General features: G+C 41.3%; 2 protein-coding genes across 4 annotated transcripts in view; one reads left to right on the top strand and one right to left on the bottom strand.

The window, feature by feature from the left end:
• Positions 1-986: 986 nt before the first annotated feature.
• Positions 987-37,611, bottom strand: LOC118361612 (phospholipid phosphatase-related protein type 4). The gene is made up of 9 exons (XM_035741680.2): positions 37,177-37,611; positions 28,426-28,611; positions 21,002-21,131; positions 20,609-20,804; positions 12,703-12,760; positions 6,107-6,280; positions 5,601-5,897; positions 5,258-5,431; positions 987-5,084 (listed from the first exon to the last, which is right to left on the bottom strand). Exons 1-9 carry the CDS (start codon positions 37,348-37,350, stop codon positions 3,975-3,977), a joined length of 2,499 nt encoding a protein of 832 aa, XP_035597573.1. The 5' UTR covers positions 37,351-37,611; the 3' UTR covers positions 987-3,974.
• A 3,209-nt stretch (positions 37,612-40,820) lies between these two features.
• The window catches only part of LOC118361613 (phospholipid phosphatase-related protein type 5), a 102,678-nt gene continuing 71,409 nt past the window's right edge, over positions 40,821-72,089 (top strand). For all 3 annotated transcript variants that reach the window (XM_052483336.1, XM_052483337.1, XM_035741684.2), the window contains exons 1-2: positions 40,821-41,049; positions 47,709-47,805. In XM_052483336.1, the coding sequence (XP_052339296.1) occupies positions 47,737-47,805 (69 nt within the window). In that variant the 5' untranslated portion in view covers positions 40,821-41,049; positions 47,709-47,736. The remainder of the gene's footprint in view (positions 41,050-47,708; positions 47,806-72,089) is intronic.

Consider the following 72,089-nt stretch of genomic DNA (forward strand, 5'->3'; position numbering starts at 1 on the left):
TGTGTGTGTGTGTGTGTGTGTGTGTGTGTGTGTGTGTGTGTGTGTGTGTGTGTGTGTCCAAACCCAGTTCACATGTGCGTGGTTGTATTGCAGCCAATACAGGTTTTTCCACTAAGCCTCTCTTCTTCTTGAGATCATTCCATTTCCTTCTCCAAGATAAGATTTCCCTGAGAGCGTTCTCCTTTAATGTAGGTCAATTCAGTGACCTACATTGGACTCAACAATGGTAATTACACATGGCAATGCTAACCAGGCCTGCTTCTCCTATACACTCTGTGAGATTCCCGTGTGTATGAGAGACAAAGAGAGAGATAAGGAGAGAGAGAGAAAGAGATGGACAGAGAGAAATAAAGAGCATGTGACAGAGAGATAGTGTGCCGTGAGTGCGAGTGAGAGTAGCTAAGATAATATTTTTCTTCTTTGCCGATCTGCCTTCAAATAAATGGGAAATGAATGCTAGTTTACTGAACTTTAATAAAACGTTTTGTGGGTATGAATGGCTTTGGTGTTTGTCTCCCCCGCTATCCAATACAGGAGCAGAAAGGAAAGGAGATCTATGTCTCAAATGACACTCTATTCCCTACACTACTTTTGGCCGGGGCCCATACGGCTCTGGTCAAAAGTGGCACCATTATCTAGGGAATAGTGTGCCACTTGGCACACAAGCGAGATCTGTCTGTTATCTGACCTAGGTAATCCTGAGTCTTTCAGGAGGAGGCACAAAGCAGGTCTCTGATAACACTGAATGCTCGGATAAAACATCACCACCACTAACTCCTCCAGGCAGTGAAGAAGCTAGAGTTTTGTCATCAAGAGCTGCCAGCTAAAGAATCTGACATGTTTAGCAGTAGAAGCTCCATGCTCTACAATGAGACAACATAACTGCAGGGAAGCACCAGATCAGTGATATGCAACTCACAAGATGTACTTTGGGTTGTAACTTGCACCAATATTGCACTTCAAAACAGAGGAGCAGGAATGCTGGGTTCTTTATAGCAAACATTTATTCCAATATTGAGACAACACACTATTGCCATCTACCCCGATACATGTGCACTGAATGTTCAGAAGGATTTGTGGAGATAAACCAGCCAAGGACATCCCAGAAAGCATGCAGAAGTCATTCATTCTCAATTTGCACCAGCTTTATCTAAATATCTTCGCGTTGACCACAGTGTAATAATAACAGCACACTTTTTAGATACCAAACATTGCCAACAATTTCATATATTGATTGAGAACCAGTTCTCATTTTCAGTTACAACCTATCAAATTAAAAAACAACCCGAAAAATAGGGACCTGATATGATAATATACTGTATATTTCGTTAAAAAGATTGTCAATCAACTTATTATTATTTTTTATATATAGGAACAATTGAATAAAGGCATTATTTACAATAATACTATGTTCTACAGCATCTCAAAATGACCATGCAGAGGGATACAGAGGTTAAATGAGTCGTGTAGAATAGGCTTGATGTATAAATACGTTCCGTTAAAGATAGCCTTTGGCACAAATAGTTCATTATTCAAAAGTAATAAAAGGAAAGAAAAGCAGTCTAAAAATACCTCATAGATCACAGTCTCATAACATTAGGTCAAATCCTTCTCATTGTAACTATGAATAAAACCCCAATTAGATATTACTGATATGCACCGTTTAATAATTAATACAGTATTAAGGTCATTGCAATGGAAAATTCTCTGAAGTATAAAATGGAATTGTAACCCAAGATAAAGCTGAAGTCAAAAGCAGAAGAAAAAGCCTGGAGTAAAAGTACACTCTTGTCATCAATAGATAACATGTACAAGTATCACCACTTTACCTTTACTGTGTCTACTCAACTGTAATATATACAAGGAGTGAACAGAATACCTCTGTCCTCTGCTACAGTGTAACTTATATCACAGAGAAGCACAGTGCTTTACAGAGACCGTTTCAGTCATGATACGCAAAGCCTACGAGTCAAATGCTACTAAGAAAGATGTGTAAAGAAAGTAGAAAGAGCATTTGAAACCGGCCAAAAAACTGCATGACAGTTTACACACACACACACACACACACACACACACACACACACACACACACACACACACACACACACACACATTTTTGAGTCCCAAATAGCACCTGATTCCCTACATAGTGCACTACTTTTGACCAGACCTCTATGGGCCCTGGTCAAAAGTAGTGCACTATATCAGGAATAGGGTGCCATTTCAGCCTAGCCTCAAAGACTAGACGTAACATACTGTAGTAAACATGAACCTGTGACAGTCAAATTAGTACGACATGTTACGTTTGGTATGGTTACAAAAGATACAAGGTTCCTTAAGCCAAAAACCAATGGACAGAGGTTGGTTGGGGTGGATGGCTCGGCATGTAGGGCAAACGCCTAGCAACTGAAAGTTTGCATGTTTGAGTCACATATTGACAATTTTAGCATTTTCGCTAATTAGGAACTTTGCAAATACTTACATTTTTTAGCTACTTTGCATCTATTTGGCATGTTAGCTAACCCTTCTACCTAACACTAACTCCTGACCTTAACCTTTACCCTAACATTAACCCCTAAGTCCTAGCCTAGCTAACGTTAGCCACCTAGCCAGCTAACTAGCTAATGTTAGCCACAACAAATTGGAATTCGTAACATATCATACGTATTGCAAATTTGTAACATATTGTACGAAATGGATGATGGACATACACAAATGAATACATACCATACAAAATGTAAAGTATCATACCAAATGGAGGGAGACAGATTTGAATTTACTATGTAGACACCATGAAAAATCATGTACAGTATGTTGATAGAATAAAATCCAAACAGTATTATTGTGATAGAACAAACACAACCTGCTCATTGAATAAAAAGGTGTAGGAAACACAGTTTTTGTGCAGTTCACAGCATATTTAATTTAGCTACAGTAGGAATGCTAAGCACTTATGGTCATTAACACAGTTTTCTCTAGGGAATGTGGCATCTATACAGAACATAATACAAAAGGTAGTTCTCTAACTATATCAAGTTCCAAATGTTCTCTCTATTTATTTGTACTCTATGCACAGTATTTCATCTACATCCGGGGTGTCAAAAAATCTACATCCGGATTGGTGCCGTATGTCAAACATACGGCACATCCGGCCTGCGGGTGGTTTGAGTAAGAACTCAATGTACTTTACTAAATGACAAAAATTAAATCAAAACTGTGTAGAACTGATAAAGGACCTAATTTCATACAGTTTCATACTAATAATCCCCAAAATGAAAGCCAGACAGTCAGGGAGCATGGACAATTCCAAAATTGATAGAGGACTACATTATGCCTTGCAAATTTTGATGGCGTGGAAATATAACACATTTTTGAAGACCGAATGCGGCCCCTGGGGCAAAATCACCCTTGACACCCCTGATCAAAATAGTGTGGGTGGTTTAGCACACAGTTCAAAATTGTCTGCATTTACGCAGGGGGTAGTATTGATCTTTGTGGAAAAAAAAGGAAAACAAAAACTTTGATAACCCACTTTTGAAAATATTTCAAATTGGACACAATTCCAGTGCTATTATGTTTCTATTAGAGTACATAAGAACATAGTAAACCGCTCTACAAGACCAAAAAGGTTGTGCTTTTGTGGGAACAATGACAAATATCATGCTGAATAAAGCCTGCTTTGTGACTAATAAAATGTATCTGGATACAACGTTTGGCGATGGATTGCCTCTTATCACAGATGCAGTGGAAGGGGTCAAACATCCCCAAGAGTGCAACAATCCCTCCCACTGACTGTTCTTTTCTTGAAAATTCTGTGAACATCCAAGTGAACAAGGGCAGTTTCCCAAATGGCATCCTCTTTCCTATATAGTGTACAACTTTTGACCAGAGCCCTATGAGTCCTGGTCAAAAGCAGGTACTATATAGGGAATACAGTTCCATTTGGGACACAGCCAAGTGACAATGCTCTTCCTCTACAAACCGGGTGTTGATGAAGTCCCCTTGTAGAAAACGTTCCTGGTGTTATCCGGGCTGTTCCCTCGCTCTGGGATCAGGATGATGTTCCCTTTCCCTTTCCTCCGGAGTGTGGAGTCCCGGCTGGAGGCCACAGAGTGGGGCTCTGAGGGGACCTCACCCCCCTCTACTGGGGTCACTCTGATGGTGGTGATCCCCTGCTGCTGTTGGAGGGAGTGCTCCCCGCCCCCTGCGTTCTGTGTATTGGTGGCAGCAGTGGGATTTGCATGTCTCCTCCTGTCTATGGAGCCAATGGAGCCGTCCCTCATGGACAGGGACTCGCAGCTCTCTGAATCTCTATTCAGGTCATTCAGCTCGAATGACTGGCCCTGGCTGCATCCACCGATACCACCACCCCCACACTGGTCCTGGGACCTCCAGGTCTTCCAGGAACCCCCACTGCTAATATCCGTCGAAGGGGCGTGAACCATGGGGCGGTTGTTGTTGTTCTCGGGATGGGCGTCCACCCTCACGATGGCTCCAGTGCTGCCTGAGATGCTGCCCACGGAGCTTCCCAACGTGCTGCAAGTCGTGCCCATGGGATTTGGTTCATTCAGGGTTCTGTAGCGGAGGGACCCTCCGGTGTAGCCGTCCATGCAGCCCTCGTCCATGCTCTTGGAGTGAGTCTGGAGCAGACCCTGCTGTTTGGACATGGCAATCACCTGCATGATCCGCGGCTGCTGGCTGCCATTCATAGTCCTACATGGGGCAGTTGCCTTCTCAGCAGCCTTCACCCAGTTTACATGAGCTCCACTATTGCATATATCACCGCCGCCTACATCTCCCGCACCCATCTTGGGCGAGGGGTTGTTAAAGTTCTCATGGGTCTCCTCTGGGATATGGACCAGCTGTGAGGAACCAGGTCGGGACTGCATAGAGACTCTGGCCCCTCCTGTTATGCCGCTGCAGTCTCTGGGTAGTGTGGTGCTGGCCCCGGTAGCCAGCTTCACATACTGCGTTGGCAGATCGACCCCGTTGATCCCCACGGCTGAGGGCTCAGAGCAGTACCTCATGGAGTCCATGCTCCCCCGGTGGTGGGGTGACTGGGCCGCTGCCTCACCCTCCATCACCTAATAAGAAGAAGAAAAAGAAGAAGAAGACAAAAACATATTTATTTACTTTTATAGCTTTTTTAATTTCAGAAATATGCATTTCAATGTGTGTAAACATGAGAAGAAACAAGCATTATAAAAGCATATCATTAGTAGGCTACAACAATTGTAAATTGTATAAATGGTTTAACCTGCAGGGAGTGCTTTCGGCTCTCTTGATTCTTGCTCTTCCACTGAGAGAGGAGCTGTTTGGAGCGGGAGGAGTCCATGGAGGCATGGTGACTGTGGTGGATGGTGGCGTTGCGGCGTGTGCCATCATCCATCGCTGGCGTGTGGACACGGGGGAGGGTGTGGCTGAACGTCACCTGAGGACAGCAATTTCTAACCTTATTTATTCAAAATATTTTTTTTAAATTATGTCACGGCAAAATGTTTTTAACAACTCTTTTTAGGAACCTGTAAAAATACTGAAAGACCAATAGAGTAAAGTAAAGTATGTAGAATATCTGCATTAAATAACAAGAACAAAGTCACCATGCTCTCCTTTCCCATGGGGCTGCGGGGCGAGGTGATGACCTCCACTTCAGCACTGGACCTCTTCAGGTTGGTGAGGGAGCCAGAGGAGGGATCTCGGTGGTGGGGGTTATGGTGGAGGATGCCCTCGGAGTGGGAGGTAGAGAGCCCGTCCATATTGGCGCTGCAGCTCTTCACCTGTAAATGGCGCATGGCCTCCTGGCTGATGTGGGGTAAAGGACAGGGACCGCGGGGCTGGGGAGGAGGGCAGCTGCAGCTATCCTCACTGGGCTGGAAGTTCCCCACTGCGTAAAGACCCTGGAGGTAGAGGAGAGACGGAGCTTTACAATATTATCTCACATAACACACAATCTCTTTAGTGCAAATCCTTTTAAACAAACAAGTACTGTAGCAACTGTACATCAAATGATGATTATTCATCAGGAAAAGCGTTATCTGTAACAGTCTTTCTACCAAAAAACACAAATAATAAGTAGTATCTCTAAGAAAGTATCAGCAGAACATACTAAGTAGACAGCTATTCCCCCGCCCAGCAGAAAGCCCAGGTAGACATCAATAGCATGGTTCTTGTACTGGATGATCCGGGTCAGCCCACAAATGATGGCACAGATGACGAAGGAGAAGACCAGCAGAGGCTTCAGTAGTTTAGAAGACTCAGTAAGTGTGCTGTTGAAGTACATCTACAGACAGACCAAGGACACAAAGGCATTGTCATCATCAATAGCATCATTATCATTATCGTCGTTCATGTCATTATCATCATCATCAGCATCATCGTTGTCGTCGTTGAGGTCGTCATCATCATCATCATCAACAATTAACAATCAACATTAGCTTGTGGCTGAAATTCTTATGGAAATAATCCACATTGTCTGCAAGATTCCAAACCACAACTAGGCCTACATGAATGAATAACATTGCCATGTCTTTCCATTCAAACATTTCAACTAAGCACATTAAACAACACAGCTCCATACAAATACATTAATTTAGCTCTAGATGTTGCTGCAATGTCCTCTCCCCCTATGAGAAGGAACTGTGTGTGTCCCAAATGGGATCCTATTCCCTATAATTGTGCACTACGTTGGACCATGGCCCATAGAGCTCTGATCAAAAGTAGTGCACTATGTAGGGAATATGGTGCCATTTGGGACACACCGTGTAGATTTGTATAGTATGGTCGTGTTCCAGAGCTGTGAGTCAGCATCCAGCATCCTCCCCCTCAGAGCGACTTTATTACAGCAGATTTATTACTGCCAGGCCCTACTGTGGACACAGCCAGCGCTCGATACTGTTCAGACCTGGGTTCAAATAGTATTTTTCCCCAAATATTTTCAGCGTTTGATGCACCAGGTAAGCTTGATCAAGTGTAGCTAAAGTTGTTGAAATACAACAAATACTATTTGAACCCAGGTATGCTACTGTCTCTCCTGTGAGTCGTGGCTAATGCAGCCTAGCGGCATGCATCATCTACCCTCAGGCACCTGAGGCTTTGAGTTCTTTAGTGTCTGTCAGCGTTTACAGACTCATCTACTATAGTGGTGCAAGGGGAAAAAAATGTTAGTCTAACCTTGAGGATTACTAGAGACTTTTATAGTTATTTGGTCTGACAGTGTGATGATGTATTGGATGTGCTGTATGTGAAAACTAAAATACTATATAGACTACATAGCGGACCTAGAGTGCCTTTAGAAAGTATTCACACCACGACTTTTTCCACATTTTCTTGTGTTACAGCCTGAATTTAAAATATATTAAATTGAGATTTTGTGTCATTTATTTTTACATAATATCCCATAATGTCAAAGTGGAATTATGTTTTTAGAAATGTTTACAAATTCATTGTGACTCGTTTCAGGAAACTAGGCATATGTCGCACGTCAATACTTCACAGGAGAGCCATTTTAATTTCAACTTTTATTTATTTACCATAAAGTGTTTTTTTTTCTTCAGAAATGCCTTCTGGAACATGTGAACTTTCATGTGCCTTAATATCAAACTATGCCATCTGTAAATATGAAAACAATTGTTAAACTAACGGAAAAAGAGGGAACCTTCCCGTTAGCCATGATTGGCTGAGATAATGAGGGGGCTGGACATGCCAAGAGATGAGTTCGGATTGGTCTGCCATGTAGCGTGGTTCTGTCTTTACCATGAGCTGGTAATCCTTTCTAATGCGGCTTTTTGAAAGATATCATGTAGTAGAACTGCATAAGTGTTGCTCTCCACACTCTGGAGGACCGGATTACATCTCCAAACTAAGGGCAACCATTTAATCCGTGACAGAGAGGGTTTAGCGTCCATCCATGTATATGGGTAAGAGACTCTAGCTTGCTAGTTTTTCAGTGTAGTAATATTATTAGTCTCTCAGAACCATTTGTATTGCTAGTTACAGTCTAATATTAGCTAGCTAACATTGAATCTGGTTTGTTAATAACTACCCGCAGGTTAATGCAGAGAAGTAACGTTATGAGTTGGGATTATGGTTCATTGTTTAACTAGCTAACTACATTTCTAAACAAAAGACTCCACTATGCATGTAACCATTTCAATAGAATCTTAATGATGTCACTGGGACAACCGTCGATAGACGTAGCTGGTAAATTCGCTCTGGCTATGTACTCCAATTTCAGAGCACTCTCGTCTGAGTGTGCCAGAGTGCAGAATAACTGACTAATTTACAGATGCTCAACACCCGTTGAATCTAGGCAGAGTCAGTAAACGTTGGCAAAAAATCATAATTAAATTGTTGCCAGCAGCACAGTTGCAGTCACCAACGCTCTGGATAACATTAAAACTGCCTAGCCAGCTCTGCTGGAGCGAGTAAAATGTTCAGAGTGACCTGTTCTCTCATTTGTGTCTGGAAGTAGCTAGCAAGTTAGCCAACATTAGCCAGTTAGCTTGGGTGCCTGACAGCTGTTGTTAGGTCAGAACGCTCAAATCAACTCTACTCCTCAGCCAGAGCGTCCAGTGTGCGCTCTGAACGCTCTAAGAGTGAAACGCTCTGAATTTATGAATGGACAATCTGACAACGCTCTGAGTTTACAAACACCCAGAAAACACTCTTGCACTCCAGATTAAATTTACAAACACACCCATAGTATAAACCAGCCTTTAGTCTTGAAATCTTTGGTTGTTTTATACATGGTCCCACATGGGAATCCTTAAAGAGATGGGTGGGGCTAAAGCTTAAGAGGGTGTGAACGATGCTGAATGGGGTGTACACAAAGAAGAGCTCTCCAGCATGTGTACTGAAACATTTAAGGGCCATTTTCTCAAAAGTGATTTTACAAGTTTATCAACTTTCAAAGCAGAATTACTTGCCCATTGTTCCTCAACTGTAGTGTATGATATACTATTTTCTAGCTCTGAGTCTCTACTTTTATCCAAAGTAAAAAACAAATTTTCAAATTTTGCTACATAAGACCAAATCGAGCCGGCCGTTCACATTTAAAAAATCAAAAGCTGAAATGTCTTGAGTCATTAAGTATTCAACCCTTTTGTTATGGCCTAAATAAGTTCAGGAGTAAGAATGTGCTTTAACACGTCACATAATAAGTTGCATGGACTCACTCTGTGTAATAATAGTGTTTAACATGATTTTTTTAAACAATGACTACCCCATCTCTACACCACAGGTACAATTATATGTATGTCGAGTGGTGAATTTCAGGCACAGATTCAACAGCAAAGACCAGTGAGGTTTCCAATGGTTCGCAAAGAAGGGCACCTATTAGTAGATGGATTAAAAAAATAATCCCTTTGCGCATTGTGCAGTTATTAATTACACTTTGGATGGTGTATCAATACAACCTGTCACTAAAAAGATACAGGCGCCCTTCCTAACGCAGTTGCCGGAGAGGAAGGAAACCGCTCAGGGATTTCACCATGAGGCCAATGGTGATTTTAAAACAGTTACAAGAGTTTAATTGCTGTCATAGGATATAACTGAGGATGGATTAACAACATTGTAGTAACTCCAAAATACTAACATAAATTAAGGAAGCTTGCACAAAATAAAGTAATACTGCAAAAAATGTGACAAAACATTTTATATTTTGTCCTGAAAACAAAGTGTGATGTTTGGGACAAATCAAACACATGACTGAGTACCACTCTTCATATTTTCAAGAATGGGGGTGGCTGCATCATTTTATGCGTATGCTTGTCATCTGTAAGGACTAGGGAGTTTTTTAAGATAAAAATAAACAGAATAGAGCTAAGCACAGGTAAACTCCTAGAGGAAATCTTGGTTCAGTCTGCTCTCCAGCAGACACTGGGAGATAAATTCACCTTTCAGCAGGACAATTACCAAATATTCACTGGTTACCAAGATTTTGTTGCTTACCAAGATGACTATGAATTTTTTTGAGTGGCCTAGATACAGTCAAGTTAAATCGGGCTTGAAAATGTATGGCATGACTTTAAAATGGCTGTCTTGCAATGATCAACAACGAACTTGACAGAGATTGAAGAATTTTTAAAAGGATAATGGGGAAATAATGAACAATCCAGGTGAGCAAAGCTTTTAGAGACTTACCCAGAAAGACAAAGCTGTAATTGCTGCCAAAGGTGATTCTAACATGTATTGACTCAGGGAGTTGAATACTTATCTAATCAAGATACATCAAACAAAAATATAAACGCAACATGCAACAATTTGAAAGATTTTACTGAGTTAACAGTTCATTTAAGGAAATCAGTCAATTGAAATAAATGAATTAGGCCCCAATATATGGATTTAACATGACCGGAAATACAGATATGCATCTGTTGGTCTCAAACATGCTCAATGGGTGACATATCTGGTGAGTGTAACGTCGTTCTTCGTTTGTAGAAAGAGAGTCGGACCGAAATGCAGCGTGGTGGTTACTCATGTCTTCAATGAAGAAAGCGATACATGAAATAACTATTACAAAATACAAAACAACAAACGGAACGTGAAATCTAATTACAGCCTATCTGGTGAAACTACACAGAGACAGGAACAATCACCCACGAAATACACAGTGAAACCCAGGCTACCTAAATACGGTTCCCAATCAGAGACAACGAGAATCACCTGACTCTGATTGAGAACCGCCTCAGGCAGCCAATCCTATACAAAACCCCTACTCAGCCGCGATCCCAAATACTACAAACCCCAATACGAAAATACAATAACCCCATGTCACACCCTGGCCTGACCAAACAATATAACGAAAACACAAAATACAATGACCAAGGCGTGACAGTGAGTATGCAGGCCATGGAAAAACTGGGACATTTTCAGCATCCAAGAATTGCATTATCATGTTGAAACATGAGGTGATGGCAGAGGATAAATGGCATGACATTGGGCCTCAGGATCTGGTCACGGTATCTCTGTGCATTCAAATGGCCATCGGTAAAATGCTATTGTGTTTGGTGTCCGTAGCTTATGCCTGCCCATACCATATCCTCACCCCCAACATGGGGCACTCTTTTCACAACGTTGACATAAGACAATTGCTCCCCCACACAATGCCATATACATGCCGTCTGCCATCGGCCCGGTACAGTTGAAACCGGGATTAATCCGTGAAGAGCACACTTCTCCAGTGTGCCAGTGGACATCGAAGGTGAGCATTTGCACACTGAAGTCGGTTACGACGCTGAACTGCAGTCAGGTCAAGAACCTGGTGAGGACAATGAGCACGCAGATGAGCTTCCCTGAGACGGTTTCTGACAGTTTGTGCAGAAATTCTTTGGTTGTGCAAACCCATCAGCTGTCCGGGTGACTGAACTGAGACAATCCTGCAAGTGAAGAATGTGGAGGTCCTGGGCTGGCATGGCTACATGTGGTCTGCGGTTGTAAGGCAGGTTGGACGTACTGCAAAATTCTCAAAAACGATGTTGGATGTGGTTTATGGTAGAGAAATGAATATTAAATTCTCTGGCAACAATTTTGGTGGACATTCCTGCAGTCAGCATGTTAATTGCATAATCCCTCAAAACTTGAGACATCTGTGGCATTGTGTTGTATGACAAAACTGCATATTTTAGAGTGGCCTTTTATTGTCCCCAATACAAGGTGCATCTGTGTGATCATCATGCTGTTTATTCAGGTCCTTGATATGCGGCACCTGTCAGATGGATTTATTATCTTGGCAAAGGAGAAATGCTCACTAACAGGTATATAAGCAAATTTGTGCAAACAACAATATGCTTTGTGAATGTATGGAAAATGTCTGGAAGCCTAAATCATATGTAGGTTCTTCACAACGATGTAACGTTCGTCGTCCTCGTCTGAGGAGTATGAAGGATCGGAGGACCAATGCGCAGCGTGGTATGAGGAATTTATTAAACAAATAACACTTAAACAAAAATAACAAAGAGAATGACACGAAACGAAACAGTCCTGTCTGGTGACATACACAAAGACAGAAAACAATCTCCCACGAAACACAGGTGGGAAAAGGCTACCTAAGTATGATTCTCAATCAGAGACAACTAACGACACCTGCCTCTGATTGAGAACCATACCAGGCCAAACGCAAAACACAACATAGAAAAACAAACATAGACAACCCACCCCAACTCACGCCCTGACCAACCTAAAACAAAGACATAACAGAAGAACTAAGGTCAGAACGTGACTGACGACCTCAACACACCCCTCTCAAATATATATAACAGTCCATTCGGAAAGTATTCAGACCCCTTGACTTTTTCTACAATTTGTTAAGTTACAGCCTTGTTCTAAAATTGATTAAAAAGTGTTTTTCCCTCATCAATCTACACACAATACCTCATAATGGCAGAACAAAAACAGATGTTTAGACATTTTTTTCAAATATATTCAAAATAAAAAAAAACAGAAATACCATATTTATGGAAAATGTAATTATTGACAATGAAAAAGTGGGACTGTTGTTCCCCTGTCATATAATTGGTACATTGACTATCAATGTAGCATTAAACATAGTTTTCCAGATTGTATTTGGACAACAACTAAAAAAAATTGCGATATGAATATTGGATCAAGGACTGAGACAACCTGGTTAAATTTGGTGGTCCTGAGGCAATACAAGTTGAGAACCACTGCTGTAGAGTGCTTGTGTGAGTGAAGATGGTTACTCACAGAGATATAGACGGCAGCAAAGGAAGCCAGTGTGGCATGTTGAGACGGAAAAGACTTTCTGGAAAGGAACAAGGAAAGAGGGGAAGAGGAGAGGATGGACAGAAACAGATGGTTTAGTGTTTGAGCCAACATGGACTGTACAAATCATTGGAGGACACAGTTTTATGCCACGACCATCAAAACAAACTCACAAAATAGGTAGGTACAATCTGTGTTCTCTACAAATGTTGTTCATGATTGATTTTTTAAAATTTTAAACCTACACGCTGAAGAAGGCTGTTACATCGAAAAGTCTGTGTATGCTATCCTGATGCAGTAACATTTTTAAAGATGAATGGAAAATGAATGACGATTTATGTGACATAACTTTGAGCGCGGACCCATCAGACTTCATTAGTTATCTGAATTCCCGTTTTTTACACACCAACCGAACATCTGGGAGAGCGCGATTGTACTTTCTTTATTTATAATCTCAAAAACATATTATATCTTATGGCATGTTTGTACAGTAGGTGAGAATTCTATTGAGGTGAAACATTCCTAAATGCTGCAGTACATCATATCCAGTACCAGTCAAAGGTTTGGACAAACCTACTCATTCAAGGGTTTTCCTTTATTTTTTTTACTATTTTCTACATTGTAGAATAATAGTGAACACATCAAAACTATGAAATAACACATATGGAATCATATAGTAACCAAAAACGTTTGCCTTGATGACAGCCTTGCACACTCCGTTAACCATTTGGAAAACACAATCCAGTAACACAACTACAGAACATATACTTTCATAGGTGCACATGAGCTTCTTTCAACATAAAAAAAACATTTTTGACTGGTGTAACTCATTGAAAAGCACAGGTTAATCCATTGTATCAGTACCTTCAGAAAGTATTCACACCCCTGGACTTTTTCCACATTTTGTTGTGTTACAGACTAAATTGAAAATTTATTAAATTGAGATTCATTGTCACTGGCCGACACACAATAACTCATCATGTCAAAGTGGAATTCTGACATTTTTTCTTAAGACATTTTTACAAATGAATTACAAATCAAAATATGAGATGTCTTGAGTCAATAAGTATTCAACCCTTTTGTTATGGCTTAAATAAGGTCAGTTTTTTTAACAATGACTACCTCATCTCTGAACCTCATTATGAGGTATTCTGTGTAGATGGGTGAGAAAAATAAATATTTTTAATCCATTTTTAATTCAGACTGTAACAGAAGGGGTATCAAATAAAATAACATTTTATTGGTCGCCTACACATATTTAGCAGATGTTATTGCGGGTGAAGCGAAACGCTTGTATTCCTAGCTCCAACAGTGCAGTAATATCTAACCATTCACAACAATACACATAAATCTAAATTAGAAATAATTCAATTAAGAAATACATAAATATTCGGAGTCCGGAGAATATATATACATATATACAGTGTGTGTGTGTGTGTGTGGTTCCATGTGTTTGATGCCATTCCATTAACTCCGTTCCAGACATTATTATGAGCCTTCCTCCCATCAGCAACCTCCACTGATCTGTAGAATACTTAGGATAGAATAGTATATGTACAGCAATAGCTGAATAGGATGGCATTAACTATAATACAGTATATACGGTATATGTCTATGTACATAGGGTAGCATCCTTTAAGGTGCAAGTTTGAGTGATCGGGTGGTAGCCAGCTATTGATAGTGACTCAGTTCAGGGCAGGGTAGTGGGTGGAGGTTGGTTAATGATGGCTATTTAACAGTCTGATGGCCTTGAGATAGAAGCTGTTTTTCAGTCGCTTGGTCCAAGCTTTGATGCACCTGTACTGACCTCATCTTCTGAATGATAGCGGGGTGAACAGGCTGTGGCTCGGGTAGCTGAGGTCCTTGATGATCTTCTTGGCCTTCCTGTGACATCGGGTGCTGTAGATGTCCTGGAGGGCAGGCAGTGTGCCCCCTCCCAGTGATGCATTGGGCAGACCGCACCACCATCTAGAAAGCCCTGCGGTTGCGGGCAGTGCAGTTGCCATACTAGGCGGTGATACAGCCCGACAGGATGCTCTCAATTGTGCATCTGTATAAGTTTGTGAGGGTTTTACAGGTCGAGACAAATTTCTTCAGCTTCAGCTTTTGCACCTTCTTCACCACCCTCTCTGTGTTGGTGGATAATTTCAAATTGTCAGTGATGCTTTCGCCAAGGAACTTTAAGCTTTTTATCTTCTCCACTGAGTCCCCATCAATGGGGGCCTTTGCTGTCTCCTGAAGTCCATGATAAGTTCCTTAATTTTGTTGACGTTGAGGAAGAGGTTATTTTTGGGGCCCTCACCTCCTCTCTGTAGGCTGTCCCATCATTGTTGGTAATCAGGCCAACTACTGTTGTGGTCGTCTGCAAACTTGATGATTGAGTTGGAGGCGTGCATGGCCACACAGTCATAGGCGAACAGAGACTTAGCTGGCCCCCTTGTGGGGACCCTTGTGTTGTTTCCTACATTCACGACATGGGGGGCAGCCCATCAGGATGTCCGGGAACCAGTTGCGCAGGGAGGGGTTCAGACACAGGGCCCCAAGTTTATTGATGAGCTTGGAGGGTACTATGCTGTTGAAGGAGGATGTGTAGTCAATAAACAGCATTCTTGCATAGCTATTCCTCTTGTCCAGATGGGATTGGGCAGTGCGCAGTGCGATGGCGATTGCATCGTCTGTGGATCTATTGGGGCAGTATGGAAATTGAAGTGGGTCGAGGGTGTCAGGTAAGGTGGAGGTGATATGATCCTTAATGATGACAGAAGTGAGTGCTACGGGCCGATAGTCATTTAGTTCAGTTGCCTTTACTTTCTTGGGTACAGCATCAATGGTGGATATCTTGAAGCAAGTGGGGACAGCAGACTGGAATAGGGACAGATTGATTATGTCCGTAAACAGCTGGTCTGCACATGCTGTGAGGACGCGGCTAGGGATGCCGTCTGGGCCAGCAGCCTTTCGAGGGTTAACATGATTAATTAAATGTCTTACTCACATCGGCCATAGAGAATGAAAGCCCACAGTCCTCGGGAGCGGCCTGCGTTGTTGGCACTGTGTTATCCTCAAAACGGGTGAAGAAGGTGTTTAGCTTGTTTGGGAACAAGACGTCGATGTCCGCGAAGTGGCTGTTTTCCCCTTTGTAATTCGGGATTGTTTGGAGTCCCTGCCGCATACGTCTTGTGTCTGAGCTGTTGAGTTTGCGACTCCACTTTGTCTCTGTACTGACGTTTTGCCTGTTTGATTGCCTTAAGGAGGGCATATCTGCACTGTTTGTATTCGATAAGTTCAATTGCCTTGGGGGGTACGAACAAAGGATCCAATTCAGAAAAGTCTTATTTTTGGTCGGAGCTTCCGCTGCTTTGATATCCAAAAGTTATTTCTGGCTGTATGTAATAACATGTAAAATGTTCTAGGCTAATAATATAAGAAATAACAAAAATGTTTTTATTTAAATACTGCAAAATTGCTTAGGAGCTAGAAGCAGAGCTGCCATGTCTATCGGCGCCATCTTCAGATCTTCAGATGAATACTAAAGAGGAGAAAAACATTGAACTGTTGTACCAATCTCTTCTAGGGGTCTTTATATAGTTCATTAGAGTTAGACTGTTAGACAGTGGGCTAGGATGTCACAGAGAGGAACAGAGACTGTTTATGCCCTGAGCTACTGTCAGTTTTGAGCTTTTAATGGTGCAGGCTGAATTTAATGGTCCGTTTCATCTGTCTGTTCACAGGATGAATAAGACCATAAAGGCTATACATTAGTCTTAGAATGACTAAGAGGGGCAAGACAATATTAGACACAGATACACAGATTAATCTTCCATGGGTAATGGCACTGTCTGTCTACAGCTCTACAGGAGAATGGGATTACTTTTTAGATAAACATCGATAATTCAATTCAGGGGAGACCGTAGCGAGAAACAATTGAACACAACACATCCCTTTTGAATGATAGTATCTCAAATGTTATGGTTCTACGTCTGCCACTCTGGATGGAAAGCTATCTATCCAGGAAAATGCAAAAACTTTTCTTGAATTTATTTTTGGACAGTAATGATTGACACTGTGGTGTTCCTCAAGACACCTGCCTAGGCCCACTCCTCTACTCTATCTTGACTAATGATTTACCCTCAGTAATGAATAAAGCAAGAGTGGTTATGTATGCTGATGACTCTATAATGTATAGCACTTGCATGAACACACTGTATAATGAGCTATCAGTACTGAGCAAAGAACTAAGAAGTGTGTTTGAGTGGGTTAACATGAATACATTTTTTAAAGAAAATGCATTGTATTTGGTCGAAGATATATGCTTGCCTCATGACCTTCAATTACACTTGTAAATGGATGTGTTCCCTGTAGAAGAAGTAAAAAATACCAAATTAATTGGTGTCACATTGGACACAGCTCTATCCTGGTCTGAACATATGTGACCCCTTTCAAGAAGTTAGGCTTATGTCACACGTCACTACTTTACAGGAGAGGCATTTGAACATTGTTTTCTATTTTTTTAATCTAAATGTGTTTTGGGGCAGAAATGGAACATGTGAACTTTCATGTGCCATAATAACAAACTTGTATTCCATCTGTAAATATAAATAAAACATTTACATTTACAAGCCTAGTTGGTTTAGCCACAGAAAAAGACAGGAACCTGGCTGAGATAATGGATGGGCTGGACTTTCCGAGAGATGAGTTTGGATTGGTCTGCCATGTAGCGCGCTTCTGTCTATAACATGAGCTGCTCAGTATGTGTAGATAATCCTTACTACTGCAGCTTTTTTGAAAGACATAACTTTAACCCTGGAGAACTGCAAAAGTGTTGCTACTACTCTCAAAAACATTGCTGCCCATAATTTAGCAGACACTACTGACAAAGATCAGTGAGAAAAAGTTGTCATTTTCATTGCAAGTTAAAGTGTACTGTTAGCTAGCTAGCGAGCATTACCTTGATGGCTCGCTCGTTAATGTTATGTGTATGATCTATGTAGTAATATCATTTATATCTCAGAAAGTAATTTGTATTGCTAGTTATAGCCTACTGTTAGCTAGCTAGCTAACACCGAACCTAGTTGGTTAGCTTTAGCTACCTGCAGATTCACACTCCAGCATTTCATGCATGTTTGCTAGCTATGACAATATGTTTGTATTGTAGCTATGGGTTGGGAATATGGTAAATTGTTAAACTAGCTAGCTTCATGTCTAAACAAAAGACCCCACTTTGCCAGATGATTACATGATCCAACAAGTTAGCCAGGTGTGTCTGGGGGTGATTACGGCCATCTATTGTATTTCATGAACATGTGAAGTGTGACACATCCACTTACTTTAGCGAGATGTGGCTTGAGGGTGGATATATAATTTATTTCACATGGCCCATCAATTTAGACAAGTGTCTCTGGGTAAGGATCCTCTTAATAATTTCACCACTTTTAGTATTGAAATCTTTGGTTGCTTACAACACTACCTTTTCACTCTGTTTAGGACATGGCCTTTCATGTGAATCCTTAAAGAGATGGGTGGGGCTTAAGAGGGTGTGAATGATGCTGAATAGGTGTAGACAAAGAAGTGCTCTCCAGCAGGTGTACCAAAACATTCAAGGGCCATTTTCAACTTTCAAAGCAGAATTACTTTCCATATTGTTCCTGCAGTGATATACGATTTTGTAGCTCCGAGTCTCTACTTGTATCCAATATAAAAAACACCATTTCACATTTTGCTACATGAGACCAAATAGAGGCATATAGATATATATATATAGATCATATTGTAATTATAACCGATAAGAGCATTGCTATAACAAGAAAATTGCCTGAGTATGTAACATCCAGCACTCTGAATCAGGTGATTCAATCTTTGATTCTATCACACCTAGATTACTGCCCTGTCTTAAGATCATCTGCAGCAAAAAAAGAAACAAAAAAGCTCCAACTGTATGAATGTCAACTGAATGCATCAGAATCTTTCATGCCGTCAAATTAAAAGAAAATTACTATACAGTCTTCTGATTTTCATTAGGAATGTAACATTTTCAACAAACCACAGTCTTTTTCAGACCAATTAGTGTATTCCATGTGTTACTCTGTGTTGTTGTATGTGTCGAATTGCTATGCTTTATCTTGGCCAGGTCGCAGTTGCAAATGAGAACTTGTTCTCAACTAGCCTACCTGGTTAAATAAAGGTGAAATTAAAATAAAATAATTAAATACTAGCAACAAACATAACCACCAAACCAGACAGGAAGTTCAGGTGATCTGATACCCCCGAGAACAAACAGTTAATTTAAAAAAATGTTTTATTTCACCTTTATTTAACCAGGTAAGCTAGTTGAGAACAAGTTCTCATATACAACTGCAACCTGGCCAAGATAAAGCAAAGCAGTGCGACACAAACAACAACACAGAGTTACACATGGAATAAACAAGCGTACCAGCACAATAGAAAAAAAGAAAGTCTATATACAGTGTGTGCAAATGGCGCGAGGAGGTAGGCAATAAATAGGCCATAGTAGCGAAGTAATTGCAATTTAGCAGATTTAGCAGATTAACTCTGGAGTGATAAATGAGCAGATGATGATGTGCAAGTAGAGATATTGGTGTGCAGAAAGTAAATTAAAACAATATGGGGATGATGTAGGTAGATTGGGTGGGTTATTTACAGATGGACTATGTACAGCTGCAGCGATCGCTTAGCTGCTCACATACAGAGCCATCACTGAATATAATTATTTACCAATTACACAGGCAAAAAGTAAATCCACCTTCCAGAAAGCAATACAAGAACATCCAATGTGATCAACCATATGACTGCACAGATACTAATGCCAGACAGCATCTCCTGAATGTTAAATGTATTACCGGTCAGGTATTTTAATTGTCTGTAACGTCTACTTGTTAAACGTTTGTAACGTCTTAATGTAAATTGTAATTGTTTGTAAATGTCTTTTTAGTTCTGTGTTGGACCCCAGGAAGATTAGCTGACATTACGGCGTCAGCTAATGGGGATCCAAATAATACTTTTAATTCAAATCTCACCATGTGCTTTGCCTTAACCACTCACTCCAGATGAAAACTCCATACATCTTTTTTTCCCTGAATCCACAACAAGGTTCCCTTTCCCAACCTCATTAGCGAGAACATCAAAAGGTTCTCTTTACTCTACAGCCATGATAACCACAATTAGAAACCAAAATAGCTTTGCTGCTGCTTGTCTTGTCTGGGTCCTTGTGTTTATACATCCAAACAGAACTGAACAACTCAAACTCTGCGTAATCCCCGGAAAAAATAACCCATTGAACTGTGCTAATGACTCAAGTCTGCTGCTACTGAGTAATTGGAGGTATTAGATTAACTCACACATCAACACAACTTGCAAACCAAATGTGCTTTGATTGACAGTGTAAATATTTGAATACTTTAACTCTAGGATCATAATATCGTGAGAAAAATGCAAAAACTTCTAACTAACCCTAACATATCTGTCAACGCTCTTATCGAGAGCAGCTTAAAGTAGTTAGTACATACATGTTCATACTGGTACCCCATGGTGATCAAACCCACACCATGGCATTACAAGCACCATACTCTACCAAGTAACCCACTCATGCTTAATGTCTATAGCCCGGTTCAACGCTAACTCTAGCCTCAACCCTATCTCTAACCTAAGCATAATGTCCACACCCTGGGTCAACACTAACCTTAGCCATAACACAAACTTCATGTCCACACCCCGGGCTCAACCCTGACCCTCAACCCTAACCCTAGCTTCATGTCCTCATCCTGGATCAACCCTAACCCTAGTCATAATCCTGACCCCTTAGCATCAGGTTGGTGGAGCAGAAACACATTGAGAGCTCTTTAGAGGTCAACGGTGAAAGGTGAATGTGACAAACCTGCCCTGGTTGATGGCTGCGATTTCGGATCCGGAGCAGATATCCTGCAGGATGTAGGTGTTCTCGTCGCAGGTTGTGTTGAGCGTGGTGTAGTTGGGTTTACACACAGTCAGAAAGTAAGGCGCATGGTAGCCCGTCGCTAGCTGGAGGATGTCCGTGATGAGAGCTGTGGCACACAGGCCAAACACATGGACACCTGGTTGGCAGAGACACAACCATGCACGCACGACACATGCACACACACACATACATGCACACACACATGCACACACACCCAGTTAGCATAGATTTATTTTTATACTTCGGCCTTGTCATGTCTTTTTTTCATTATTCATAAAAATACATACTTAAGGGGCTGAGACAGTCTCATCAGGTAAACCAAATTAAACTTACCAATAAATCTGACAGCTCTGCGGATGAAGGAGTTAAAGCTACAGCCTGCTGCATTGATGTCTGCCTCTGCCCCGACACCCTTCCTCTTTCTGGACAGACAGCAGAACAGGATCCCCTCTCCGATCATTATCTGTGGACAGAGACACGGTCATCACTCTGGACACATACACTTATAGCACACACACACACACACACACACACGCACACACACACACACACGCACACACACACACACACACACACACACACACACACACACACACACACACACACACACACACACACACACACACACACACACAGTAGGATTAAGAGATCACCTTTCCCATGAACTCTGTCTACCTCTGTTTCAAATGACTGCCTTTCCTCTCAGCGCTCTGTTTTCGGGATAAAGTAAAGCTCTCTGTCTTTGGCATAGCCCCAGACGAAAGGTTAGGGAAAGGCCAAGGCACACTTTCCCTGCAGTATGGAGTACTATGGCCTACCATTCCAATGTACAACTCTCAGCACTAACCAGCTGTGGTAATCATGATTTTATAAACCACAAACAGCTGACTGACCAATATCACAATACCTTCCAACAAGGCTTGGATCGACATACCGTTTACCGGGGTATTTTGAAATACCAACGGTATGATTTTCAATACCGTAAAAAAAAAATATTATAATAATAATTAGCCCTCGCGTAGGCTGAGGAGGTGAGCCCTACACCCCTGCTTATAAGTTAAGTATAACTATAAGAAATCTAAGATGTGTCAAATAAATTATATCCAGCTCGGAGCTCCAGCTATGCATTTGGTTTGCTAACTTGCTAGCAAAGTGGGTAGATGTCAAGATCAAGCTTCTCGTTTACAGCAGAGACATTCCTTTAAAGGAAAAAATAAACAGCGCCCCTTGTGTGGACATTCGGTAATACCATATACCCTGACATGGTACAGAAACGGTATGACCCCCAACCCTACTTCCAATATAGAACATGAATAACTTCAGCCCCCTAGGTGTACAGTAAGTCTCTCCCTTGTGTCTGGAACTTTGACAAACAGGACCACAGGACAACAGGCTGTCGTCTGTGTCTGAATAAACCCCTCCACACTGACCTTCAAACACAATCCAATCGCCTCTGCTCTGTTCAGAGGAGCTGAAACAATAAACACACACACATATCACCACACCTGTCAATCAATCAGAATCTTTCTCTGTTACCCGATCCATAATCTCAGAACTGAGAACCAAATATTGTGGGCCAGCCAGCTACCACAACAGACTACCCACACCATGACAACTTGAATAAAGCATGAATCCCAATGATACATCCTCTCCCACAGCTCTGATACAGTCATTACTAGTCTATAATAACCCCTCTTCTGTTTGTCAGTGTGAATGCATGAGGAGTTTAAATCTCAGTGGGGTTGTGTGTTTGATGTCAGCAGTGATCCACACCCTGTCCTGGCCTGGCACAGACAGGGTGTTGTGAGAAGTAAGGGCTAAACCCCAGGGTGTTGTTGGTACTGGAGTATGGTCTAACTAAGCCTTTGGCGTCGGGTCTGTTGTCACACTGTGACGTGAATGAGGGGCCAGGTATCATGCAGCTATCACCATGGCAGCACACTCTGCCCATCTGACAGGTTGAGAGTGTGAGTGTGAGTGTGTCTCTGTGTGTGTGTGTGTGTGTGTGTGTGTGTGTGTGTGTGTGTGTGTGTGTGTGTGTGTGTGTGTGTGTGTGTGTGTGTGTGTGTGTGTGTGTGTGTGTGTGTGTGTGTGTGTGTGTGTGTGTGTGTGTGTGTGTGAGTGAGTGCGAGAGAGAGAGAGCAACAGAACACTGAGCTATGACAACTGGCCGAACCACAGGACCCTGCACTACCTGCAGGTACTTCCTTTCTAATGATACATGTGCTCTATAACAAACCAATACTCAGTGCTCCGATAGAGATGGTGAAAATGGCTTACAGTAGACAGGTTAATTGTTGTTTTCACATGTTGTTATTGTGGCACGCTAGGTTAGGACTATACCTATATGTACACATATTTCACAGCGTTAGCTGATGTTTGGGAACTGCATCTGAGTGGATTGCAGACGGAATATAGACAGATTTACAGTGTTATCATTCAGAACATTAAACATACTGTACACTCATATGCTCTGAGATGTATTTCTGTCTCAGTGCCGTGATGCTTGTTTTTTATGAATCCCAATCAGTATTTATTATCAGCTAGTACATCTCACTAAATGTAACTGATTTTATCAGTGCTGCTAAAGAACTGGAATTGTATTTGGTGCTGTATGTACATGTCCTAAAGCACCAGACCAGTAGTAAACATGGACAGCAGAAATTGAGTAATCTTTACCTTTCAGAAAAGGGTGAGGGGTACAGTAGTTAACTATGTGCTCTGACATGCAGTCACTGTCAAACACGCATATTTTGACCAATGGGTAAAATAATAGAACAATGTTAATTGTGTAGATAATCCTCTAATAAAACCAATGTTCCAAACCTCATGTCTTTATCATAATCCGTTCCGAACTTATTGGAGTTGTTACCATTGTAGGATGGTCAAATTGAGGCCAGAGAAAAAAATCTGGAAAATAATTAAGGTTAGCTGACCGGCTTACCATTGAACTCGTCATCTTTCTTCTCAAATCCGGAGGACATCAAACAATACGGAGGTAAGATAGATATTGATTTTGAGACATGACATATAGTATTTTCATATTTGAGTATACGCTATTCATATTAATGTGAAGTTCCTGTTCTTTTTTTAAAAGACTCACAAAAACAAGCGTACCTCTGTGAAATGTCAAGGGAGCACTGAGCATACCGCAATTTTTGTCTTCTTTTCAAAGCCTTTTACATTTAATTCAACTTGTGTCATGCTGATTTTGCTATTTGCGACCCACAACTTGGAAGATGACAACCACAAAATGTAAAAAAAAAACTCAAAAGTTTTGGTGAGAAAGCTTTGGGTAGACACCTTACAGTCAGTCTGAGAAGATGCTTCGAAAAGCACCTTAGTCAACACCATTGTGAGGGGACGTTTTATAGAAGAAGAGAGAATGGTTCACACTTCAGAACAGTTTAGTCTTCTTGTCATTTTTCAAACACAGCAACGTGCCTCCAGGACTCCCAGGAAGTCGGGTGTGAACTAATCAACGTGTTTCTGCATGAGCAGCCTGCTTGAAAACACAACGAAACATTGCAAGACCCACTCATTCATAACACCCACTTAAACCACAGAACAAAAAAAGAGGACCCCAAACTGTAGTTTCAAACTGACAGTTCACCTGGGGACCTTTAGATAACTCCATAGCCAGTGACAAAAACACATTGACTGAGTCAGGATAAGTCTAGAAGAGATTGCTAGCTACAGAGACTACTCTGGGGTGGCTGACAGTCAAATGCTGGCTGACAGTAGCTGCCACAGTATACGCACCTGTGAGAACAGTCAGCCACAGTGTATTCACCTGAGAAACTCAAGATCTGCTTGCTACAGTACCGAGCGTTGCTAGGAGATCTCTGTGAAAGTAATGCGTCATCAGACAACTAAAGTCAGTAGAATTCCACTGATGCCAGATACAATACATTACCAAATGTATGTGGACACATGCTCATCAAAAATCTCAGTCCAAAATCATGGGCATTAATATGGAGTTGGTCCTCCTTTGCTGCTGTAACAGCCTCCGCTCTTCTGGGATGGCTTTCCACTAGATGTTGGAACATTGCTGCAAGGACTTACTTTCATTCAGCCACAAGAGTATTAGTGAGTATTAGTGAGGTCTAGCACTGATGTTGGACGATTAGGCCTGGCTCGCAGTCAGTGCTCCAATACATCCCAAAGGTGTTTGAGGGGTTTGAGGTCGGGACTCTGTGCAGGCCAGTCAAGATCTTCCACACTGATCTCAACAAACCATTTATATACGGACCTTGCTTTGTGCACGTGGGCATTGCTATGCTGATATAGAAAAGGGCCTTCCCCAAACTGTTGCCACAAAGTTGGAACCACAGAATCATATAGAATGCCATTGTATGCTGTAGCGTTAAGAATTCCCTTCACTGCTGGTTCGATCCCAGGCTGTGTGGCAGCCGGCCGCGACCGGGAGACCCATGAGGCGGTGCACAACTGGCTAAGCATCGTCCAAGAGTTAGGGGAGGTTTTGGCCGGCCGTGTTGTCCTTGTCCCATCGCACTCTAGCGGCTCCTGTTGTCCTTGTCAAAATGCTCGCTGAAACGATCGCCAGGTGTACGGTGTTTCCTCTGACACATTGGTGCCGCTGGCTTCCGGGTTAAGCAAGCATTGTGTCAAGAAGCAGTGCGGCTTGGCGGGTCGTGTTTCGGAGGACGCACGGCACTTGACCTTTGCCTCTCCCGAGTCCGTACGGGAGTTGCAGCGATGGGACAAGACTGTAACTACCAATTGAATATCACGAAATTGGGGAGAAAAATGGGTAAAAAATGTTTTATTAATTAAAAAACCATGAAAAACAGCCCGAGACCATTATTCCTCCTCCACCAAAATTTACAGTTGGCACTATGCATTCGGGCAGGTAGCGTTCTCCTGGCATCTGCTAAACCCAGATTCGTCCGTCGGACTGTCAGATGGTGAAGCGTGATTCATCACTCCAGAGAACACGTTTCCAGTGCTCCAGAGTCCAATGGGGGTGAGCTTTACATAATTCCAGCCGATGCTTGGCATTGTGCATGGTGATCTTAGACTTGTGTGTAGCTGCTTGGCCATGAAAACTAATTTCATTAAGCTCCAGACGGGACAAGCACACAGTTCTTGTGCTGACATTGCTTCTAGAAGTAGTTTGGAACTCAGTAGTGAGTGTTGCAACCGAGGACAGATGATTTTTACGAGCTACGCGCTTCAGCACTCGGTTGTCCCGTTCTGTGAGCTTGTGTGGCCTACCACTTCGGGGCTAAGCTGTTGTTTCTAGACAGCTCTAGCAGGGCAGAAATTTGACGAACTGACTTTTTGGAAAGGTGGCATCCTATGACGGTGCCACATACTACTTCAGTAAGTATGGGCCATTCTACTACCAATGTTTTTTTCTATGGAGATTGCATGGCTGTGTGCTTGGTTTTATACACCTGTCTGCAACGGGTGTGGCTGAAATAGCCGAATCCACAAATTTTATGGTAGTTTTGTAATTACAGTGCCTTCGTAAAGTATTCAAACCCCTTGACTTTTTCCTCAATTTGTTGTTACAGCCTTATTCTAAAATGGATTAAAGAAATAAAACATCTCAGCAATCTACACACAATACCTCATAATGACAAACCAAAAAAAAGTTTTTTAGAATTGATAAAAAACAGAAATACCTTATTTACATAAGAAATCAGACCAATTGCAATAAGACTTAATCAGCTCAGGTGCATCCTGTTTCCATTGATCATCCTTGTGATGTATATACAAATTGATTGGAGTCCACCTGTGGTAAGTTCAATTGATTGGACATTAGTTGGAAAGACCCACAGTGCATGTCAGAGCAAAAGCCATGAGGTTGAAGGAATTGTCCGTTGAGCTCCGAGACAGGATTGTGTCGAGGCACAGATTGGTGAAAGGGTACCAAAAATGTCTGCAGCAATGACGGTCCACAATTCACAGTTGCCTCCATCTTCCTAGAGGTGTCCGCCCGGCCAAACTGAGCAATTGGGGGAGAAGGGCCTTGCTCAGGGAGGTGACCAAGAACCCGATGGTCTCTCTAATAGAGCTCTAGAGTTCCTCTGTGGGGATGGGAGAACCTTCCAGATGGACAACCATCTCTGCAGCACTCTACCAATCAGGCCTTTATGGTAGAGTTGCCAGACGGAAGCCACTCCTCAGTAAAAGGCACATGACAGCCTGCTTGGAGTTCACCAAAAGGCACCTAAAGACTCTCAGATCATGAGAAACGAGATTCTCTGGTCTGATGAAACCAAGATTGTACTATTTGGCCTGAATGCCAAGCGTCACATCTGGAGGAAACCTGGCATCATCCCTACCTCAAAGCATGGTGGTTGCAGCATCATGCTGTGGGGATATTTTTCAGCGGCAGCGACTGGGAGACTAGTTAGGATCGAAGGAAAAATGGACGGAGCAAAGTATAGAGCGATCCTTGATGAAAACCTAATATAATATATAATAATATATGCCATTTAGCAGACGCTTTTATCCAAAGCGACTTACAGTCATGTGTGCATACATTCTACGTATGGGTGGTCCCGGGAATCGAACCCACTACCCTGGCGTTACAAGCACCATGCTCTACCAACTGAGCTACAGAAGGACCACAAAACCTGCCCTAGAGCACTCAGGACCTCAGACTGGGGAGAAGGTTCACCTTCCAACAGGACAACAACCTTAAGCACACAGGCAAGATAACGCAGGAGTGTCTTTTGGACAAGTCTCTGAATGTCCTTGAGTGGCCCAGCCAGAGCCCGGACTTGAACCCGATCGAACATCTCTGGAGAGACCTGAAAATTGCTGTGCAGCAACACTCCCATCCAACCTGACAGAGCTTGAGAGGATCTATAGAGAGGAATGGGAGAAACTCCCCAAATACAGGTGTGTCAAGCTTCTAGCGCCATACCCAAAAATAATCGAGGCTGTAATCGCTGCCAAAGGTGCGACAACAAAGTACTGAGTAAAGGGTCTGAATACTTTTGTAAATGTAACATTTCAGTATTTTTTAAATACATTTTCAAAAACCTGTTTTTGCTTTGTCATTATGGGGTATTGTGTGTAGATTGATGAGGGAAAAAATTATTTAACCCATTTTAGAATAAGGCTGAAATGTAACAACATTTTCTAAAAGTCGAGGGGTCTGAATACTATCCGATTGCCCTGTATAGTGTAGCTGAAGATGATATTTGTGATAAGTGCCTTTTCTTTTTATAAGTGCCTCAGATCAATACAGGAGGATTCTGGTAGTAAACAAGGTTTTCTGGTGGATAGAGAAAATATTTTGATGAGAGTTAGAGTTTTGTTTCGACAAGTCAAACTTCTCAAACACATCATTAGTCATACTTCGGACAACATCTTCAAAACCCTTAGCAGACGGTAATCTCAGTATTTTGGTTAGTGGGGAAGAGGCATCAACAGTGACACCAGATGAATTTGAATGTCAGATCACTGTACCCTTCATCTTAGCATGTAAAGACCTCCAGCTTTGGGTCAACTTAGTGTTATCATACTGACCTAAACTCTCTTCCTCCTAAGCGGCCAATCTTACGCAAGGATCTTCAGACATAACACCATATCTAAAAACATGGCCTGCCTATTTCTGTTGGAAGAATAACCAAGTAGGCCTACAGGCAGCCCTCAAATAAAATGCAGAGTGTGACAAGTCAGGATGACATAGATAATGTCACTGGCATGTGTGCCTGTGTGTGTGTTTGTGCACATGCATGCGTGCCTGCCTGCGTTTGTGTGTGTGTGTTACTGACCGTGATGGCGGGTCCAGCAAAGGCCAGGCTGAGCAGCATGAGCAGGGGGATAATCTCATGAGTGGACTCTATGTAGGGCAGGCTGAGGCTGCGGTCGTGGCAGCTGTACCCCGAGCGGACCGGCTTGAAAACGTCTGTCAGCTCCAGAAAGTACAGACTCACCACCGACGACACCAGGATGGGGAGCTGCCCACGGGTAAACAAACAAACAAACAAACAGATAAACAGAGAGACAAAACAACAAAACATGATATGTCAGAATCATTGCGTGGTTCGATTCACTCATTACTCTGACTCCACTGGAGACGATGTATTCTGAGTCAATATCTCAGTTTCAGTGACCTGATGAAGGGGAAGTTGTCAAATCATAACTATGGTCTGTCCACCACCTTTCAACACAATGAAAGTGCAAAAAAACACTACATTCATGTTAACGAATCCTAATTAGAAAGCTAATACATCATTTGGAAATACAACTCATTGATTGCTGCCATGAGTCAAAGACATACAAAAGCAGGGAAACAGGTTACTCTAATGAACTCTTAGTGGTTTGGTCTTAGTCTCTAGTATTAGACAGATGGGTTACCTCCCACAATGTTCCAATCGTCTGGGATTTCAGAGACTAGTTGGTTCTAGGAACTACTGGAGCAAAATTGGCACCAGTAGAACATGCATTAAAAGAGCTAGCTCTTCTATGTGATGTAGTCTTGCAGGCTAAGATAGGAATCATCACTGAACTGATTTCACATCGACCTGTCACAGTTCAGTTCTGTCCCTTGTCTTCATCCAAGTAATTATGTCTTAAGTGCTCAGGGAGCATGGGTTCCCAAAGAGGAAAGTCACGTTTTTTTTTTTTTTTACAGGATATTACCTTCCACACCATCTCCTAAAGCAGAAAGGAAAGAGGTTTGCCACACACTAGGAGAACATCTCATTAGGAAAAGGGGGTCACCTGATAAAGCCAAATAAATGATGATGATAAATCCAATTGGGATTTAATAGAGTACCCACAGAGATTTTGATGTTGATATTAGCCTCGTACAAACCATCCTGATCTCGCAAGCTTACTTTCTTTGCTAACGAGAACGCAGCAGTCAGGATGGTCTTGGAACAGGCTAGGTTGATATACCTAGTTGGTAGTACTGCAGTGTAATGTTGGGTAAACACTGGGGATCCAACACAATTAATATACAGAGTGAGACATGAATGACTGAAAAAACAGATGTAATTTTAGCATGCAAATGCCAATGTTTTGTAGCTTACTGAACATGTCAATGTGTACCATTGAAAGTCTGTACGACTTACAGTCCAGTAAATAAGTTACACGTGAAGCCAGATACATGTGTAATTAAATGTAAAATTGGTAGCTCTCTGGGATGCAGTGCTGTACAGCATGTGGTCTGTGTTTGGCCTTGGGCATCCATCCTGATGCAGTAATTCCACATTCAGCTCTGAAACAGCCAGCAAGGAGGCTGTGATAGAGTACTCCACTGCTAGAGGAACAGAAGGACATCTTATTGATGCCAGAGTGTTAAAGTGACTCCACTCTTTCTATCTATCTATCTATCTATCTATCTATCTATCTATCTATCTATCTATCTATCTATCTATCTATCTATCTATCTATCTATCTATTGATGCCCTCTTATACGATTTTATTGTGTTTTTTCCCCCTCATCAATCTACACACAGTACACTATAATAATGATTTTTGCTAATTTATTATACAAATAAAAAACTGAAATACACTTTTACGTAAGTATTCAGACCCATTACTCAGTACTTTGCTGAAGCACCGTTGGCAGCGATTACAGGCTCGACTCTTCTTGGGTATGACGCTACAAGCTTGGCACACCTGTATTTGGGGAGTTTCTCCCATTCTTCTCTGTAGATCCTCTCAAGCTCTGTCAGGTTGGATGGGAACGTTGCTGCACAGCTATTTTCAGGTCTCTCCAGAGATGCTCGATTGGGCTTTGGCTACGCCACTCAAGGACATTCAGAGACTTGTCCTGAAGCCACTCCTGCGTTGTCTTGGCTGTGTATTAGGGTCGTTGTCCTGTTGGAAGGTGAACCTTCACCCCAGTCTGAGGTCCTGAGTGCTCTTGAGCAAGTTTTCATCAAGAATCTCTCTGTACTTATTCATCAAGGATCTCTCTGTTTCCCTCGATCCTGACTAGTCTCCCAGTCCATGTCGCTGAAAAACGTCCCCTCAGCATGGTTCTGCCACCACCATGCTTTACCGTAGGGATGATGCCAGGTCTCCTCTAGACATGGCATTTGGCATTCAGGCAAAAAAGTTCAATCTTGGTTTCATCAGATCAGATAATCTTGTTTCTCATGGTCGGAGAGTCTTTAGGTGCCTTTTAGCAAACTCCAAGGGGGCTGTCATGTGACTTTTACTGAGAAGTGGCTTCCGTCTGGCAACTCTACCATAAACGCCTAATTGTTGGAGTGGTACAGAGATCGTTGTCCTTTTGAAAGGTTCTCCCATCTCCACAGAGGAACTCTAGAGCTCAATCAGCGAGACCATCGGGTTCTTGGTCACCTCCCTGAGCAAGGCCCTTCTCCCCCAATTGCTCAGTTTGGCCGGGCAACCAGCTCTAGGAAGAGTCTTGGAGGTTCCAAACTTCTTCCATTTAGGAATGATGGAGGCCACTGTGTTCTTGGGGACATTCAATGCTGCATAAATGTCTCAGAGCGCTACGGACAATTCCTTCGACCCCATGGCTTGGTTTATTGGTCAACTGTAGGACCTTATACAAACAGGTGTATGTCTTTCCAAATCATGTCCAATCAATTGAATTTACCACAGGTGGACTCCAATCAAGTTGCAGACCATCTCAAGGATGATCAATGGAAACAGGATGCACCTGAGCTCTATTTTGAGTCTCATAGCAAAGGGTCTGAATACTTATGTAAATAAGGTATTTATGTTTATTCATTTTTATACATTTGCCAACATTTCTAAAAACCTGTTTTCACTTTGTCATTATGGGGTATTGTGTGTAGATTGCTGAGGAAATGGTTTTATTTAATCCAGTTTAGAATAAGGCTGTATCGTAACAAAATGTGGGAAAAAGTCAAGGGGTCTGAATACTTTCCGAAGGCAGTGTATATCACATCTGCAGTGCCTTCCATACCTCAAAATCTGTCCAGCCAGCATTTTTCACTCGACCAGCTATCTTTAAATATTTATGTTAGGGATATGTAATGACTGAGCTTGTTAGCCCATTACAAAACATTGATAGGGAAGGAAATATTTCAACCATTTTAATTTGAAAACATGAGTTTGACTAAGGGAACTGGAGGTATGATGACCTCAGCATAGTCAACCCTGGCCAAACACATATTCATGCACATATGCACACACACGCACACACACAGACACACACACTGCCATGTTCAGCTAGGATAAATATAGGTCAGTGGTACTGTGCCACCTTTCTCTCTAGAAGATAAACTACGCAGAATCTGTCAGGAGGTGGAAGCTCACTTCAATTCATCTCTATCCATTGCCAGGTTGATATGACTGTACTAAGGTGCATCCGGGAAGGCACTGTATTCCCTATAATGTGCACTACTTTTGACCAGGGCCCATAGGGTAATTTACACAGAGGACATACAGTTGAAGTTGGAAGTTTACATACACATAGGTTGGAGTCATTAGAACTAGTTTTTCATCACTCCACAAATTTCTTGTTAACAAAATATATTTTTGTCGGTTAGGACATTTACTTTGTGCATGTGAACACAACAATTGTTTACAGATAGGTTATTTCACTTATCCTTCATTGTATCACAATTCCCGTTGGTCAGAAATTTACATACACTAAGTTGACTATGCCTTTAAACAGCTTGGAAAATTCCAGAAAATTATGTCATGGCTTTAGAAGCTTCTGATAGGCTAATTGATATAATTTTAGTCAATTAGAGATGTACCTGTGGATGTATTTCAAGGCCTACCTTCAAACTCAGTGCCTCTTTGCTTGACATCATGGGAAAATAAAAATAAATCAGCCAAGACCTCAGAAAAAAAATTGTAAACCTACACAAGTCTGGTTCATCCTTGGGAGCAATTTCCAAACGCCTGAAGGTGCCACGTTCATCTGTACAAACAATAGTACGCAAGTACAAACACCATGGGACCACACAGCCGTCATACCGCTCAGGAAGGAGACGCGTTCTGTGTCCTTGAGATGAACGTACTTTGGTGCGAAAAGTGCAAATCAATCCCAGAACAACAGCAAAGGACCGTGTGAAGATGCTGGAGGAAACAGGTACAAAAGTATCTATATCCACAGTAAAATGAGTCCTATATCGACATAACTTGAAAGGCAGCTCAGCAAGAAAGAAGCCACTGCTCCAAAACCAGCATAAAAAAGCCAGACTACGGTCTGGAGGCTTGCAAGCCGAAGAACACAATCCCAACCGTGAAGCACGGGGGTGGCAGCATCATGTTGTGGGGGTGCTTTGCTGCAGGAGGGACTGGTGCACTTCACAAAATAGATGGCATCATGAGGCCGGAAAATTATGTGGATATATTGAAGCAACATCTCAAGACATCAGTCAGGAAGTTAAAGCTTGGTTGCAAATGAGTCATCCAAATGGACAATGACCCCAAGCATACTTACAAAGTTGTGGCAAAATGGCTTAAGAACAACAAAGTCAAGGTATTGGATTGGCCATCACAAAGCCCTGACCTCAACCCTATAGTACATTTTTAGGCAGAACTGAAAAAGCGTGTGAAAGCAAGGAGGCCTACAAACCTGACTCAGTTACACCAGCTCTGTCAGGAGGAATGGGCCAAAATTCACCCAACTTATTGTGGGAAGCATGCAGAAGGGTACCCAAAACGTTTGACCCAAGTGAAACAATTTAAAGGCAATGCTACCAAATACTAATTGAGTGTATGTAAACTTCTGACCCACTGGGAATGTGATGAAAGAAATAAAAGCTTAAATAAATAATTCCTGTGAGATACTGCGATAATTTGCAGACTCAGATCCTCAGCACTAAAAGATCTGGTCCTGAATTAGGAGCCTCTCCCTAATCTAAACCAGCAACGTAGTACACCTTTAGTAGTAAGGCCTAAAGGAGTACCCTCGAAAACTCTCACATGGGATTTATTCATGTACATTAGTCTTTCTAAAAACATACATAATAGACTGCAACATTTACAATTTATAAACTCCAGGTACATGCATTCGAATGAACATGAATATGCTGGTAACACAAACAGTCCTATTTCTGTCCCCTATCTTACCACTGCCAGACAAGACTGTACCTCTAATCTCACTCTGCTTTAACTCAGATCCAGTGATTACAGAAATGAAAGGCAGGGAAGTGACAGATGAAGTTAAATAATGGATGGCTCGAAATGGAAAGTGGACTGGTTGGTCATGTGGGCTATTTATAGCATGTAACAGCAGGGGTTGGAACCAAAATTGTTTCGTTCTGAACAGAACCATTTCTTTTATTGTTCCACTGTTCCGACCTGAAAAATATAGTTCTGAACCGGTTCGAACCAAAAAGAATACTGATTTATATCGTTCCTTTCTGTTCCTTTTAAACCTCTGAAATCAATTCATTTTTTGTACATTTAGCTTGACATTAATTTACTTTACCAATCAATGCGGCTAGAGCAGCTCTAGACCGGGCAAGCTATAGTTGTTTACATGCGTGATGGACAGACAAGTGTAGGGAGCGAGATGCGACTGAAATTTTGTGGGTGGGGAAAGATGGCTTAAAGTGCTGGGTATATTGTTATGACATGCATTATACTGAATTAGGCCCACAGAATTATACCTATAGAGGAGTTGCTTCTATGGAGGAATTTTGAATGTCTTTGAACTTCAGAGAGTTGGCTTAACGTCGGACCACAGCTAGCTAGCTAAAAAGCTTGTACGTGCAGAACTGCACCAGAATTAAAAACCCGTTTTAGCTTTTTGTAATTCATAAATCCAATGTGCAATGTGATAACTATAGTATCCTTAACTAGCATTGAAAAAGTGTACCCATTCTTCTCTAATGAAAAATCTCTCCCTAATGTCTGAATTACAGAATTACAGTAGGCTACAGTAGCCTATGCTTTGGAGGGGGAGACGCAGCACACACACGCACACTGGAAAAAATATTTTCAGTTGACAGGCTGACACAGGAATAATTTTCTGAGTGACTGAGTGAGGGATTTTCATAGGCGCTTTGTTGCATTTTTTGAGGACTGAAAAAAAATCCTGGAAAATAAAATAACATTATTAACTGGTTCCCAGTTAAGCCTAGCGTAGCCTAGTGGTTAGAGTGTTGGACTAGTAACCGGAAGGTTGCAAGTTCAAACCCCCGAGCTGACAAGGTACAAATCTGTCGTTCTGCCCCTGAACAGGCAGTTAAACCACTGTTCCCAGGCCGTCATTGAAAATAAGAATATGTTCTTAACTGACTTGCCTGGTTAAATAAAGGTAAAATTTAAAAAATTAAAAATTTTAAAATAACGGTTCTGTTCCCGGAACAGTATAGATCACGCTCATTCCTGGTTCTGATTCTGTTCCTTCAAGAATTTCGCTATTTTACGGTTTTTGGTTCTGTTCCCTGAACTGTTCCAAACCCTGTGTTGCAGCACTGACTAAAGGTATCATCTCACAAGGCAGCGAAGGTGTCCTTCTGAGGATGATGGAGGTTTGACGAGTGTTTTACTGTACACATACAGTACGTACAAACCTATAAGACTGTAATTAAACCAAGCATGGGTGTCTTGCACACACACATTTAAGTCTTACAGCCCTATAAGACTGTCATTATAATAATAATAATCAAACCATAGGAACCAGTTGATAGGAAACACGTGTTCTGTTCCAAAAAAACTAATAAGCATAGCACTCATAATGTATATCCAATCGCTGACTTCATACTGAGTGGTATGGTGTGTATGTTCATGTGGACATTGGAAACAGCCAGTGGATCAGAGACATGATGTGGTCAATATTGCCTGCAGTTGAGATGTGTGTTGTGGTGCAGCCATGTGGTTTCTCCTTCTCCAGCAGTGCTGTAAAGGTAGCTGTCAGGAGCAGTGGGATGGTTTTCCACATGTGTTTTAAGGTGAGAGGGGCATTTACAAAAAATAAGATCTTATGAATTGATGAATTAACAAACAGATGAACAAATTAATAGGAGGATGAACAAATATTACACTTATTTGCAACTCCCTCTGTGTATGCATTGCAACATCTACATGTAGCCTAGGTATGCCTAATGCTCTGCTTATGCTCTATATTTCAAGAGCTATGAATTCCCCAGCATAAGCCCCACTGGCTCCATTCTGCACTGTATGGGGTGATGCTGGACCTTTGCTAGACCAAAGGGGAGAACTAAACTGGCTTTCTAGTCAGAGAACAGGTTCCAAAATATGACAGATTTGTACTACAGTACATACAGTACAAAACATAACAGTGCAGTACAAAACAGAATGTTGCAATACAGTACAGTGCAGAACAGTGCAGTACAGTGCAGTACAGTACAAAAGAGAACAGTGCAATGCAGAGCAGTGCAGTAGAGTGCAGTACAGTGCAGAACAGTGCAGTACAGTGCATAACAGTGCAGTACAGTACACTCCATGTCTTTGATCCATCCTTTGAACATAAAGTTTCCCCCTGTTTAATCTAAAACGGGTTTTCACTACACTGTGTGCTCAAATTGGTTCCACTAGAGACACAAGCCTCAGGCAAGACAAACTCTACAAGGCCACTATAACTCAGAATCTTAATATAATCAATAAGCAAGGTTCTTTAAAAGTGAAGCCATGGTTAAGATACAGGACACTCCTCAAAATAACTACTCCCTTAAAACGGACTATGGGCCGTTCTGGCTTGGACAAGGGTCACTTGCTGCCCCTGACATGGTGATGTAGGTTGTGTAGTTTAAATATCCAGAGACATCACAGGAAATGTGCATGCCCCATTGGTGTGGAGAAGGGATGCTGAACTGGCTGAACTGCGATGAAAGACTGTGTTAAAAAATCCTAGATCTACAGTAATATATGGTATTTGGCAGCCACGCTTCATAGGAGACATGAATCGGTTAAACAGGGCTGAGCTGACTTCTGAGTCCTGAATGTTCAGTGTCTGATAGAGTCATATATGCTACTTACTGCCTACCACAGATGTCCAGATTTCCACACACACACACGCACGCACGCACGCACGCACGCACACACACACACACACACACACACACACACACACACACACACACACACACACACACACACACACACACAGTAAAATGCACACACATTAACACACATGCACACAGTAAATGTGCATGCTTGTGAGTGATATTTCTGTTGTATCATCTTGTGCATAGTGAATCGTTTGATGCATAGTGAATCGTTTGGTGCTTGCATCCAGAGAACATCAACAACATGTGTTCGATCATGTGTATTGAAACCAAACATCAAATCCAATCAATATATGTCATTCATACACATCATGTACATCATTTGAAATTGAACTGCTGGTATTTATTGTTCCATGACTGCAATAGCCTATTATCATTAGTCATCTGATTTACCTATTTATTTGTTTCTGGTTTTTTGATAATTCGTTGCAGCCCTCTTATTCATGCAACATTATTGTTTTGTTTTGTTTTTCGGATGAAATATGTCATTTTTTTAAATCATGTTTTCATAGTCATGATTAATGTAACTATCCTGTTATTGTCCGAGACAGCCCAGTCTCCAAAAAGAGAGAATCAACCTACCTCAACGAAATAGAAGCAGGGCAGCAAGCTGACGCTGTCTTTCGTCATATTTCCTTTTTGTCTTTCTCTTGAAGACATGATTGGTCCCCCGATACTCGATAAACTAATAGCGGTAACCTGCTGTAAGATGGTCAGATGTCCAATACTGCTGTCACAACTGGGTGCCAATATCATACGCGCACGACTGCCCCTCGCTTCATTCCGAAGTATACCGTGGATGAAGAGTGCGGGTTGCAACCACAGTCCGCGTGCACCTCACAAGACTCTCTTAAAAAGACACAGAATCTCCTAACCTGATTTTGAGAAAGTATCCTCGTTGCTAATATAGCATCATTTGCATCTATTGATAAAGACTTGGCATACACTTGGGCCGCACGAGCAGTCACCGAGTAAAGTCCTTGGAAAGCTGCTATGACATCAGCAGTGCTCTCCTGTTTTACACTCTGGCGCTTTAGGGAAAGGCGCAGGCGCACTCCGGAACGCATGCACTCCGGAACGCATGCATTCATAAACATGAACTGACAGCATTTTAATTAGCTCAGCAGTAAAACAGTCACAGTATACAGTAGATTTCGGCTTGTCTGTAAATCAGGCTTATTGTGTGCAGTAGCTTTCAAATGACAACATGAATCAATCAATTTCTACTGTAAATGTCTTCTAGCAATACCTATCAACAGGACTAGCCTTTTGGGGGCCCTAAATGAGATTTGGTTGCCCCCTAATTTTAAATTCAGAGAGAATAAATTAGTTTTAAAGCTAATTTTCTGCAATTCTATACCATGGGGCGGAGAGACATTCAGCAATTTTATGGCAAATTCCATGTAGTTCAAATAGTTTTTGCAATGGGGCAGATACACATTTCAAGATCACCGTGCACTTTCACCACCCTGTGAAGTTTACCGTAAGTTTTTTCATCTGTAGCCTAATACACTGACTGAATGGTTTCCTGAGTCGTAGTGGGAGGACCACACACCATATTATCGTGTGACTCCAAGTTTACTTCGATATGATGGTTATTATATCAATATTTGCGCGTAAAGTCATTAACACCGCTATTTCCCACATAATGAATTTTACGGACAGAAAAAAATCCCACCATGTGGAAAGGACAAATTATTTGTCGGCATTATACAATTGTACCAAAACTTCATGATTCCATCACAGCAGTCGTCTTTGTTTTTTCCTACGGAATTACTTTACTCACATAAAAACTGTGGATGGAAACATTGTTAGTGACTAACATAACAAGAAACAAATAATAGCTGAAGCACAACCAAATTTCAAACTTGTACCTACTGAATTCCACTATTCTAACTCTCAACAGTAAGTTGAGACCCCGACTGAGTTCCAAAAGATAAAAATGGGGTTTAGGGCCCCCTAACGGCCTGGGGCCCTAAGCAATAACTTATGTTGCTTATGCCTGGAGCTGGCCCTGCCTATTGATCTTGGCTGGATAGATAGCTGCTTAATGTGACTGTGGTTCAAGTGTAGCAATATTGTGCAGCACTAATGGTGTAAAAACTTGATAGCCTATATCTTTAATGAGACTATCTATTACTGGCATTGATACAGAGTGGGTGTAATTAATGGACTCCCATTAATGATTGTTCTCTCCTCAGGGAGGAGAGGACAATCATAATTAATTAACGAAATATTCCTCTTTTCAACTATCTTCAGACCCATTTCACATCCTCTGATTACTTTTTTCATTTTTCAAATATCTATAAAATTGGGCCCACAGTCAGAAGATAAGAATGATCCAAATCTGTTAAATATGCCTACATTTAGAAAACAAGACACTTGCGGTAATTCAGCACCATTCATGTTAATTCAGAACCACATGACAGTTGACAGCGACCGTCTAAGGTGCAGAGACTCCCCATTATTATAGCATATGTTTAAATATTAGCCACTCTAAAGGGTAGGCTACCTGGAAGTTTATGTCACTCTAGTATCTGACTAGCAAACGGACACCGTGCCTAGTGAGTAACCTATATTCCTGAATACAGTGGCAAGAAAAAGTATGTGAACCCTTTGAAATGACAGATTTCTGCATAAATTATCAATTTCTGCATAAATTTGTCACAACAATAGACAAACACAGTCTGCTTATATTAACAACACACAAACAATTATATGTTTTCAGGTCTTTACTGAACACACCGTGTAAACATTCACAGTGCAGAGCGGTAAAAGTATGTGAACCGGTGGATTTAATAACTGGTTTACCCTCCTTTTTGCAGTAATAACCTCAACCAAACATTTTCTGTAGTTGTTGATCAGACCTGCACAACAGTCAGGAGGGATTTTGAAACATACTTCTATACAAAACTATATCAGTTCAGCAATATTCTTGGGATGTCTGGTGTGAACCGCTCTCTTGAGCTCATGCCACAGCATGTCAATCGGGTTGAGGTCAGGACTCTGACTGGGCCACTCCAGAAGGCATATTTTCTTCTGTTCAAGCCATTCTGTTGTTGATTTTCTTCTGTGTTTTTTTGTCATTGTACTGTTGCATCACCCAACTTCTGTTGAGCTTCAGTTGGTGGACAGATAGCCTTCAATTCTCCTGCAAAAATGTCTTGATAAACATGGGAATTCATTTTTCCTTTGATGATAGCAAGCTGTCAAGGCCCTGTGGCAGCAAAGTAGCCCCAAACCATGATGCTCCCTCCACCATACTTTACAGTGGGGATGCGTTTTTTTCAATACACATAGTGTTGTGTGTTCCTTTCAAGCAACTCAACTTAAGTTTCATCTGTCCACAGAATATTTTGCCAGTAGCGCTGTGGAACATCCGGGTGCTATTTTGCGAACCTCAGACGTGCAGTAATGTTTTTCATGGACAGCAGTGGCTTCTTCCGTAGAGTCCTCCCATGAACATAATTCTCTCTTTTTTTTTACGTATCGTAGACTCGTCAACAGAGATGTTAGCATGTTCCAGAGATTTCTGTAAGTCTTTAGCTGACACTCTAGGATTCTTCTTAACCTTGTTGAGCATTCTGCGCTGTGCTCTTGCAGTCATCTTTGCGGGACGGCCACACCTAGGGAGAGTAGCATCAGTGCTGAACATTCTCCATTTAGAGACAACAATTTTCAGCTTTAGGCAAGTCAACAATTCTTAATCTTAGGTCTTTTGAGATCTATTTTGTTCAAGGCATGGGTCACATCAGGCAATGCTTCTTGTGAATAGTTTTTTATAGTGCAGGGCAGCTCTAACTGTCTCATTGATTGGACTCAGGGTTAGCTGACTCCTGACTCCAATTAGCTTTTGGAGAAGTCATTAGCCTAGGGGTCCACATACTTTGTCCAACCTATACTGTGAAAGTTTGAATGATGTATCCAACAGAGACAAGAAAAATACAATAACTTGTGTGTTATTAGTTTAAGCACAGTGTGTTTGTCTATGGTTGTGTCTTAGATGAAGATCAGATCAAATTGTATGACCAATTTATGCAGAAAACCAGGTAATTGCAAAGGGTTCACATATATTTTGTCTTGCCACTGTAGGACACCTTTTACTAGGAGAAAGAGTTAGAGTTTATGGGGGATGGGACGATAGCAACAGTGGTGTAAACTAGCCTTCACTTCCATGACATTACAGCAAAAAGACTGTCCAGGGTTGCGCATGCGCAGTAGCGCATTTGCTGCATCCACCAAGGTAATTGACAACATACCGGAGACACTGAAAGTATTGAAATTAATGAGTTATTTTCACGAGAAGGGACCTCGGAAATTCGTAGAACACTAAATGTACATCCAAGAAGCAAACGTCCGTAGAGATACAAACATATGAGTCACGTCTGGTTGTTTATTTATCACGTTCAGACTTCTGAAGCTGTTGAGTCGCTAAAACTCCTTGAGCAGTCCAAGGTAGGACTTTTTCCCGTTATCCCGTCAGCACTGCAGAGACTGTCGTAATTGTCGCAGGGTAGATGTTCAGTCGTAACTGCTCTGCATTTTGTTAGGTAGGCTACTGTTCGTGCAGAGAATGAGAAAATACAGCAATGCACCACATATGATAGCCTATGGCTCTATGCTTTCTAAGGACGTGTGGTGGTGTGCATCGAGGAGGAAAGCTAAGAAAACGTCAAAACGTTCATATCGGTAGAGTTTCAGAGTATTGCTATTTTGAAATGAGGCTCAATGTTATTACGTGTGTTTACGGTATTATTAGTGTTATTACGATCTGCCTTGTTACAGTTTCAGGTGCTCTGATCATTATTGTGTTGTATAGGCTACTGTACCCATGGATCCGATACAATCTTCAACCTACACTGTACATACAGTACACAGTAAAACATTGATGATGCAATTCATCTGTAGCAGTTTATAGACGTATTTGAATATACCCTTAAAGGGGTAATCAGCTGTTGCTACATCCATTTATTGACTTAAATTAAATATGTACCGATTGATTATTGAAGAATATAACTTACATATGACGTGAGCTTAGTTCAACTGTCATACCCCATCAGAACCCAGCATATAAGCTTGTTTTACTCCAATGTTTGCAAACCAATATAAAACGTTAAAACATTATTAAAACTATCATTTTGATATCTCGGATGGTCAGTCCTTGCATCCATAGCTCTGTCTATGAATTTGAGAGTGGTTACATTTGAAGAGTTTTGTTCCAAATCACTGTATATCCATTTTCAAAAATGTTAGAAAATGAGCTTTTATTTAAAAAATAAATTATTAAAGCGATTGGTGTGTTTTTTCACAATCTAATCATGGCATAAAACATATCAGTTTAGGGTTTCAATACAGAGTCAAATAATCATGTTTTTGCTAAATGCTACATAATCGCCAAACTCCCAGATAAATAAGTAGTACTGCTAGGTTTTACACAGTCAAATGTAACAATTAACTACATTTTAAAGAAATAAATGTACAAATGATTTGTGACATCAAAACAGTATTCATACCCCTTGACTTATTCCACATGTTGTTGTGTTACTGCCTCAATTCAACATTGATTAAATAGATTTATTCCCACCCATCTACACACAATAACCAATAATGACAAAGTGAATACTTGTACATTTATCGAAAATTAAATACAGAAATATTTAAGTATTCACACCCCTGAGTCAGTACTTTGCAGAAGCACCTTTGGCAGCGATTACAGCAGTGAGTCTTTCTGGCAAGTCTCGTAAGAGCTTTGCACAACTGGATTGTGCAACATTTGCCATTATTCTTTTAAAAAATCTTCAAGCTCTGTCAAATTTGTTGTTGAATCATTTTCAGGTTTTGCCCTAGATTTTCAAGTAGATTTCAAGTAGATTTAAGTCAAAACTGTGACTCAGCCACATTCACTGTCTTCTTGGTAAGCAACTCCAGTGTAGATTTGGCCTTGTGTTTTAGGTTATTGACCTGCTGAAAGGTGAATTCATCTCCCAGTGTCTGGTACAAAGCAGACTGAACCAGGTTTTCCTCTAGGATTTTGCCTCAGTTTTGTCTCTATTCCGTTTCTTTTTTATCCTGAAAAACTCCTAATCCTTAACAACTACAAGCATACCCATAAAACATGATGCAGCCACCACCATTCTTAAAAATATGGAGAGTGGTACTTAGTAATGTGTTGTATTGGATTTGCCATTTTTTTCGCAGTATTACTTTAGTGCCGTGTAAACAGGATGCAAGTTTTGGAATATTTTTTATTCTGAAGAGGTTTCCTTCTTTTCACTCTGTCAATTAGGGAAAGGGAAAGGGGGATACCTAGTCAGTTGTCCAACTGAATGTATTCAACTGAAATGTGTCTTCCGCATTTAACCCAGACCCTCTGAATTAGGTTAGTATTATGGAGTAACTACAATGTTGTTGATCCATCCTCCATTTTCTCCTATAACAGCAATTAAACACTGTAACTGTTTTAAAGTCACCATTGGACTCATGGCGAAATCCCAGAGCGGTTTCCTTCCTCTCCGGCAACTGAGTTAGGAAGGACGCCTGTATCTTTGTTGTGACCATGTTCAAATGTCAGCTTTTTTTATTTACCAATCTACCATTAGGTGCCCTTCTTTGCGAGGAATTGGAAAACTTCCCGGTTCTTTGTGGTTGAATCTGTGTTTGAAATTCACTGCTCGACTGAGGGGCCTTACATATAATTGTATGTGTGAGGTAGTCATTAAAAAATCATGTTAAACACCATTATTGCACACAGAGTGAGTCCATGCAACTTGTTATGCGACTTGTTAAGCACATGTTTACTCCTGAATTTATTTAGGATTTCCATAACAAAGGGGTTGAATACTTATTGACTCAAGACATTTCAGCTTTTCATCTATAATTTAAAAAACGTAAATAAGAAAAACATAATTCCACTTGAACATTACGGGGTATTATGTGTAGGCCAGTGACCAAAAAATCGAAACCATTTTATATTCAGGTTGTAACACAAAAAAAGTTAAGAGGTGTGAATACTATATCCAGTACCAGTCAAAAGTTTGGACACACCTACTCATTGAAGGGTTTTCCTTTATTTTTAAAATGTTCTACATTATAGAATAGTATAGTGAAGACATCAAAACTATGCAATAACAAATATGGAATCTTGTAGTAACCAAAAAATAGTAAAATATATCAAAATATATTTTAGATTTTAGATTCTTCAAAGTAGCTACCCTTTGCCTTAATGATAGCTTTGCACACTCATGGCATTCTCTCAACCAGCTTCACCTGGAATGCTTTTCCAACAGTCTTGAAGGCGTTCCCACATATGATGAGCACTTATTGGCTGCTTTTCTTTCCCTCTGCGGTCCAAGTCATCCCAAACCATCTCAGTTGGGTTGAGGTCAGGTGATTGTGGAGATCAGGTGCAGCACTCCATCACGCTCCTTCTTGGTCAAATAGCCCTTACACAGCTCAGAGGTGTGTTGGGTCATTGTCCTGTTGAAAAACTAATGATAGTCTCACTAAGCGCAAACCAGATGGGATGGCATATCGCTGCAGAATGCTGTGGTAGCCATGCTCGTTAAGTGTGCCCTGAATTCTAAATTAATCACAGACAGTGTCACCAGCAAAGCACCCCCACACCATCACACCTCCTCCTCAAATGCTTAATGGTGGGAACCAAACATGCAGAGATCATCCGTTCACCTACTCTGTGTCTCACAAAGACACAGTAGTTGGAACCAAAAATCTCTAATTTGGACTCATCAGACCAAACAACAGATTTCCACTGGTCTAATGTCCATTGCTCGTGTTTCTTGGCTCAAGAAAGTCTTTTCTTCTTACTGGTGTCCTTTAGTAGTGGTTTCTATGCAGCAATTCGACTATGAAGGCCTGATTCACACAGTCTCCTCTGAACACTTGATGTTGAGATGTGTCTGTTACTTGAACTCCTTGAAGCATTCATTTGGGCTGAAATTTCTGAGGCTGGTAACTCTAATGAACTTTTCCTGGGTTTTCCGGATTGACTGATCTTCATGTCTTAAGTAAGGTAAGAATGGACTGTCATTTCTCTTTGCTTATTTGAGATTTTCTTGCCATAATATGGACTTGGTATTTTCCCAAATAGGGCTATCTTCTGAATAACACCCCTACCTTGTCACAACACAGCTGATTGGCTCAAACGCATTAAGAAGGAAAGAAATTCCACATATGATCTTTTAACAAGGCACTCTTATTAATTGAAATGCATTCCAGGTTACTACCTCATGAAGCTGGTTGAGAGAATGCCAATAGTGTGCAAAGCTGTCATCAAGACAAAGGGTGTCTACTTTGAAGAATCTAAAATCTAAAATCTATTTTAATTTGTTTAATATGTTTTTGGTTACTACATGATTCCATGTGTTATTTCATAGTTGTGATGTTCACTACTGTTCTACAACTTAGAAAATAGTAAAAATAAAGAAAAACCCTGAGTAGGTTTGTCCAAACTTTTGACTGGTATTGTATATTTTAAATTCAATAATTAAGTGCAGAGCTGTGAGATCTGTATGTAAAAATGTAAATGTTTATATTTTTGTCATTTAGCAGATGCTCATATCCAGAGCGACTTACATTCATCATAAGATAGCTAGATGAGACAATCACATATCACAATCAAATATACATAATACAAACATTCCATTCCAGCTTAACAATGGATATAGCATTTTGCAAAAGAAAACACATTTTAATACTCACCTAAAATCTATGAATTTAAAATCTGAGAACAGTCATATTTTACACATATGCAAATTTGTTTTTTAGAAAAAAAAAAAAATATATTATATTATATTTATTTGTTTATCCAGTTGGATTAACTTTCCAAATAGTCTACCTGACCACTCGGAGGCGTCCGCATGGTCCTAAAGCACACCGTTGCCTCGTTCTGTATCACATTCCAATGATAAAACTGGGGGCAAAAATGCAATTTCAGAATGTGGGAGGGACATGTCCCCCCTGTCCCCAGTGAAAGTTGTGCCCCTCCCCATAAGCAATAATTTCCGATAAAAAAACACAAATGTGAAAAATGTGAAATAAACTCCTGAATTCTTCATGCCTAATCCCTTATATATTTTTTTACCAAAACAGGGGCAGGGAAAACAATTTGTTATTCTTTCTACTGCTGATTGCTATTTTACGGTTTAGACTGTTAATATGTCTTCACATTTGACACACAATACTTTTTCCTGACAGCAAGGTGAACATAACAAATATGTCTAAGAATAATCAGTTCTGCCTAGAAGGCACTGCTTGTTTAGCGATATCTACTAATAATGTGCTTTTAAGACACAATGGAATAAGACCCTTATACTGTATCTCAAACACGATGGGAAAAAAATTCCACTAGATCTAGTTGTTGAATCTCTAGAGATTGAGATAACGCTCTACCTAAGGCTAGGTGATAAAACACGAGAAGATCAATGATCAGGGTGCCGTGGAAATGGATTAAAGAAGCTCGAGGTAGATGGAAACACCATATTGTCTCAAGGCTAATACGTACAGCTCTCCCTGGTGAGGTGAGAGAGACTGTTTTGTGTTCCAAATTGAAGCCTTTTCAAAAGGCTTCTCATGACAAAAACTCCAATGATCGAATACAATACAATACAATTCTAATCTAGCTCAAGATGGAATTCTTCCTTCAGCACAAGTGGCCTTTCAGAACCAGACAAAGGTTGTGTCTGAGGAGAACACTCTTTCCCACCTTGACTGTTCCTATATTACATGGCATTTGAAACTGGGGTACACCACACACCCACTCTGTCTGCATTAGCAGTGCACTGCAAAACAAAACTATCTGCTCACACATTGTTTCTGGGCTGGTCAGGGCCCGATTTATTTTGGGAAACCAGGCCCTGGTCTGGTCTGATCTCTTCTGGTGTGATCTGGTCTGGTCTGATGTACTTAGCTTTTGCCTTCTGACATAAAAGACAAGTAAACAATACCTCCTCTTTAAAGAGCAAGGTTTAGCCCACCACATGCAGTAGAAGCAGAACATGTTTAAACAATGAGACAGTTGTTAAAAAGAGCATAGTTGTGGAAGGGTCCTGGAATAGACTGAATCACAATGATTCCCCATCTCATTCTGAGCTGGTAGTTACTGGAGTATGTATTCCTTCTCATCTGCTGTGGAATTAGAATCAGGTCTCTGCTTTTAGATGTCCGTGCTTGTCTGCTCCGTTAATATGCATAACATCATAGAGGGTATCGAGATGCATGCTGCACACACAAGCACAGGGCCAAGGTTAAAAATGTAATGCCCCAGAGGCAAAGCACTGTGATTCACTCTAAATTTGTTGGAATTAAATCCACCCTTAATTGATTGAAAATGGTCAGTGTTATGATGTTAAGTTTAATTTAACATTTGCTCATTCAATTCACACCACTCATATGACGGTGCTTTATACCTGTAGCAATTGTAGCCTGATTGTGTAGACAGTTTTTCTAGACAGTGTTTCTTCTAGACAGTGTTTCTTTGAGCTACTAAACCAAACAAATACCTTTCTCTCTCTTTCTCTCATGAGAAGTTGAACACAAGGCTATTCACTGAAATATGTTGTACATCATAAACATGTCCCTGTATATGACAGGTACTTTTCAGCTATGCTCCCCAATGCTCCCCAATGCCCCCTTGTGGTAATGAATATGATAGCAATGTATAGCCTGCTAAGGACCAGAATAATGTGTAATCCTGTCAAAAGCTCATATAGAGAATCAACATAACATCATATCAACTCATGCCAAACATTTAGAATGAGTACATTGAATAAAATAAAACATCTGTGAGAAAACAAGTGAGATGACCTGTACTGCAATCTTAAAGTGTCTCAGAGTAGGAGTGCTGATCTAGGATAAGTTGTAACTTTTCGATCATAATTAATACGGGACTTCTATTCTTAATTGTTTTATGAATACGTCCCCAGGTTTCTAAAGGAGGAAAACCTCTTGTTTTCTACGACAGTAGCGATAGTGTCAAAGATTGTTTACAGGCTCCATCTAGTGGTTAACTGTAGTAGTTGTAAATAAAAGTTTAGGCACCATACATACAGTTTTCGAATGGAACTCTAATTAGTGTCCCTTTGTATACAATTTTACAGTTAATGCCACATTGTGGTGTACGGAAACATGCCTGCAGTCGCAGAAAGATGGGAGCCAAGAGATAAGAGGAAATTCTTCACTTACCTGCTTGTGGAGGTAAGATTGTATTATTATGGAGAATTGTTCCCTTACAGATAAAAATCACATGAATTCCACATGTTAACACATGTGATCTTGTGTGAGCACATGTGAGAACATGATCTCATGTTAAATAAATGTGACAACATGGGGATGTAAAATGTCAACATTTCACATGAAAAATGATGTGAAAACTTGTTTTTGGAACATTTCACGTGACATTTTACATGTTAAAATGTATTTTGGGAATCATGTGAAACCATGTGTGTTTAGAATACTTCACATTTCACATGTGAAATGATCCGCAAACGTGTTTTTGGAACACTTCACGTGAAGCCAACGCCGAAGTCGGCTCAAAACAAAAGTGACCTAGGTTAATTAAGCACATGGAGTATCGAGTCGTAATTCTGTGTTTTTACATGCAAAAGTGATTTCTTTTGATAAATATGCTTTTTTCTTCCTTCTCAATGAAAACTAGTTTGAAATTTCGAACATATATTTTGTATGGAAAAGAGACGTCGTATGTTTCTGAATGATGCACCATGCTGCCTTGTTCACAACATGACGGAGCAGCGCAGATTGCTGTTCGATATGAGAAGGGTGTACCTCCCTCACATATTTAGTTTCATGTTGCTTTACATGTTGCCACGTGTTGTCACATTAACTTCACATCAGATCACATTAGTTCACACGTGAAATTCACGTTGTTTTTCCATAAGGGCAAGGACCATATTGGCATTTTTGTAAGATGTTCTCAAGACATTTGTTTTACCAGTCGTCAGGACCTCACGTGATGGCCTCAGATGGTCCCAAAACATTATAAGTAATGAAATGGTATGGAGTTTTAAAGTAAGTAGTATGCTGTTCATCTAAATTTGAACACACAACCTCTGGATTCAAGGTGTGCTGATCTTTCTGCTGTCTGCAAAGTCTGTAGCATTCCTCTACACATTCATTACCCATAATACATCTGCACATAGCTAAAGAGTGGCATCTGCACTGCTATTTTAGTTAGCACTTAATCTGACTATTCTCTCATCATTGATTTCCTTTACCTATTTCAGATATTTCACCATTCTCTGTATAGTTTAATGTTGGCAGGCATATTATTCTGCTTCAGTGTTACTCCTGAATCGCAATGACAAGTATAATAGTTTTCTTGAGTGTATTTTTAACCAAGCTGATATTTACTTAGAAGTCAAAAGTGTAGGAATAGAGGTGAAACCAGCCATTGACACAGACATGGTAGCAGAAATATCAGAATGCCGTGAACCAAGAGGTTGTGAGTTCAAAGCCCAGGTGAGGACGCGTTGAATAATAATTACTGTATGAATAAACATGTCAAATATGTAAGAAGAAACACTGTATTTTAAAAGCGCTGTGTATCATAATGACTCATTTCTGCAACATGTGAAGTGTTCCAAAAACACATGTATTCACATGTGAAGTGTTCCAAAAACACATGTATTCACATGTGAAGTGTTCCAAAAACACATGTATTCACATGTGAAGTGTTCCAAAAACACATGTATTCACACATGTGAAGTGTTTCACAAAGTGTTCCAAAACACATGTAAGTGTTCCAAAAACACATGTATTCACATGTGAAGTGTTCCAAAAACACATGTATTCACATGTGAAGTGTTCCAAAAACACATGTATTCACATGTGAAGTGTTCCAAAAACACATGTATTCACATGTGAAGTGTTCCAAAAACACATGTATTCACATGTGAAGTGTTCCAAAAACACATGTATTCACATGTGAAGTGTTCCAAAAACACATGTATTCACATGTGAAGTGTTCCAAAAACACATGTATTCACATGTGAAGTGTTCCAAAAACACATGAATTTACATGTATTCACATGTAAAAAAACACATGTATTCACATGTGAAGTGTCCACATGTATTCACATGTGAAAAAACAAATATTGAAGTGTTGTATTCACATGTGAAAAAACACATGTATTCACATGTGAAGTGTTCCAAAAACACATGTATTCACATGTGAAGTGTTCCAAAAACACATGAATTTACATGTGAAGTGTTCCAAACATACATGTTTTCATATGTAAAATGTCACGTGAAGTGTCCCCGAAAACAAATATTTTCGCATGAATTCATGTTGTTTTTCCGTCAGTGTTATACTGTTCTAACTGTTTGTACAGTTTTGTCTTCTGTTAATTGGAGCGATTGTAAATCTAAATTAATTTCTAACAACTTCAGCTCCAGCTTGAAAATATTTCCTCTTCATTTCATTTCCTGTACCCTTAGGAAACACTGAACCCAATGAACACAATGATGTAGCCTTGAACTTCTCAGTTTTACTCAGAGATGTAACTCATCTCTACACATATTTACGAGGGAGAACGAGGAGACGGGATATGTGAAAATGTCACAGCAAATGAACTGAGCTGGCTCTGCGGGTTATTAACGCTTTTCACCTGCAGAATACGCAAGGCTGTTTAATCACGACTTTATTAGCATCACATGTTCTCTGAAAGAACATCATCACCATCATCATCATAATTGAACTCCACCAAAATCATCGGCCTAATCGTTTCACATTAGGTGTGAAATGAGCCTGCTCCTTCTCTCATCTCCTCCTCTCAATTTGCCAGAAGTGTGAACAATTATAGCCCACTTTGGCATCCTCACAAATGATTGAGACCTAACACAAACAGTTATTTACTAACAAAACCCACTTAAATATCATCATGTTTACTGACAGGAAAGTCCTATTGTGTACATTGATGACTAACCACCCCAGTTTCTCCGTAAATTGAAATCAAAGATATCATAGTTGTTCATCAGCATCTATCAATCCAGTGGATCTTACTTCATCTGTGCATCTTTGCCATGCATCAACTGTGCTTGGCATCTATTCATACTGTATATCTGTGTACGTGTTTCAGTTACTCCCCACTCAGAAAATATAACATCCCAATACATATGAATTATGTGTATGTCATGCAAGGTTCCTGTCCGTAATTTGCCTATTCTATGTAATGGCACACATGTATAATGTCATTTTAATGAAATAAGGAGACAAAGAAAGCATTAATGAGAAATGTCTCCGCCATCTGAGGAGATGTGAGTGTACTTTAGACCGGTGGGTAAAGACTGCCCACTTACATATCCTGGGAGTAGGAGAATGACGTGCTGCAATACCTACTGGGCCAACCAGGCTGGTGCTAGGAGGGAGTGGGTTTAGGGGCTGTTGAAGGCATTGAGTTGTTCCTGTGTTCCTCTGATGGGTTAGGCTGGGGATGTGTGGGAGAGAAGTGAACTGAAGGTCATTGTCAACTCATAGATAGACCCACTCTTCCAGTAGCACAAGCCTTGTTGGTGCAGTAAATGCTGCACATCATTCTACCCCTGAGGCTTCACTCCTGTGGTCCTCTGAGGGGTTAGAGGGGCTAGGGATGTGGGAGTGAGAGCAAAAGAGAGCCTAAGAGGTTGAAGCAGAGGCTGACTGGTCCCACCGCTCCTCTCCTCTCTCCCTCAGCCCAGACGGAAGAACAGAAACAACACACAACAGTCCTGGCTCTGGAGAGAGAGAAAGAGAGTGGGGAGCAGTCTGCCCCCTCAACACAGAAGTCTGACAGTCACATATTTTCTATTTTCTTCAGAGCGACTGCCTTTAAAATAAACAAATCCCTTTGAAAATGGCCTATGTGACATCGATATGAGTCAGAAACAGTTAATCTAGTGTCAAAATGGACTAACTAGTGTAAATACAATAATTTTGGTCATAAAGTCTTGTCTAAAACGGAGTTGGGAACATCTGTGTGTTACAACGGGTAAATTATGGTTGGGTTTTGATTTGATGATGTCCATTTGCCCACTAACATGTGGTGAACAGCTGCAGTGACTGCTCTCTATCCAACAGCATAATGAGACAGCAGCCCGACTTGGTTTACATAAGACAACACATTGCACATTGTTTTTCTTGAGAAATACTGCACCAAACACCTTAGTTAGATGTAAAATTGGGCAACAATAACATCTTCGGCAAAAACCTAAAAAATAATTTACAGATTTCTTGAGTTATCTAAGATTCATTCTGGGGATTTTGATGCATTGAAATAGGCTACTGCCTCTACAGTGTCTCATGGGGGACAAACATAATTCATCCAAACGTGGAATCAGTTAGAATTACACACCTCCAAGCCTGAATGTCGTTTTTCTAATGAGCAACAGAAAAACCCATGTGCCAAAGCTGCTTGGATGTTGGAAATGAGCATATTGCTTTCTCTGCTTTTCCTTGCGTTTAATGTAGGTTATTGTTATCACCTAAACTGTGGACACCATGCCTGGATATTATCTCAGAAACATTCCATTAACTATTTGTATATATTCAGAAATGCTGGCCTCTGACGAGCTTGCATGCAGTACATTCAGGGCATTCACACCCAATGTACTTTAGCAGCCTACATTTGAAGTGTTGAATCTGCCAGTACAGAAGAACACAGGGGCCCTCTCCCAGACAATGTAGTACCAAGTCTCTCTGGGCTCTCAGTATCACAGCTTGGCCTATTTAATACACTAGATCATCACAGTCCTCCGTCAACTTAAGGGCTCCCTGAAAGCTCCACACAGCTCTCCTCCTCGCTTCCTTTGTAAAAGACACCACAGAGGCCAATCCTCTCCCGCTAGCTCCCAACTCACTCCGTCAGCAGCCTAACTCCACTCGGGCAGAAAGCACTTCAAAAGAGAAGAAGGATACAAGAGATGGCCCAGGAGGTCCACGCCAGTGACAGTCTTTCTATCTATCTCTCTCTCTCTCTCTCTCTCTCTCTCTCTCTCAAATTTTATTTGTCACATATGCCGAATACTAAAGGTGAAATGCTTACTTACAAGGTCTTAACAAACAATGCAGTTTTAAGAAAATATAATTAAGAAAATATTTACTAAATAAACTAAAGTACAATTTTAAAAAAAGTAACACAGTAAAATAACAATAACGAGGCTATATACAGGGGGTACTGGTACTGAGTCAATGTGCGGGGGTACAGGTTAGTCGAGGTAATTTGTACATGTAGGTAGGGGTAAGGTGGCTATGCATGGAGAATAAACAGCGAGTAGCAGCAGTTTAAAAACAAAGGGGGGTTAATTATTCAGCAGTTGTATAGCTTGGGGGTAGAAGCTGTTGGGGGTAGAAGCTGTTGAGGAGCCTTTTGGACCTAGACTGGAGTCTTTGAAATTTTTTTGGGCCTTCCTCTGACACTGCCTAGTATATAGGTCCTGGATGGCAGGAACCTTGGCCCCAGTGATGTACTGGGTTGTACTCACTAGCGCCTGTAGCGCGTTACGGTTGGATGCTCTCGATGGTGCAGCTGTAGATCTTTTTACGGATCTGCGGGCCCATGCCACATCTTTTCAGTCTCCCGAGGGGGGAAAGGGCGTTTTTGTGCCTTCTTCACGACTGTCTTGGTGGGTTTGGACCATGATAGTTTGTTGGTGATGTGGACACCAAGAAACTTGAAACTCTCGACCTACTTGCTACAGCCCCATCGATGTGAATGGAGGCATGATCGGCCCTCCTTTTCCTGTAGTCCACGATCAGCCTCTTTGTCTTGCTCATGTTGATGGAGAGGTTGCTGTCCTGGCACCACACTGCTAGGTCTCTGACCTCCTCCCTATAGGCTGTCTCATCGTTGTCGGTGATCAAGCCTAACACTGTTGTGTCATCAGCAAACTTAATTGTGGAGGAGGAATCGTGCTTGGCCACACAGTCGTGGGTGAACAGGGAGTACAGGAGGGGACTGAGCACGCACGCCTGAGGGGCCCCCGTGTTGAGGATCAGTGTGGCATATGTGTTGTTGCCTACCCTTACCACCTGGGGGCGGCCCGTCAGGAAGTCCAGGATCCAGTTGCAGAGGAAGATGTTTAGTCCCAGGGTCCTTAACTTAGTGATGAGCTTTGTGAGCACTATGGTGTTGAACGTTGAGCTGTAGTCAATAAATAGCATTCTCAGGTGTGAAAGGGCAGTGTGGAGTGCAATAGAGATTGCATCATCTGTGGATCTGTTGGGGCGGTATGCAAATGTGAGTGGTTCTAGGGTTTCTGGGATAATGGTGTTGTGAGCCATGACCAGCCTTTCAAAGCACTTCATGGCTACAGAGGTGAGTGCTATGGGTCAGTAGTCAAACAGGCAGGTTACCTTAGTGTTCTTGGACACAGGGACTTTAGTGCCTTGTTGCAAACAATATGTTTATTCTGTACAGGCTTCCTTCTTTTCACTCTGTCAGTTGGGTTAGTGTTGTGGAGTAACTACAATGTTGTTGATCCATCCTCAGTTTTGTCCTATCACAACCATTCAACTCTGTAACTGTTTTAAAGTTACCATTGGCCTCATGGTGAAATCCCAGAGTGGTTTCCTTCCTCTCTGGCAACTGAGTTAGGAAGGACGCCTGTATCTTTGTAGTGATTATGTGTATTGATACACCATCCAAAGTGTAATTAATAACTTCACCATGCTGAAAGGGATATTCAATGTCTGCTTTTTTTTTACCCATCTACCAATAGGTGGTTGAATCTGTGTTTGAAATTCACTGCTCGACTGAGGAACCTTACATATAATTGTACAGTAGGTATGGGGTACAGTAGTCATTCACAAATCATGTTAAACACTATTATTGCACACTGAGTGAGTCCATGCAACTCATTATGTGACATGACTCCTTAATGCATTTAGGCTTGCCATAACAAAGGGGTTAACTCAAGACATTTCAGCATTTCATTTTTTATTATTTTGTAAACATTTCCACAAACACAATTCCACTTTGACATTATGGGATACTGTGTGTAGGCCGGTGACAGAAAATCTCTATTTAATCCTTTTTAAATTGAGGCTGTACAACAAAATGTGGAAAAAGTAAAGGGGTGTGAATACTTTCTGAAGGCACCGTATCTGCATTACAGTCTTAATCCACTAGAGGTTGCACTGCTGTTCTGTATTTCTCTCATTTGCCTCTGAAATATTACAGCAATAATGAACCAGGGTGTGTTTAATTGATATTCATATAGTTATATCGTATATATGCATAAAATACAGTATGTAACATTATAGACCGGAATTAATTTTCCTCCAATATAATCCAGCATTGCACCGTGGCGACCTCTTTAAAGAGAATAAGATATAACAAATGCATTTGTTACTCTCCTTTAAGCTATGTGCATAGTCACCAAGACCTTCCCTCATACATCTCACTGTGACTGTATCACATGGCCAGCGCAATGAACTCTTTATTTAATCTATCAGACATAGTCTAGATGTGAATAAAAGTAAAATACTCTGGCTTTGGTCTTGCGCTTTCATAGACTCGATTTATGAGGTTGTGGAATTTCACACTTGTCTCACGCATTTGAAAACTGATTATCCACCCGACTTTGCAAGACTTTCGTACTTTCTCATTCACCTCATTCATCTGAGTGCTTCTCACTAAGTGATTTCAAGCTTGTTAGGCAAAGGTCCCAAATGTACTGTAATCGCTATATTAGACAATTCAAAACAAAAAACACGGTTTGAAGTGAGAAGAGGCATTGGTCTGAAGCCAAAAAAGAAAAGAAATTCACGAGCACCACAATGCCTATTCCACCCATGCTCTACCAAGGTTTTCCAGCACACAGCGTTGACCTACGACAGTAGCTATGTTGGTATTGTACTTCAAACTATGTTTTGGCAGGTTGCTTAGGATTCAAACCTTCTCAAATAGCCAAATTCATACTCTTAGAGGAGGTGACCCCACAATAATGTGACTTGTACCACATACAAGGGAAAGTATTGGATTCTTCACTCATCACAGTAAGATATTATCCGATTACTTTACCTTTTCATGCTTTTTGTATGAAATGAAAAAAACTTTGTTTTTGTACATACAAGACCATCAGGCTTAATTGAGCAGTTTTGTTTTGTAATAATGTGGTGCATGCATGTATTTCCTTAAACCTTTATTTTAGTAATACATGTCACAACAACAAAAAATATTAATAAATACTGTTCAATGGACAATTCATTACCCCTGTCAAGATAATGTCACTATTTGTACTTGAATATATTTTTTTGCAATAAAGATAGCGAGGCAACAATTATACATATTTACAATGGGCCTGTCTAAAACTACATACAGCCAAATTATATACACTGAGTGTACAAAACATTAAGGACACCTGCTCTTTCCATGACATAGACTAACCAGGTGAATCCAGATGAAAGCAATGATCCCTTATTGATGTCCTTTGCTAAATCCACTCCAATCAGCGTAGATGAAGGTGGGGAGACAGGTTAAAGTATTTTAAGTCTTGAGACATGGAGTGTGCACTGTATGTGTGCCATTCGGAGGGTGAATTAGCAAGACAAACTATTTAAGTGCCTTTGAACGGGGTATGGTAGTAGGTGCCAGGCACACCGTTTTCTGTCAAGAACTACAACGCTGCTGGAGTTTTTCATGCTCCACAGTTTCCTGTGTGTATCAAGAATGGTCCACAACCCAAAGGACATTTAGCCATCTTAACACAACTGTGGGAAGCATTGGAGTCAACATGGGCCGGCATCCCTGTGGAATGCTTTCAACACTTTGTAGAGTCCATATCCTGAAGAATTGAGGCTTTTCTGAGGGCAAAGGGACTCAGTATTAGGAAGGTGTTCCTAATTTATTGTTACGCTCAACATAGTTTTTTGTTTTTAATTTCCATGTTTTTTTACACCGAGGGGTGATTATGCAGCATTTTTATAAACATTATAATTAAGCAATAAGGCACAAGTGGGTGTGGTATATTGCCAATATACCACTGCCAAAGGCTGTTCTCCTCACGACACAACGCAGAGTGCCTGGATACAGCCCTTAGCCGTGGTATATTGACCATACCACAAACCCTCAATGTGCTGATCAGCATTCAGGGCTCGAACCACCCAGTTTATAATACAGCATAACACATATGAACCATGTTCTCAATACCATCAATAGAATATCAAAATCCTATGCTAAAAAGGAGGTTCAATGAAAAAAACTTGTAAACTAGGCTCAGTGAATGAGCCAATTAGCCAAATTGAATTGGACACAGAACTTATTCATGAATAGACAAAAACCCGCCCACACATATTTCAAACATAATTTCCATACCTGGATCACAGGGGAAAAGGAAAGGGGACATCAGGGCTGGATGTCGTACAGGCTATATATTTGCTGTGCCTCACCTGTCAGAAGATGAAAACGAAGCTGAACCAACGGTAGCTCGACCACTGACACTGAACTAACACTATCGAGGTGGTAACATTAGCCTGCTAGCAAGTTGGCAAGCTAGCTTTGTCTTATTACCTCAGGAAGACAAACTTATAACATGAAATCATGACACCACACAAAGACTGTTTACACAGTACAATATGTGACTAATATATTACGTGTAAAGTACAACGTTTTCAGAGGTTACAATTTCCATTTAGTGAGTATCGTGCTTAAAAATGGGAGGTGGGAGAGAACACAGCCTAGCTCATTCAGATTGAAACAGCTCTGAATGAGCGAGCGCGCAGTTCTGATGTCATACAGAGCCCAAAAAATACCAGTAGGAGATTCAACCAAAAACAAATTATGAAAAATGTGTGATTTAGTGAATATTCATTGCAGTACTAACTCCTGTTACAGTAGCACTGGGCTTATACAAAAAAAGCCTGCAGAACCCTGTGGATCATCAAGAGCAAGTTTGATAACTCCTGATACAAACACTAACAAATTACAAACTGCTGAGGAAAACCTACAAAACACGAAGTCATTAGACGAGTACAAAACTCTGAAGAGAAATGTGGTGAAAAACTATTTGCCCCCTTTCTGATTCTCTATTTTTGCATATTTTTGATACTGAATGTTATCAGATCTTCAACCAAAACCGAATATTAGATAAAGGGAACCTGAGTTTACAAATAGCAACAATGTCACGGTCGCCATAACGAGGAGACCAAGGCGCAGCGTTTTAAGCGTACATAACTCTTTAATGAAAGAGAGAACACTGAACAAAACTATACAAAACAACAAAACGAATCGTGAAGCTATATGACTAGTGCAAACAGACAACATGGAATAACAACCCACAAAATACCCAAGGTATATGGCTACCTAAATATGGTCCCCAATCAGAGACAACGATAAACAGCTGCCTCTGACATAAACACCTAGACTAGAAGACCCCCTAGACATACAAAAAACCCTAGACAATACACAAACTAAACAAACCACCCTTGGCACACCCTTACCTAACCAAAATAATAAAGAAAACAAAGATAACTAAGGTCAGGGCGTGGGCATCTAACCTCGGTGGCGGCTCTGGTTCTAGACGCCGCCCCCCTTCTTTACACTGAGTCCGCTCTTGTAGCACTGGCCCGTGGATCATTGCCGGAGGCTCTGGACTGAGGATCCTCGCCGTAGGCCCCGGGCTGGGGACCCTCGCTGCGTGGATCATCGCCGGATGTTCTGGGCTGGGGACCGTCGCTGGAGACCCCGGACTGGGGACCATCGCTGGAGACCCCGTGCTGGGGACCGCCGCTGGAGACCCCGGACCATCGCTGGAGACCCCGTGCTGGGGACCGTCGCTGGAGGCTCCGGACTGTGGCCCGTCATTGGAGGTTCCGGTCTGTGAACTGTCGCTGGACGCTCTGGACTGGGTACTGTCGCCGGAAGCTCTGGACTGGGTACTATCGCCGGAGGCTCTGGACTGGGTACTGTCGCTGGACGCTCTGGACTGGGTACTGTCGCCGGACGCTCTGGACTGCCGAGGCGCACTGTAGGCCTTGTGCGTGGTGCCGGCACTGGTGGTACCGGGCTGGGGACACGCACCTCAGTGCGAGTGCGAGGAGCAGAAACAGGGCGTACTGGACTGCCGAGGCGCACTGTAGGCCTGGTGCGTGGTGCCGGCACTGGTGATACCGGGCTCGGGACACGCACCTCAGGGCGAGTGCGGGGAGCAGGCACAGGGCGTACTGGCCTGTAGAGGCGCACTGGAGGTCTGGAGTGTAGAGCTGACATAACCCGTCCTGGCTGGATGTTTATACTTGCCCTGCTGGCGCTGGCACAGGACCCACTGGGCTGTGCAGACTCACCGGAGACACAGTACGCAGAGCCAGCGCAGGATATCCTGGTCCAAGGAGGTGCACTGGAGACCAGGAGCGCTGAGCCAGCACCCTCCTTCCTGGCTGGATGCCCATTCTAGCCCGACCAATGCGAGGAGCTGGAATAGAGAGCACCGGGCTTGAATAGCGTACTGGAGACACCATGCGTTCCACCGCATAACACGGTGCCTGACCAGTAGCACGCTCCCCACAGTAAGCACGAGGAGTTGGCTCAGGTCTCTGACCTGACTCATGCAATCTCTTCGTGGGCCCCCCCAAAAGCCGTGTACCCTCATATCTTCGCCGTTCCTCCTGTGCTCTCTCCACCTGCCTCCATGGTAGGCGATCCTCTCCTGCCAGTATTTCCTCCCACGTCCAGGATCCTTTACCGTCCAGTATTTCATCCCATGTCCATGCTGTCTGCTCCATCAAACGCTGCTCCTCCTTTTCACGCTGCTTAGTCCTTTTATGGGTTGTTCTGAAATATGGCTACCTAAATATGGTCCCCAATCAGAGACAACAATAAACAGCTGCCTCTGATTGAGAACCAATCTAGGCAACCATAGACATATAAACACCTAGACTAGAATAACCCCTAGACATACAAAAAACCCTAGACAATACAAAGACTAAGGTCGGGGCGTGACAAACAAAAAAAATTAATGCAACCAAGTGCTTCCTGTAGTTGTTGATCAGTCTCTCACATCATGTGGAAGAATTTTGGCCCACTCTTCCATGCAGAACTATTTTAACTCAGCAACATTTGTGGGTTTTCAAGTATGAACTGCTCGCGTCAAGTCCTGCCACAACATATCAATTGGGATTAGGTCTGAACTTTGACCATTCCAAAACTTCAAATGTGTTGCTTTTTAACCATTTTCATGTAGACTTGACTATGTGGTTTGGATCACTGTCTTCCTGCATGACCCAGCTGTGCTTCAGCTTCAGCTCAGAGACGGATGGCTTGAAATTCTCCTGTAGAATTATCTAATACAGAGCAGAATTCATGGTTCCTTTTATTAAAGCAAGTCATCCAGGTCCTGAGGCAGCTAAGTATCCCCAAACCATCATGCTACTACCACCATGCTTGACCGTTGGTATGAGGTTCTTACTTTGGAATGTAGTGTTTGGTTTTTGACAGACATAATGGGACCCATCTCATACAAAAAGATTGCCAAAAAAGCACCTGGAAGCACCTGGATGCTCATCAAGACTCTTGTTAGAATGTTCTATGGACAGATGAGTCAAAGTATAACTTTTTGGATGACATGCCTAGCTAGACGATATGCCTAGCTTTACTTGTTTGATATGCCTAGCTTTCCTTGCCATCGTTAGATAATGTTCTACCAGCCAGATGAGAGATAACTAGTTAGCTACTTCGCCAGCTAGCTAATCAAAACAAAAGTACATTTATTGGCTAGATACCTTTACTGTATTTGCCTGTTCGTTAGCTAGCTAGCTTTCAGCTGACTGGTGCTAGCTAGCTACAGAGGATAACTGCTGGACATTGTACAAGCAAGTTAATGTTAGCTAGGTAACCTAGATAATTAAAATATGTGCTTGAATCTATTGGCAGGAAGTGTGTTGTGGACCTCCAAGCAAGTTGATTTGCACATTTTCATCGAGATTGGTGTCATATTGGCTCAGCTATGATGGCAGGGAGATTAGAATTGAACACTGAGCCTCAACTAGTCGCCGTGTCTATAATATATAGGCTTGATATTGAAAGCAGCGGTCTACCATTATTTTCTCAAAATGGTTATTCCATATCTAGTTTAATTTTGTGTTCTGTAAGAGTGAGATTTCCCATATGTAATTCTAATGTACATACAGTGCCTTCAGAAAGTATTCAGACACCTTGACCTTTTCCACATTTTGTTACGTTATGGCCTTATTGTAAAATGGATTTTTAAAAATATAAATATCTTATTTACATAAGAATTCAGACCCTTTGGTATCAGACTTTAGCTTAGGTGCATCCTGTTTCCATTGATCACCCTTGAGCTGTTTCTACAACTTGTTTGGAGTCCCCCTGTGGAAATCCAATTGATTGGACATGATTTGGAAAAGCACACACTTGTCCATATAACATCCCACAGTTGACAGTGCATGTCAGAGCAAAAACCAGGATATGAGGTCGAATGAATTGTCCATAGAGCTCCAAGATAGGATTGTGTTGAGGCACTGTAACGGTTTTTGTCTGGTGAAGGAGAAGAGGACCAAGGTGCAGCGTGGTAAGTGTTCATTTTAATAAACAAAATAAACTGAACACTGAAATGACAAAAATAATAAAGAGCGAAAACGAAACAGTTCTGTAAGGAATACGCACAAAACAGAAAACAATCACCCACAACCAAAATGGGGAAAACAGGCTACCTAAGTATGATTCTCAATCAGAGACAATGATCGACAGCTGCTTCTGATTGAGAACCATACCAGGCCAAACACAGAAATACAACATAGAAAAGAACATAGACTACCCACCCCAACTCACGCCCTGACCAAACTAACACAAAGACATAAAATAGGAACTAAGGTCAGAACGTGACAGGCACAAATCTGGAGAAGGGTACCAAAACATTTTATGTAGCAATAAATGTCCCCAAGAACACAGTGACCTCCATCATTCTTAAATGGAAAAAGTTTGGAACCACCAAGAATCTTCCTAGAGCTGGCCGCCCGGCCAAACTCAGCAATCGGGGGAGAAGGGCCTTACTCAGGGAGGTGACCAAGAACATGAGTTCCTCTGTGGAGATGGGAGAAACTTCCAGAAGAACAACCATCTCTGGAGCACTCCACCAATTAGGCCTTTATGGTAAAGGGGGCAGACGGAAGCAACTCCTCGATAAATGTCACATGACAGCTCGCTTGGAGGTTGCCAAACAGCACCTATAGACTATCAAACCATGAGAAACATGATTCTCTGGTCTGATGAAACTAAGATTGAACTCTTTGGCCTGAATGCCAAGCGTCACATCTGGAGGAAAACTGGCACCATCCCTACGGTGAAGCGTGGTGGTGGCAGCATCATGCTGTGGGGATGTCCTGCTCTGGAGCGCTCAGGACCTCAGAATGGGGCGAAGGTTCACCTCCTAATAGGACAATGACCCTAAGCACACAGTCAAGACAACGCTGGAGTGGCTTCGGGATAAGTCTCTGAATGTCCTTGAGTGGCCCAGCCAGAGCCCAGACTTGAACCCAATCTAACATCTCTGGAGAGACCTGAAAATAGCTGTGCAGCAGCTATTCAACCTGACAGAGCTTGAGAGGATCTGCAGAGAGGAATGGTAGAAACTCCCCAAATACAGGTGTGCCAAGCTTGTAGCCTCATACCCAAGAAGACTCAAGGCTGTAATCACTGCCAAAGGTCCATCAACAAAGGACTGAGTAAAGGGTCTGAATATTTATGTAAATGTGATATTTCAGTATTTTGTTTTTTATACATTTGAGGAAAAAAAATCTAAAAACCTGTTTTGCTTTGTCATTTATGGGGTATTGTGTCTAGATTGATGTGGGGAAAAATTATTTAAACAATTTTAGAAAAAGATTGTAACATAACAAAATGTTGGAAAAGTAAAGGGGTCTGAATACTTTCCGAATGCACTGTAGGCAATTTGTTTCTGAATAGGAAAATACATAGCAACAACTGGTTTTCTTATGTAACTTCATCATGTTTAACTTGATGTAACTTTACCATCCCATTCACATAACTATAGAATCACCCAACAAAGACTGCATCAGTCTTTCTCCAATTGTACGTTGTACCTTTGTGGTAATGAAAGTTCTCTGTAGGTGACATTTCCTGCACGGAGTGGTTGGTGGTGGGTGTTAATGCAGAAGAAAACGTCAGAAAGGTCCTACACCACAATGGTGGTCACAACTAGTTTTTGCTTTGCAAAATCCCACGATATTGGGTAAGATATTGCACCTCCAAGATAAAGGCAATACATAATCTTATCATGTACGATAATTGTTTATTCTTGGAGATTCTGCAGAACAAATTTGAACTGCTGCCGAAACACAATTGTGTCCAATAAAGGACATGTCTATTGCAATACCTATTATGGATGTGATTGTCGAAGGAAGGTTGTTTGATCTTGGTAATAATGGCTTAAGGTAGACAGAATCAAGATCCACAGTGGTAGAGATTGTACTCATGATTGGAATCTGTAACAATCTGAAACCCTTTCCTGTTGAGACAACAAGTAGAATGTCTGGTATAATTTCTACATTCTTAGAGCTGTAGATGTTCCATGTGAGTTCTCCCATGTTCTACGTTTTCACAGAATTAAGCTTTGCACAAGGGAAGGAGACGCCAAAGTGTACGTCAACAGGCCGAGAGAAAATAAGTTAGCTTGGAGCGTTCAACATATTTGCATGTATTATTAATTACACAGTTAATGACCCCAGGGATGAGTCTCGATGAGCTTGATCTACTTAGTAATTATCTTCTTACAGTATCTATCAGTCCCTAGAAAGAATCCCTGCTACACCAGCGATGTCTACACCAAGATAGAGATAGTAATATAAATACAGTGGACTACAGAAGAGAGATACCGTGTCTACACCAAGACAGAGATAGAGATAGAAATAGCAATAGAGACCAGGAGAGAGATACCTAATACTGTATGTTTACAATCTAAACCAAGACACTTGACATTCTTCTCCTTTACCATGTCACAGAAGTAATATATTGTGTAAAGAATTCAATTAAATAACACAGTATGTGCTGTTTAGGTGGTAGTTTTGCTAACACAACCAGATTGGTATCAACCACTATACTGTACATATACAGTTCTATGTTGCATGATCACACAAAATAGACTGTGAAAGCTGTAAATGCAACAGACATGTTGGTTATTTGCCATAAAGGAAGCAGTTGTTATAAACTAGTGACAGAGTACTTCTAATAATATATGAGTGCCAAATTTCACAATATATTTACCCTAGTTTAGCTCATTAAGATTCACAGGCAAAGCTAATGATAACAGTCATCACAGAAAGAGGCACCACCACATGTTTATTAATTCACAGCAGTCACATTACAGATTCAGGTGTCAAACTGCCTCTGACTCCCATGACAGTGACAACAGGAGAGCATGGACCTTTTCCATATCTCCCAATGCTTCTTGGTTTCACTATTCCTTAGCCTGGCTGCCACTAATATTTACATTAAATAAAATAGCTAACAGGATCCCTTCATATCTTCTAAGTTGTGTTAAAGACAGTGTTATGCATTTCTTTTGAAGTGTGGCACGGCAGATAAGCCTCAATTGCTTGAAGCGTGCAACTTTGAAGTTGTCCTCCGTTGCTTCGCCTTCTTATAAGTGGTGTTTATTCAGATGCGGTGATGAAATCAAATATATGCTGAACAGTAAACGGCATGGTGGATAGACTGTCTGCCTCGGGATATCTGAAGTTATAGATGTGTTTAGCTACAGTCTATTTTGAACCTTCCCGATTTACTTACATGAAGTATATAGTTGGCTATGTTGTTGAAGAAGTCAACGTGCATTTGAAAGAAAACAATGCACCCTGTAGTTTAGACGTTCTTGAATTCTAAGTTCTGTATAATACAGTAATAACGTCATGGTAATTGTACAGCTTTGGGCATTGTACTTCAGAGCAGAGGTGGGAAGTATCTCTGTTACATGTATTTAAAATACATATTTGAATGACTTCGGAGTATTTTCTATACCATTTCTTTATCGCGGCCCCGTTCACACTGTATTGCTATCAAAAGTCTAGTGGCACTGTGGTGTGAACCAACAGGACCCTGAACAGCTTATACCCCCAAGCCATAAGACTGATAAATAGTTCATTCAATCGGACCATCTGCATTGACCCTTTTTCCACTAGCTCTTTTTCTGCTACTTTTTATTATCTATCCTGTTTCCCAGTCACTTTATCCCTAACTATACTGTATGTACATACAGTATTTACCTCCATTAACTCGTACCCCAGCACATCAACTAGGTACTGGTACCCTGTGTATATAACCGAGTTATTGTTAACCATTGTGTATTTATTCCTTGTGTTATTATTTATATATTTTTTGTCTCTGCATTGTTGGGAATGCAGTAAGCATTTCACTGTTAGTCTACAGTCGTGGCCAAAAGTTTTGAGAATGACACAAATATAAATGTTCACAAAGTCTGCTTCCATAGTTTGTATGATGGCAATTTGCATATACTCCAGAATGTTTTGAAGAGTGATCAGATGAATTGCAATTAATTGGAAAGTCCCTCTTTGCCATGCAAATGAACTGAATCCCCCCCAAAACATTTCCACTGCATTTCAGCCCTGCCACAAAAGGACCAGCTGATATCATGTCTGTGATTCTCTCGTTAACACAGGTGTGAGTGTTGATGAGGACAAGGCTGGAGATCACTCTGTCATGCTGATTGAGTTTGAATAACAGACTGGAAGCATCAAAAGGAGGGTGGTTCTTGGAATCATTGTTCTTCTTGTGTCAACCATGGTTACCTGGAAGGAAACATGTGCTTTCATCATTTCTTTGCACAAAAAGGGCTTCACAGGCAAGGATATTGCTGCCAGTAAGATTTCACCTAAATCAACCATTTATCGGATCATCAAGAACTTCAAGGAGAGCGGTTCAATTGTTATGAAGAAGGCTTCAGGGCGCCCAAGAAAGTCCGGCGAGCGCCAGGACCGTCTCCTAAAGTTGATTCAGCTGCGGGATCGGGGCACCACCAGTTCAAAGCTTGCTCAGGAATGGCAGCAGGCAGGTGTGAGTGCATCTGCACGAACAGTGAGGTGAAGACTTTTGAAGGATGGCCTGGTGTCAAGAAGGGCAGCAAAGAAGCCACTTCTCTCCAGGAAAAACATCAGGGACAGAATGAAATTCTGCAAAGGGTACAGGGATTGGACTGCTGAGGACTGGGTTATTTTCTCTGATGAATCCCCTTTCCGATTGTTTGGGGCATCTGGAAAAAAGCTTGTCCGGAGAAGACAAGGTGAGCGCTACCATCAGTCCTGTGTCCTGCCAACAGTAAAGCATCCTGATACCTTTCATGTGTGGGGATGCTTCTCATCCAAGGGAGAGGGCTCACTCACAATTTTGCCTGAGAACACAGCGATGAATAAAGAATGGTACCAACGCGTCCTCCGAGAGCAACTTCTCCCAACCATCCAGGAACAGTTTGGTGACGAACAATGCCTTTTCCAGCATGATGGAGCACCTTGCCATAAGGCAAAAGTGATAACTAAGTGGCTCGGGGAACAAAACATCAATATTTTGGGTCCATGGCCAGGAAACTCCCCAGACCATTGAGAACTCGTGGTCAATTCTCAAGAGGAGGGTGGACAAACAAAACCCCACAAATTCTGACAAACTTTAAGCCTTGATTATGCAAGAATGGGCTGCCATCCGTCAGGATGTGGCCAGAAGTTAATTGACAGCATGCCAGGGCGGATTGCAGAGGTCTTGAAAAGAAGGGTCAACACTGCAAATATTGACTCTTTGCATCAACTTCATGTAATTGTCAATAAAAGCCTTTGACACTTATGAAATGCTTAAAATTATACTTCAGTATTCCACAGTAACATAGGACAACGACACTGAAGCAGCAAACTTTGTGAAAATGTATATTTGTGTCATTCTCAAAACTTTTGGCCATGACTACACCCCTTGTTTACGAAGCATGTGACAAATATTTTATTTGCATATTTAAAGACATGGTATATGGGGGTGTAGTGAGATATCCAATGGGCTGAACGATTCTCTTCTCATCACTCATCTTGAAAAAACATATACTAAAAACATGGAAATCAAACAAGCCGCCATCATTAACACAATGGAAAAAAATCTAATGATTTATTGTTGAAATATTGAAAGTGCATATGGGCTACAAAGAGAAACAAAATGGTTCAGTTTCAGGCCATGTGGCGGAATGTGAAGCGGGCGCTATAGATTGGGTTGTGTGGGTCTGGGCAGCTGTGATGTTTGTATGATGTTGTTATTTGTATTTGTTGTATTCTTTATAAAAGATCAAATCAAATGTATTTGATGATTTGATTCGATAAGACCGTCTACTAAATGGACGCTGTGCTATCTAACCTCCAAACGAGCTTCAATGCCATACAACACTCCTTCCGTGGCCTCCAACTGCTCTTAAACGCTAGTAAAACCAAATGCATGCTTTTCCACCGTTCGCTGCCTGCACCCGCACGCCTAACCAGCATCACCACCCTGGATGGTTCCAACCTTGAATATGTGGACATCTATAAGTACCTAGGTGTCTGGCTAGACTGTAAACTCTCCTTCCAGACTCATATCAAACATCTCCAATCGAAAATCAAATCAAGAGTCGGCTTTCTATTCCGCAACAGAGCCTCCTTCACTCACGCCGCCAAACTTACCCTAGTAAAACTGACTATCCTACCGATCCTCGACTTCGGCGATGTCATCTACAAAATTGCCTCCAACACTCTACTCAGCAAACTGGATGCAGTTTATCACAGTGCCATCCGTTTTGTCACTAAAGCACCTTATACCACCCACCACTGCGACTTGTACGCTCTAGTCGGCTTGCCCTTGCTACATATTCGTCGCCAGACCCATTGGCTCCAGGTCATCTACAAGTCCATGCTAGGTAAAGCTCCGCCTTATCTCAGTTCACTGGTCACGATGGCAACACCCATTTGTAGCACGCGCTCCAGCAGGTGTATCTCACTGATCATCCCTAAAGCCAACACCTCATTTGGCCGCCTTTCGTTCCAGTTCTCTGCTGCCTGTGACTGGAACGAATTGCAAAAATCGCTGAAGTTGGAGACTTTTATCTCCCTCACCAACTTCAACCATCTGCTATCTGAGCAGCTAACCGATCGCTGCAGCTGTACATAGTCTATCGGCAAATAGCCCACCCATTTTTACCTACCTCATCCCCATACTGTTTTTATTGATTTACTTTTCTGCTCTTTTGCACACCAATATCTCTACCTGTACATGACCATCTGATCATTTATCACTCCAGTGTTAATCTGCAAAATTGTAATTATTCGCCTACCTCATGCCTTTTGCACACAATGTATATAGACTCCCCTTTTTATTCCTACTGTGTTATTGACTTGTTAATTGTTTACTCCATGTGTAACTCTGTGTTGTCTGCTCACACTGCTATGCTTTATCTTGGCCAGGTCGCAGTTGCAAATGAGAACTTGTTCTCAACTAGCCTACCTGGTTAAATAAAGGTGAAAAATGAACAAAACAAACAAAACAATTGCAAAGCATGCTGAGTTTTACTTAAATGAGCTCCACCCCAAAACAAGGCCAATGACAGTGCCCAGTGTGCTTTGCAGTTGTTCACTTTCACAAATACTGAGTGTACAAAACATTAGGAACACGTTCCTAATATTGAGATGTACCCCCTTTGCCCTCAAAACAGCATCAATTTGTTGGGACATGGACAACAAGGTGTCTAAAGCGTTCCACAGGAATGTTGGCCCATGTTGACTCCAATGCTTCCCACAGTTGTGTCAAGTTGGCAGGATGTCCTTTGGGTGGTCGACCATTCTTGATGCACACGGGAAACTGTTGAGTGTGAAAAATCCAGCAGCGTTGCAGCTCTTGACACACTCAAACCGGTGCGCCTGGCAACTACAGTACTACCATACCCTGATCAAAAGCACCTTAATCCTTTGTCTTGCCCCTTTGTCCTTTGTCTTTACTGACCCTCTCAATGGCACACATACACAATCCATGTCTCAATTGTCTCAAGGCTTAAAAATCGAACCTGTCTAATCTACACTGATTGAAGTGCATTTAAGGTGTTTATACTGTTGTACGCTCAGTGTTTGCATGAACATTTTGGTCATTTAGCAGACACTCCAGAGTGACAGCGCATTCAACTAAGGTAGATAATCAACAACATATTACAGTCATAGCAAGTAAGACGTTTCTGTAACCGTTACTGAGAATGATGTTGCTGTTCGGCCGGCTACTTGCAAATGTATTTTTGTATTTTAAAATACAAAATACATGTATTTTAATTAAATACAATACTTTGCAAACTTATGTTTTATTTTACTTAGATACATTGATCTTTAGTGTATTTTGTAGTTGTATTTTTGTAATAGTAATTTGTAATTGATGCCCATCCCTCTTCAGAGAAACATAATGTAAGTATTTTGCATGTGTCATGGACAAAACATGATCCATATTTATGAAATATGTTTCGGTACCAGAATCTCAGAGGCATTTTCAGTAAGATAAGATTGAAAGTTGAATGTGTTTTGATGAGCTTTCTTTTCTTCCTCTCTTTTTTGTCGAGAAGAAACCTCGAGAGGAACCAGAGAGACTCAGAGGGGAGTCTCATCCTGGATACAGACAGATTTTGTCAAATCTTTCATGTTTTAATTTAGTCCCGTTTCTATTGGAACATTGGGGAAGTTTCTGTAGCACACACCCACGCACGCATGCACCCACACGCAAACACACACACACACACACACACACACACACACACACACACACACACACACACACACACACACACACACACACACACACACACACACACACACACACACACACACAGCTCATTAACTGGCCCTGGCGTATACGAGTTGATACCCAGTTAGCCCCCACGTAGGGGAGATGGGACAGAATGGAGCCCACAACAGAGAGCCATTTCCTTTGATATTCAATTCTGCATCATGTTGTATGCAGTGACAGTCCATCAGATTCTTCAGACAAAAATGATAGTAACTATTTTTTGCAAAGGCAGTCGTTACACAGTTACAGCTACAGAGCATTCAGAGGTTTATAAATCATTGTGATAAGGAACTTATCTGAGTCGTAGGGTTTCTTTCAATAAGCGCACAGAGTCCCAAATGGTACCCTATTCCCTATATAGTGCACTACTTTTGACCAGAGCCCTGTGGAGAGCAGTCAGTGATGTCAATTGACTATCCTCAGGTTATGGTATCAGATACCTTTCTCTCCAGGTGTCTGCTTGGAATCACAGTGTGAGTAACAGAAAGAGACCCAAACTTACTGTATAGCATGACAGGCCCAATAATGCAAACGACAGACAGACAGCTGCGTGGTACTTATCATTAGTTCTGCCACATCCTTAACGGATGCTGACAGGTGCCATGGCTGTGGAAGCCAAATTAGTCAGATCAACACACACACAGACACAAACACAAACGCACACACACACACACACACTGTAATGAATTGCTGTTTTACAGGGTTAATGTAATTCCAACAGCTGGGTGTCTGTGAGAGATGAACACTATCGATTTAGTTCCTGCTTATGAACAGTGGAATATATTAGAATACATTACAACAAATAAACAAACAAACTAACAAACAGGTAATAATACAGTAGTAATATGTCATCTGAAAATAGTGTTAAAATCATGAGGCTTGAAACCTCAAAAAGTCTCAGCCATTGAATTTGTAATTAATTAGCCTTTTACTGTTATAGCCCAGAGAAACGCATGGAATAACACATTCATAAATGGCAAAACATCATAAGGAATAAGGTGTTGAAGTGTCTGTCCTATATCTAGGAGATATAAGAAAGCTCAGAAAATATTGTATTTTTTTCAGACATATACAGTGGGGCAAAAAAAGTATTTAGTCAGCCACCAATTGTGCAAGTTATCCCACTTAAAAAGATGAGAGAGGCCTGTAATTTTCATCATAGGTACACTTCATCTATGACAGACAAATTGAGGGAAGAAAATCCAGAAAATCACATTGTAGGATTTTTTTATGAATTTATTTGCAAAGTATGATGGAAAATCAGTATTTTGTCACCTACAAGCAAGATGTCTGACTCTCACAGACCTGTAACTTCTTCTTTAAGAGGCTCCTCTGTCCTCCACTCGTTACCTGTATTAATGGCACCTGTTGGAACTTGTTATCAGTATAAAAGACACCTGTCCACAACCTCAAACAGTCACACTTCAAAATCCACTATGGCCAAGACCAAAGAGCTGTCAAAGGACACCCGAAACACAATTGTAGACCTGCACCAGGCTGGGAAGACTGAATCTGCAATAGGTAAGCAGCTTGGTTTGAAGAAATCAACTGTGGGAGCAATTATTAGGAAATGGAAGACATACAAGACCACTGATAATCTCCCTCGATCTGGGGCTCCACGCAAGATCTCACGCCGTGGGGTCAAAATGATCACAAGAACGGTGAGCAAAAATCCAAGAACCACACGGGGGGACCTAGTGAATGACCTGTAGAGAGCTGGGACCAAAGTAACAAAGCCTACCATCAGCAAGGGCATTGAAGATGAAACGTGGCTGGGTCTTTCAGCATGACAATGATCCCAAACACACCGCCCGGGCAACGAAGGAGTGGCTTCGTAAGAAGCATTTCAAGGTCCTGGAGTGGCCTAGCCAGTCTCCAGATCTCAACCCCATAGAAAATCTTTGGAGGGATTTGAAAGTCCGTGTTGCCCAGCAACAGCCCCAAAACATCACTGCTCTAGAGGAGATCTGCATGGAGGAATGGGCCAAAATACCAGCAACAGTGTGTGAAAACCTTGTGAAGACTTACAGAAAATGTTTGACCTCTGTCATTGCCAACAAAGGGTATATAACAAAGTATTGAGATAAACTTTTGTTATTTACCAAATACTTTTTTTCCACCATAATTTGCAAATATATTCATAAAAAATTACAGGCCTCTCTCATATTTTTAAGTGGGAGAACTTGCACAATTGGTGGCTGACTAAATACTTTTATGCTCCACTGTATTTTAACCCCTTATTTTTCTTGGCACAAAACTATGATGAAAGGAAGAAAATGTAACAGCGATGGGTTGTGGTACTTGGAATATTATTTTTTGCAGGATAGCACTTTTAAAAAGTGGCAATATTTGGAGAATGAAGTAGAAATATTTTGGTAATAAAGTGGCAGTTATATTTCTAGATTAAAGTAGGGGATTTGGTTAACTGTCGCTATACGCACCATCGTTGAAATGTCTGCAGTTAGATTATTTGGTTAACTGTCACTGTGTGCGCCACAGTTGAAATGCCTGCAGTTAGATGACCTGGTGAAATTATACTTTAGAATTGTCTTTAGTAACAAGGAAATCCTTTCTCCTTTGGCACATAATAATTGTGGACCTGACCGCCACAAGGAGTCGCTAGAGCGAGATAAACCAAGGAAATCGCCCTGGCCAAACCCTTCCCTGACCCGGACAACG

Source organism: Oncorhynchus keta, chromosome 28 (assembly GCF_023373465.1).
Source record: "Oncorhynchus keta strain PuntledgeMale-10-30-2019 chromosome 28, Oket_V2, whole genome shotgun sequence".
NCBI classification, from domain to species: Eukaryota; Metazoa; Chordata; class Actinopteri; order Salmoniformes; family Salmonidae; genus Oncorhynchus; species Oncorhynchus keta.

What these genes read in the sequence shown, in the direction of transcription:
- LOC118361612 (XM_035741680.2), bottom strand. Translation starts at nt 37,350, where the DNA reads ATGATATTGGCACCCAGTTGTGACAGCAGTATTGGACATCTGACCATC. An exon ending in TTGCTGGACCCGCCATCACG is followed by an intron (nt 21,132 to 28,425) that starts GTCAGTAACACA and finishes CTCTGTCCACAG; the next exon opens with ATAATGATCGGAGAGGGGAT. An exon ending in GCAGCCATCAACCAGGGCAG is followed by an intron (nt 12,761 to 20,608) that starts GTTTGTCACATT and finishes GTTCCTTTCCAG; the next exon opens with AAAGTCTTTTCCGTCTCAAC.